The 72,089-nt window shown below is 43.7% G+C and overlaps 2 protein-coding genes and 2 long non-coding RNA genes across 5 annotated transcripts; all 4 read right to left on the reverse strand.

The window, feature by feature from the left end:
- Positions 1–24,691: 24,691 nt before the first annotated feature.
- On the reverse strand, positions 24,692–27,768 carry LOC124691167. Of its 2 annotated transcripts, none has more exons than XR_006998815.1 (8): positions 27,668–27,768; positions 27,452–27,544; positions 27,025–27,169; positions 26,693–26,909; positions 26,471–26,568; positions 25,781–25,857; positions 25,491–25,581; positions 24,692–24,878 (listed from the first exon to the last, which is right to left on the reverse strand). It is a non-coding gene; the product is annotated as an uncharacterized LOC124691167 (long non-coding RNA). The 2 variants fall into 2 exon arrangements; XR_006998814.1 differs by lacking the exon at positions 24,692–24,878 and adding an exon at positions 24,900–24,926.
- A 260-nt stretch (positions 27,769–28,028) lies between these two features.
- Positions 28,029–29,717, reverse strand: LOC124691169. The gene is made up of 3 exons (XR_006998816.1): positions 29,582–29,717; positions 29,152–29,408; positions 28,029–28,426 (listed from the first exon to the last, which is right to left on the reverse strand). It is a non-coding gene; the product is annotated as an uncharacterized LOC124691169 (long non-coding RNA).
- Positions 29,718–30,601: 884 nt separating this feature from the next.
- LOC124685805 lies at positions 30,602–34,556 on the reverse strand. Its single transcript, XM_047219839.1, has 7 exons — positions 33,964–34,556; positions 33,678–33,845; positions 33,211–33,409; positions 31,377–31,462; positions 31,091–31,170; positions 30,856–30,992; positions 30,602–30,622 (listed from the first exon to the last, which is right to left on the reverse strand). Exons 1-7 carry the CDS (start codon positions 33,984–33,986, stop codon positions 30,602–30,604), a joined length of 714 nt encoding a protein of 237 aa, XP_047075795.1. The 5' UTR covers positions 33,987–34,556.
- A 987-nt stretch (positions 34,557–35,543) lies between these two features.
- LOC124685806 (UDP-glycosyltransferase 82A1-like) lies at positions 35,544–58,050 on the reverse strand. Its single transcript, XM_047219840.1, has 3 exons — positions 57,573–58,050; positions 46,397–46,633; positions 35,544–36,408 (listed from the first exon to the last, which is right to left on the reverse strand). Exons 1-3 carry the CDS (start codon positions 58,048–58,050, stop codon positions 35,624–35,626), a joined length of 1,500 nt encoding a protein of 499 aa, XP_047075796.1. The 3' UTR covers positions 35,544–35,623.
- Between the last annotated feature and the right edge of the window lie 14,039 nt (positions 58,051–72,089).

A 72,089-nucleotide genomic window follows, 5' to 3' on the forward strand; every position in this document is an offset into this window, starting at 1 on the left:
GCCATTAAGATGGGCTCAACAACTTTAATGATGCACTCGCAAGAAATAAGAGTTGAAGAAAAAGAGAGCATCAAAAAGCAAATTCAAAACAAATTTAAGCCTAACCCACTTCCTATGAAAAGGAATCTTGTAAATAAACAAGTTCATGAAGCATAATGCAACAAGCATAGAAAGATAAAACAAGTGTAACTTCAAGATTTTCAGCACAAAGAGAGGTGTTTTAGTAACATGGAAATCCCTACAACCATATTGTCCTCTCTCATAAAGATTTTCAGTAGCATCATGAACAAACTCAACAATATAACTATCACATGAAACATTCTTATCATGAGCTACATGCATAAAAGTATCATTACTCTCCACATAGGCATAGTCATTCTTATTAATTGTAGTGGGAGCAAATTCAACAAAGTAGCTATCATTATTATTCTCATCACCATAATCATGAAATGTAGGAGGCATAGTATAATCATAATAAAATTTATCCTCCATAGTAGGTGGCACCAAAAGACCACTATCATTATAATCATCATAAATAGGAGGCAAAGTATCATCAAAGAAAATTTTCTCCTCAATGCTTGGGGGACTAAAAATATCATGCTCATCAAAACTAGCTTCCCCAAGCTTAGAATTTTCCATATCATTAGCAACAATGGTGTTCAAAGCGTTCATACTAATATCATTGCTGCTAGCATGCAAATAAGGTTCCATAGGTTTCTTAATTTTCGCATCAAACAATCCATGTCTTAGCTCAGGAAATAGCTTAAAAAGCTCACTGTTACTTTCCATTATGCCTAGCTAGTGAAAAACAAGAAACAAAAAGATGCAATTGCAGGATCTAAAGGAAATAGCTTCGAGCACTTACAACGGCACCAGAAAATAACTTAGTTACCTAGGACCGGAGTGGCCTTTTACCTTTCCTCCCCGGCAACGGTGCCAGAAATTTAGCTTAGTTACCTGGGACCGGAGTGTGAGTGCCTTTTACCTTTCCTCCCCGGCAACGGCGCCAGAAAATAGCTTGCTGTCCACAACTGGCGCGTGGTTGACGTGGGAGGTAGAAATCTCTGTGGTGTAGCTTTTATTCGTTCCCCGGCAACGGCGCCAGAAATTTAGCTTGATGTCTACTCACACTTCTTTTCCTGTAGACAGTGTTGGGCCTCCAGGAGCAGAGGTTTGTAGAACAGCAACAAGTTTCCCTTAAGTGAATCACCCAAGGTTTTATCGAACTCAGGGAGGAAGAGGTCAAAGATATCCCTCTCAAGCAACCCTGCAATTACGATACAAGAAGTCTCTTGTGTCCCCAACACACCCAATACACTTGTCAGATGTATAGGTGCACTAGTTCGGCGAAGAGATAGTGAAATACAAGTAGTATGAATGTATATGAGTGGTAATAGCAATCTAAATGAAATATGGCAGCGAGTAAACATGCAACAGAACTTGTTGGAAACATTTCGATGTTTGGAAACAAGGCCTAGGGATCATACTTTCACTAGTGGACACTCTCAACATTGCAATCATAAAGGAATATAAATAAGCACTTCACTATGCTATTCTGAATTACTCTCTGGCAAAATAACGAACTCTAATTTATCATGTAGGCAAACCTTAAAGATGTATTCCCAAGTACTAATAAACACCCCACGCTGTCACTGTGAGCATTCATAGGAGGTACTAACACACCACAATTTTATAGAGACATCCAACTCAAATCATAACTCAGTGAATAAGTATTCTGTGAAATATAGCCTAAGAGACCCACACGGTGCACACACTGTCACCTTTACACACGTGGGACAAGGAGTCTCCGGAGATCACATAAGTAAAATCCACTTGAATAGCATAACGACATCTAGATTACAAAGCTCATCATATGGATCTCAATCATGTAAAGCAGCTCGTGAGATCATTGTATTGAAGTACATGGGAGAGAGAGATTAACCACATAGCTACGGTTACAACCCTTAGCCTCGATGGAGAACTACTCCCTCCTCATGGGAGACAGCAGCGGTGATGAAGATGGCGGTGTTGTCGATGGAGATGCCTTCCGGGGGCACTTCCCCGTCCCGGCGGCGTGCCGGAACAGAGACTCCTGTCCCCCAGATCTTGGTTTCGCGATGGCGGTGGCTCTGGAAGGTTTCTCGTACCGTGGCTTTTTCGTATCGATGTTTTAGGTCAGGAAGGCTTAAATAGGCGAAGAGTAGGAGTCGGAGGGGGTCTGGTGGCTCCACACACCAGGGGGCGCCCCCCCTTGGCCGCGCCGCCACCACGTGTGGGGCCTCCAGGGCTCCCCTCTGGTCCCTCTCTGGTGTTCTGGATGCTTCGTGGAATTATAAGATCGTGGGCCTTGATTTCGTCCAATTCCGAGAATATTTCCTTACTAGGATTTCTGAAACCAAAAAACAGCAGAAAACAGGAACTGGCACTTCGGCATCTTGTCAATAGGTTAGTTCCGGAAAATGCATCAAAACGATATAAAGTGTGAACAAAACATGTAGGTATTGTCATAAAACAAGCATGAAACATAAGAAATTATAGATACGTTGGAGACGTATCAGCGCGCTCATTGACCACCTCGACGAGGCCATCGTACTCTTCATCGAGGCCGTTGACGACGTAGGAGGTGAACTCGGAGTCGCGAAGGGGCTGGCCAATAGAGGCCAGTGTGTCCTCAAGCTCACGGACTTTGTTGTAGTAGTCCGTGATGATGATGACCCACAAGTATAGGGGGTGTATCGTAGTATTTTCGATAAGTAAGAATGTCGATCCCAACGAGGAGCAGAAGGTGTTGACAAGCAGTTTCGATGAAGGATTCACTGTAAATGCTCACAGACAAGTATTCGGGGGTTTTGATGTAACAGTTGAATAAAGTACGAGTAAGTAAAGTGCGAGAGTAACAATTGCAGCGAGTGGCCCAATCCTTTTTAGCACAAAGGACAAGCCGGTTTGTTTACTTATAATGACCAAACGTTCTCGAGGACACACGGGATTTTAGTCTAGTGCTTTCGCTACATATGGCTAAATAATCTTCATTGTTATGATAAGTGTTGTGTGGGTGAACCTATGCTAATGTACCGCCCTTCCTAGGACTAATACATACTTGTGATTATACCCCTTGCAAGCATCCGCAACTACAAGAAAGTAATTAAGAATAAATCTAACCACAGCCTTAAACTCTGAGATCCTGCTATCCCTCCTGCATCGATATACCAGCGGGGGTTTAGGTTTCTGTCACTCCGGCAACCCCGCAATAGGCAAACGAGTACAAGATGCATTCCCCTAGGCCCATAAATGGTGAAGTGTCATGTAGTCGACGTTCACATGACACCACTAGAAGAATAACACCACAACTTAAATATCATACCATTGAATATTACTCAACCATAGTTCACTACTAACATTTAGACTTCACCCATGTCCTCAAGAACTAAACGAACTACTCACGACACATCATATGGAACATGATCAGAGGTGATATGATGATGAATAACAATTTGAACATAAACTTGGTTCAATGGTTTCACTCAATAGCATCAACAACAAGTAGAGATCGATACCGGGAGAGTTTCCCCTATCAAACAATCAAGATCAAACCCAAATTGCTATGGCGATGACGGTGTCCAGCGGTGGAGACGGCGGTGATGATGGTGGAGATGATGATGATGGTGATGGAGATGATGTCCAGCTCGATGACGGTGACGATGGCGTCGATTTCCCCCTCCCGGAGGGAATTTCCCGGCGGATTCCTGCCCGCCGGAGAGCTCTTTTCTCTCTGGTGTTCTCCGCCCCGCAGAGGCGGCTGTAACTCTTCGCGAGGTACCCTCTGTGGCTTAGGTTTTCGGGACGAAGGATTTCGCGAAGAAAAGGAGGCGAAAGGGGCTGTGGGGCCCCCACACCACATGGTGGCGCGGCCAGGCCATGGGCCACGCCGCCCTATGGTGTGGGCCCACCCTGGGTCCACCTGGCTCCTCCTTTTGGCTTCCTTCGTCATCTTGAAAAATAGGATTTTTGGTATAATTTCCTTCCACAGTTGATCTTCCGAAATATTGCGTTCTGACGATGCTTTTTCGAGCAGAATCCTGGCTCCGGTGCTTGATCCTCCAATAATGATGAAACATGCAAAATAGATGAAATAACATAAGTATTGTGTCCCAATATGAAATATATCAATGAATAACAGCAAATTATGATATAAAATAGTGATGCAAATTGGACGTATCAACTCCCCCCAAGCTTAGACTTCGCTTGTCCCCAAGCGAAACTGAGCTCGATAAACAGGACCACATGTTTATGGAGTGAAGAGTCGATAAATAAAACACGGACAAGAAGCGTCATATTCATTCGCACAAGACATTATAGTAAACAACTTCCTCATATAACTCAACTTGAAACAAGTATAAGGTAATCACAAATAAAGGTGCATAAGAAATCATAATTGGTGATGGCAAACTTCGTTCTTGGTCAGAGAACAATTGACAGATTATACTTATCTCATTGAGCAGCGCTCTCATGTTAAAGTTTATAAGGCACAACTTGCATACTCAATCATAATGGTCTCTTCATGATCATTGATAACTTGCAAAGCTATATTCATTCAGATAAAACTTGTACTAAACAAGGAAGAATAAAAGACATGATGAAGCAAATCACAATATAATGGTTTGATCACAACTACTCAAATGCTTGCTTGAGATGGAGGGAAATAGGTTTACTGACTCAACATAAAGTAAAAGACAGGCCCTTCGCAGAGGGAAGCAGGGATTAAATCATGTGCTAGAGCTTTTTCAGTTTTGCAATCATATAAAGAGAATAAAAGTAACATTTTGAGGGGTGTTTGTTGTTGTCAACGACTGGTAGCGGGTACTCTAACCCCCTTGCCAGACAACCTTCAAAGAGCGGCTCCCATATTATTTTTATTTTGTGTGGCACTCATTCCAACCTTTCTTTCACAAACCATGGCTAACCGAATCCTCGGGTGCCTGCCAACAATCTCATAACATGAAGGAGTGCCTTTTATTTTGGTTTTATTATGATGATGACACTCCCCCCAACCTTTGCTTACACAAGCCATGGCTAACCGAATCCTTCGGGTGCCGTCCATCAATCACATACCATGGAGGAGTGTCTATTTAGTTTAATTAATTTGGGACTCGGGAATCCCATTGCCAGCTCTTTTTGCAAAATTATTGGATAAGCGGATGAAGCCACTAGTCCATTGGTGAAAGTTGCCCAACAAGATTGAAAGATAAAACACCACATACTTCCTCATGAGCTATAAAACATTGACACAAATAAGAGATACTAAGTTTTGAATTGTTTAAAGGTAGCACATGAAGTATTTACTTGGAATGGCAGAAAATACCATGTAGTAGGTAGGTATGGTGGACACAAATGACATAGGTTTGGGTTAAGGTTTGGATGCACGAGAAGTATTCCCTCTCAGTACAGGTCTTTGGATAGCAAGGTTAATTAGCAAGCATAAGAGTCGAGGGAAACAAACAAATATACATGTGATAGAAACAATCATGCATCTTCCTTGTAAGCACAAACAATTTTAACTTAAGAATAATAAGCTATGAGCTAACAAGAAAGAAAGACAATGAAACATCTACATGTATTTCTCTTTTCTACTTAAACCTCAAAGTGTTGTTGCTATTGACCAATGCTAAGTTTGCCAAAACCAAATAGATTTATTCAATGCTCCCAAGGTGATACCAATACTAACAACAAGGTAAATCATATGATAGAGATTGCAAACTAGAATAAGATGTGCAATATGTAAATGATAAGACTTCTCATTAATATTCCATAACGATAACTCACACCAAGGGATACATAGATAACCAACTAAAGGAGAGATACTTCCAAACTGCAACCCATCTTATATGATAACTTCCCTACTCATGATATGACACTACTTGACAATAAAAGTAAAAGGTAGTGATGATGTGATACCGCGGCACTCCCCCAAGCTTGGAACAAACCAAGGGGATGCCAATTCCGATGATGAATTACTCCTTTGGTGATGATGATGATGAACTCCTCCCGCGCTTCTTACAGAACTCCTTCAACTTCAGTTTCTCAGCTTGACAATTCTGCACTAAGACTCGAAGAGATTCATTGTTATCTGAAGTTGGCGATGATGACCTTGTGATGCGAATCGAGTGGTATTCCAGCATTCTTCGGAGACGGCAATTCTCCTCTTGGAGTATCTCCACTTCTCTTCTTAGAGCCCGATATTGATTACAAAACTCATCGGTAGTCCGTAGAACTTCTTCCAACATAGGTAAGGAGTCGAGGCTAAGAGCGGGTGGTAAAGGTCCCTGCAGGTTATGAGAAAAAGAACGTCGAGTGTCAACAGATCCCACCAAGATTTGCTTGCTCCCACCGGCTTGCTGCTCTTGTCTTGATGGCACCTTCTTCACTTCTTCCTCCGAAAGCTCCTTGCCCTTGTTGTTGGAGGCCATGGTGCTTCTAAACTGAAAACGGATCCTGGCAGAAACAGCTCGAAACAAAACACGTCGAGAAAATGATATACGGACCTCCAGGGGTTCGGGGGATTATATAGCAAATATTTTCACGACAAAAGGAAAGTACCAGATCGAACCAGAGTCGGAAAGAGGCGACGGGGCGGCCAGACCATAGGTCGGCGCGGGCCCAGGTCAGGCCGCGCCGCCCTATGGTGGCACCCCCTCGTGCGTCCTTTCCACTCCGTTTCGAACTCGTAATTTTTCATATTTTCCAAAAACAACAAAAATATTGTTCGAAAAGTAAATTGCGTACTTTTCTTTACCAGTACTGTTACCTATTCAAAGTCGAGTTCTGGCGGACTGTCAATTTGCCCTTTGATGAAAGCCTCCGGTGTTTCCACTTGAATAATATCAACATCAACATTATAGGAATCACCCGAGATATAATGCTTGAGTCTTTGTCCATTCACCACTTGCGTGGCATTGCCTTGGAGAGAGCTAATTTTAATTGCTCCTGAACGATACACCTCCTCGACAACATATGGTCCTTCCCATTTCGAGAGTAATTTCCCTGCAAAGAATCTGAGGCGAGACCGATACAATAGGACTTTATCCCCAATATTAAATTCTCTTTTGATAATCCTTCTATCATGCCATTTTTTAACTTTCTCTTTAAAGAGTTTAGCATTTTCATAAGCTTCACTTCTCCATTCATCTAGAGAACTTAATTGCAGCAGCCTCTTATCACCAGCAAGTTTAGGATCTTTATTTAATTCTCTAACAGCCCAATAAGCTTTGTGCTCTAGTTCTAAAGGTAAATGACAAGCTTTCCCATAAACCATTTTATAAGGTGACATTCCCATGGGATTTTTATAAGCAGTTCTATAAGCCCATAGTGCATCCTTCAATTTACTAGCCCAATTCTTTCTAGTTTTATTAACGGTCTTTCCCAAAATAGATTTAATCTCTCTATTTGATAATTCTACTTGACAACTAGTTTGAGGATGATAAGCGGAAGCAATTCTATGATTAATACCATACTTAGCAAGAGTTTTTCTAAAACCTCCATGAATAAAATGAGAACCTCCATCAGTCATAATATATCTAGGCACTCCAAATCTAGGAAAAATAATGTCTAAAAGCATTCTTAAAGAGGTCTCACCATCGGCACTTTTTGTAGGTATGGCTTCCACCCATTTAGTAACATAATCAACAGCAACAAGTATATGAGTGTTACCTTCTGAAAACGGAAAAGGTCCCATGAAGTCAAATCCCCAACAATCAAACGGTTCAATAACAAGAGTATAATTCATAGGCATTTCATTATGTCTGGAGATATTACCAACCCTTTGGCATTCATCACAAGATAAAATAAACTTTCTCGCATCCTTGAAGAGAGTTGGCCAATAAAAACCTGATTGTAGAACCTTTTGCGCGGTTCTTTCTCCGGCGTGATGTCCTCCATAAGCACTACCATGACATTTACTCAATATCTCTTGTTGTTCATATTTGGGAACACATCTTCGCATAATACCATCCACTCCTTCTTTATATAAGTGTGGGTCATCCCAGAAATAGTGCCTCAAGTCATAAAAGAATTTCCTCCTTTGTTGAGCTGAAAAGGTTGGAGGCAAGTACTTGGAAACAATAAAGTTAGCATAATCAGCATACCAAGGACTGTCTCGCGAGCTCACCTTTATTACAGCCAATTGTTCATTTGGAAAACTATCATTAACGGGAACAGGATCATAAGCAATATTTTCCAATCTAGACAAATTATCAGCAACGGGATTATCAGCACCTTTCCTATCTACAATATGTAAATCAAATTCTTGCAAAAGAAGTACCCATCTAATAAGCCTCGGCTTAGCATCTTTCTTTGTCATAAGGTATCTAATTGCAGCATGATCAGTATGAATAGTAACTTTTGAATCAACAATATAAGATCTAAATTTATCACAAGCAAAGACTACAACTAATAATTCTTTTTCAGTTGTAGCATAATTTCTTTGAGCAGCATCAAGAGTTTTACTAGCATAATGAATAACATTCAGTTTTTTATCTACTCGCTGTCCAAGAACAGCGCCTACAGCAAAATCACTAGCATCACACATAATCTCAAAGGGTAAGTTCCAATCAGGAGGTTCAACTATAGGAGCAGTTGTTAAGGCTTTCTTTAGAGTTTCAAAAGCTTCCTTACAATCATCATCAAAAACAAATGGTACATCTTTTTGAAGAAGATTAGTAAGAGGTTTTGAAATCTTGGAGAAATCTTTAATAAATCTCCTATAAAACCCAAGCATGACCAAGAACACTACGAATACCTTTAACATCCCTAGGATAGGGCATCTTCTCAATTGCTTCAACTTTAGCTCTATCAACTTCAATACCTCTCTCAGAAATTTTATGTCCCAATACAATTCCTTCATTAACCATAAAGTGGCATTTCTCCCAATTAAGAACAAGGTTAGTTTCTTCACATCTCTGCAAAACTTTATCAAGGTTTCGCAAGCAACTATCAAAAGAATTCCCATAGACGGAAAAATCATCCATGAATACCTCTACAATACTCTCACAAAAACCATGAAAAATAGCAGACATGCATCTTTGAAAAGTAGCAGGGGCATTACATAAACCAAAAGGCATACGTCTATAGGCATAAGTTCCATAGGGATAAGTGAAAGTGGTTTTCTCCTGATCTTTAGCTTTAACAGCAATTTGTGAAAACCCAGAATAACCATCAAGAAAACAAAAATGAGTATTTTTAGACAATCTTTCTAGCATTTGATCAATAAATGGTAAAGGGTAATGATCTTTCTTAGTAACTTTATTAACTTTTCGAAAATCAATGCACATTCTATACCCCACAACTACTCTTTGAGGGATGAGCTCATCATTATCATTAGGCACAACAGTCATTCCTCCTTTCTTGGGAACGCAATGCACAGGACTAACCCATCTACTATCAGCAATAGGATATATAATACCAGCTTCAAGAAGTCTTAATACGTCATTCCTTACCACTTCCTTCATCTTCGGAATTAGACGACGCTGATGTTCAACAACGAGGCTTTGCATCATCTTCCATATTAATAGCATGTTGGCAAATAGAAGGAGAAATCCCTTTCAAATCATCAAGAGTGTAGCCAATAGCTCCTCGGTGCTTCTTCAATATTTCCAATAACCTTTCTTCCTCAATCTCCGAAAGCTTAGAACTAATAATAACAGGATATATTTTCTTATCATCAATATGAGCATATTTAAGATTATCGAGCAAAGGCTTTAAATCAAAAACAGGATCTTCCTTTGGTGGTGGTGTTGTACCCAAATCTTCCACCGGTAAATCATGCTTGAGAATAGGTTGGCGGAGAAAAATTTCCTCAAGCTCATCTCTTTCTTTCCTAAAAACTTCACTCTCGCTATCCTCCAAATGTTGCTGCAAAGGATTATTAGGAACAAGAACAATAGATGCACACTTGTTCCATTTTAAAATCATCACTAGGCAAATCAGCTTTATAAGGAGTTTTGGTAAATTTAGAGAAGTTAAACTCATAAGATTCACCAGCAAATTTAGTCAAAATTTTCTCTTTCTTGCAATCTATAATAGCTCCACAAGTATTTAGAAAAGGTCTACCAAAAATAATAGGACAATAATCACTAGCAGCAGAACCAAGTACCAAAAAGTCAGCAGGATATTTAATCTTACCGCATAAAACTTCCACATCTCGAACAATACCAATTGGAGAAATAGTTTCTCTATTAGCTAGCTGAATAACCACATCAATATCTTCAAGTTCACAAGAATCAATTTCATGCATAATCTCCGTGTAAAGCTCATAAGGAATAGCACTAACACTTGTACCAATATCGCATAATCCATAATAGCAATGATCACCAATTCTAACAGATAGCTTAGGAACACTAGCTTGTTTGGGTTTATTAGGATGTGAAACAATATTAGAAGCATCTTCACAGAAAATAATATGACCATCCTCCACATTTTCAGTCACAAGATCTTTAACTATTGCAACAGCAGAGTTCAACTTTTATTTGTTCTTCAGGTTCTACAGGTTTCTTTTCACTTTTATGAACCGCACTATTTATAACAGAGTACTCCTTCATTTTAGCAGGGAAAGAAGTTTTTTCAATATAAGATTCAGGAATAACATGATCAGCGGTTTCAACTACAATGCATTTATTAATAGATGAATCAATTTTATCTTTATACGGTTCATGATACTTATCAAAATTCTTCTTTGGCAATTCATAATGAGAGGCAAAAGCTTTATAAAGATTTACAGCAACTTGAGAATCAAGACCATATGTAGCACTCATATTACGAAATTTATCGGTATCCATAAAAGCTTCAATGCATTTATAATCATAAATTATACCTGATTCTCTATCCTTGTCGTTCTCCCAACCTTCAGTATTTTCTTTGATCCGATCAAGAAGGTACCTTTTAAACTCTTCTTTGTTGCGTGTAAATGATCCAGAACAAGAAGTATCCAGCAAGGTCTTGTCTTGAAAGGAAAGTCTTGCATAGAAATTATCAATAATAACATTACCAGGAAGCTCATGAATGGGGCATTTGAGCATTAAAGACTTCAATCTCCCCCAAGCTTGGGCAATACTCTCTCCATCATGAGGCCAAAAATTATATATGCGATTCCGATCCTTGTGAATTTCACTTGGAGGATAGAACTTAGAATAAAACCGGGGCACAATATCATTCCATTCAAGAGAATCCCCATTATCCAGTAATTTATACCAATGCGCCGCTTTACCAGACAGCGATAAAGAGAATAGTTTTGTCCTCACTTCATCCATAGCAATACCTGCACACTTGAATAAACCGCATAATTCATGTAAGAACAATAAATGATCTCCAGGGTGGACAGTTCCATCCCCTTCATAGCGGTTATCCATAACACGTTCAATAATTTTCATAGGTATTTTAGATGGTATCACTTCCTCACCTGGCGCCTCATCCACTACCGTTGCAGTAGTAGTAGATTTCCCAAATAGAAATTGAAGAGAAGATCTCTCCATAATGACTTATAGCAGCAGGCAGAAATAAAATCTACACAAACAGTAAAGGTTTTCCTTACCAATTCCACTTACCAATAGTGCTTCACTCCCCGGCAACGGCGCCAGAAAATAGTCTTGATGACCCACAAGTATAGGGGGTGTATCGTAGTATTTTCGATAAGTAAGAATATCGATCCGAACGAGGAGCAGAAGGTGTTGACAAGCAGTTTCGATGAAGGATTCACTGTAAATGCTCACAGACAAGTATTCAGGGGGTTTTGATGTAACAGTTGAATAAAGTACGAGTAAGTAAGTGCGAGAGTAACAATTGCAGCGAGTGGCCCAATCCTTTTTAGCACAAAGGACAAGCCGGTTTGTTTACTTATAATGACCAAACGTTCTCGAGGAGACACGGGATTTTAGTCTAGTGCTTTCGCTACATATGGCTAAATAATCTTCATTGTTATGATAAGTGTTGTGTGGGTGAACCTATGCTAATGTACCGCCCTTCCTAGGACTAATACATACTTGTGATTATACCCCTTGCAAGCATCCGCAACTACAAGAAAGTAATTAAGAATAAATCTAACCACAGACCTTAAACTGCGAGATCCTGCTATCCCTCCCGCATCGATATACCAGCGGGGTTTAGGTTTCTGTCACTCCGGCAACCCCGCAATTGGCAAACGAGTACAAGATGCATTCCCCTAGGCCCATAAATGGTGAAGTGTCATGTAGTCGACGTTCACATGACACCACTAGAAGAATAACACCACAACTTAAATATCATACCATTGAATATTACTCAACCATAGTTCACTACTAACATTTAGACTTCACCCATGTCCTCAAGAACTAAACGAACTACTCACGAGACATCATATGGAACATGATCAGAGGTGATATGATGATGAATAACAATCTGAACATAAACTTGGTTCAATGGTTTCACTCAATAGCATCAACAACAAGTAGAGATCGATACCGGGAGAGTTTCCCCTATCAAACAATCAAGATCAAACCCAAATTGCTACGGCGATGACGGTGTCCAGCGGTGGAGACGGCGGTGATGATGGTGGAGATGATGATGATGGTGATGGAGATGATGTCCAGCTCGATGACGGTGACGATGGCGTCGATTTCCCCTTCCCGGAGGGAATTTCCCCGGCGGATTCCTGCCCGCCGGAGAGCTCTTTTCTCTCTGGTGTTCTCCGCCCCGCGAGGCGGGCTGTAACTCTTCGCGAGGTACCCTCTCGTGGCTTAGGTTTTCGGGACGAAGGATTTCGCGAAGAAAAGGAGGCGAAAGGGGCTGTGGGGCCCCCACACCACATGGTGGCGCGGCCAGGCCATGGGCCGCGCCGCCCTATGGTGTGGGCCCACCCCGGGTCCAGCTGGCTCCTCCTTCTGGCTTCCTTCGTCATCTTGAAAAATAGGATTTTTGGTATAATTTCCTTCCACGAGTTGATCTTCCGAAATATTGCGTTCGACGATGCTTTTTCCAGCGAGAATCCCGGCTCCGGTGCTTGATCCTCCAATAATGATGAAACATGCAAAATAGATGAAATAACATAAGTATTGTGTCCCAATATGAAATATATCAATGAATAACAGCAAATTATGATATAAAATAGTGATGCAAATTGGACGTATCAGACGCTGAGGTCGAGCTTCTCACATTCGCCGAGTTGACGACGGAGAGCGTTGGCGCGGGCCTGAGATTGCGCCGAGAAGGTCTTCTCCAGGATGCTCCATGCCTCATGGGAGGTTTTGGCGAAGACGACGAGCCCAGCGACCCCCGGCGTGAGGGAGCCCTGGATCGAGGAGAGGTTGGCCTGATCCTACCCAGTCCAAACACGGTGAGCTGGGTTGATGACCGGTCGGTGCACGCCATCGACCAGCGCGGGAGGGCAAGGTAGGGTCCGTCGACGTAGCCCATGAGGTAGTGACTCCGAAGGAGAGGAAGGACCTGCGCACGCCAGAAGATGTAATTTTCGGGCGATAGTTTGATGGTAATGTGGTTACCAAAGTGGTAGGGCGCCGGGAGCAGGCCAGATGAGTCCGGCGCCGGGGACTGCACGGCCGACGGCGCGGCCACTGCAAAGGCAGCCGGCTGAGAAGCCGACAGCGGAGGATCCGCGGACGCGGCGGCAGCAGTAGAGGAGCCCGCGGACGTGCCGAGGACCTGAAGCTGCATCGAGGACGGGGCCGCGGACGACGATGTTGACGGCGGATGCGAGAACAGCCAGCCGACGGCAACAGTCCCGATCGACTGGCCAGTCATGGCGGCGTGGTCGAGCGGCCTGTTCAGCAATGCGGCGAGAGAAGCCGGCAAGTAGCCGGCGGAGGTGAGGCCGGTGGTCGATGAAGAATTCGACATGGAGGGGCGGAAGCGGTGGATCGAAGACACGGCGGCGGCGGCCTAGGGTTTTGTATGACCTAGGGTTGGGTCGGCGCCGTCCTAGTCTGATACCATGTAGGAAATAATGATTTGGGGGAACCGGCACTACTCCAAAGGGAGGGGCCTATCTCATATATATATGGATATACAAGATACAAATACAACCACATACGGTATGACATACATATACAGCTACTATACATGTCTAACATATTCCAACCTGCAACGTACGAGCTCGTCGCCGTCGTCCAGGGAGACGTTGGCCAGCGACGATTGCAGCTCTTGGGTGCTATCATTAACTTGCCCGTATTCCATGGCTGCCATCGGCTCTCTCGATCTCCCTCTTGGCACGTACGTACACGATCGAAAACCAGAGATTAACTCCACGTATGTAATGGATTGCTATATATATAGAAGAAGAGGCAGGCCGATCGAGCCGCCTGATCGTGATCGAGTCGGTCCTGTATGTGGGACTCCGACTCGGAGTTGAACACTCGAGGTAACCCTTATTGGCAGCAGTTACTAGAGGTTTCCCGTTCCACCACGGATTCACAATCCGTTGACTAAAGTTAACACTTCAAAATTCAATCACAAAGATAACAACCAACAAAGAGCCGTCATCTTGCCCAAGATTTAAGCCCTAAATGTATTTGCCAACACCATGCAGTAAGTTACCAAACATGTTTGGAACAGTGTCAAGGTATTTTTTATTTATTTTTGAAACAAGGCAAAAAAAATTGCATTTCCATTGATTAAGAAGAATTTTTTAGAGGTCTTGCAAACCAAAGCTCTTGGCATAAAAGTCCAAGAGTAGAACCCAAGCCTACTCTCGCGGCATTGCAATACTCAAGCCTTTAGCCCCAGCGAGACTCCACATTGGCACCTCATTTTTTATTTTTGAAACAAGCATGTTAGAGTTTGAGGCATTTCCAGAAGACGCCCACATTTCTTTCTTTCCAAATCTCCCACGACACCAACATGGCATGTGAAGCCATGGATTTTCTCGATTGTTCGCGCTTGTGAATCATCTCCCCCACCACTCTTTGATGGAGCGCATGGGGTGCCAACTACTTGGGTCAATATCTTGTAGCCCGAGCCACATCTTCACATTGTACCATATACGAATGATGAACCAACATTTGAAGAGGAGATGTGAGGCGGTTTCTTGCTTTTGGTTACAAATCTTGCAACACCCACCATTGGGCCATTCTCTTTTCTCAAGTCTATCAGCCGTCCAAACACTAGTTTAGATGACCAACAAAGAAAAGAGCTTGCATTTTGGCGACACCCATGAATTCCAAATAAAGGATGGCATAGAGTAGAGAGCTTGCCCCAAAAATTACATTTTGTAAGCGGACTTGATGAGCAATACCCATCATTGGCAAGCCTCCACAAAATTGTATCGGAGGTGTTGGCATCCTTGTGAACCGATTGTAATATCTCCCATAGATTTTAGAATTGGACAATGTGCTCTAGAGACATGTCATCATGAGTTTTGATTTGGGTAACCCAATAGCCATCTACAATAGCTTTCTCACATTACACTTCTTCTTCAAGCATTTAAAAATGAGTGGGGCGATATCTTTAGGCTGCCTTCCATTTAACCAAGGAGCCTTCCAAAAGAGAGCTTTTTCCCATTCCCAATGCTCACTTTCATAGCCGCCGTAAAGAGCTCGATGTCTTGGGGCGTGCAAGGAGTCCAAAGGGCGACCCATGGCTTAGCCTCATTGTTCCATGCATGCCATAACCAAATGTGAATGGCCACTCATGATCATTCTGTATACACTATGATCGAGTATGCCTTATTTTAAATATGGTTCACACTGCAAATGAGTTAAATTATGCACATGATAATAATCAGAGCACATAATTTTACCTAGCTGATCTATAAAACATTTTGTTCCTTCATGAAATCACGCCAAAGATGCATAACATGTTTTTTTCCTGGACAGTTTTTTACTAGATTTAATTGTAACAATCCTGGTGATCCATGTATATTACCGCCATAAAAATTTCAAATTAAATTTTAATTAGATAAATTTTCTACCCTAAAGCTGTGCAAAGTAGTTGTTGGCGTATTGTTCGCTACCATTCGCTGCGATGGACAATCATTTTTTTCTTATTCTCAGCAAAGGTTGTAACATTGTAAATATAGTAAAAACCATGAAACATTAATGATGTGTTTGGTTGCCGTGAAATTTGTCTGGCCTCTTGTACACTCTGGCTGAGAAGAAGTGAGGCATGGGCCATGTTTCGTATCTTGTATGCTCATCAACATTGCTTCTAAGCAGGCCTAGTGAAAGACCGAAGATGCTTCCTACAGAGCGTGGGGGTGGGGTGGGGGGGCAAGCACGAATAAAACTAACGTTTAACTTATCAAGCACAAAATATACAAACTAGGGTTCACACCAACAACCTATGGTAAGCAAGACAAACAACAAAGTGACAGAAATATATAGAACTTCAAACACGAAGGCTATCATAAAGTAAAGTGCATAAAAAAAGGAGCTTGAGTTGAGGAATACCAAGGCACACGGAGACGGCGATGTATCCCGAAGTTCACACCCTTGCATGTGCTACTCTTCGCTGGAGCGGTGTGGAGGCACAAGGCACTCCAAATACCACAATGGTGCACCATATTCTCCTCAAGCCTTCACGCCAAAAGGGAAATAATCTATCCACTGTGGGACCCCTAGGGATGGTCACCAAATTCTTACAAGCTTGGGACGACCTCCACAACATGATTGGAGGCTCCCAATAAACCTCGATGAAGGTCACAAGCTTGAGGCAAACTCCACAATATTGGAGGTTCCCAAGTAATTACCACCAATGTCACAATGCCACGATAAGCCACAATGACACAAAAGGCCAACAAGCATGAGACAATCTCTACAACATAATTGGAGGCCCCAATAATGCCACTAAGGTCACAATGCCACAAATACCATCAAGCCATCTAGGATCCAAGAGGAACAAGCTACGGGTATAAGCAATAAAAGAAAGTCAACCCACAAAAACTCTCACTTTCACGTACCACCATGGAAAACTCAAACTGATGCACCAAATACAATGGCAGGTCACACACTATCAAATTATACCTAAGATACAAAAGCTATTGGAGGAATAAGATAAGAATAAAAAAGGAGGGAAACACCAAAATTTCTACAAGATCTAGTAGAGGATTCCTTCGCAAAGAGGAGATTTTGATTGGTAGGATACTAGATCTCCTCTCTCTTTTCCTTAGATAAGAGTAATAATCGTGGAGGGAATAGCAAGCTCAAGGAACATCAACAATGGGGAAAGAACGAGTTGTGCAAGATTGGATACCATTGGGAAAGGAAGCCCATTAAATGGGTACCGCGAAAATCCAACCGTTAGTTGCAGGAAACATAGGACCGGGACTTCCGCCCTTTAAGGGAGGTACTACCGAACATCAAGAAAATCCTCTCAACAAAAAAAAACATTGTTGAGTGGGCGGAAGTGCGGCGATACTACCGGCCAACTTCTGACAAAATTTTGGAAATCCAAAATGGATCCCAGAACCCTTCTGTAGCCCTAAATTTTTTTTTGGAAACTTGACCAGAAGTAGGGCGGTACTCGACCGGTAGTACCGGCAAACTTCAGGCCATACAAGTTGGGGAAGGAGAAAATGGGCAACAGCCGAGCGAAAATAGATACCCCACAAAAAGTAAAAATATTGAGAACAACTGGGGTAGATTTTTTCCATGAGTTAAGAGGTGGAATGCGAAGAATAGGTAAAACCTCCAATATCGGAAACGCAACAAGTTTTTATACGAAGTCCATCTTCGATGAGCTAGAACTTTTCATGAGAATTAACACAATCTGTAAAATATCACATGGATAAGGACCAATAACAACCAAGAAATATGATGCAAAGAATGCAATGGTCTAAGCTCTCTCCGAATGATATGGTTGCATCCACATGCTCTTCATATGCAACATTTGACTGTATGGTTATGTGAGCACTGATAATCATTGTCATTTCATGTCTACATGGTGAACATACCTCATGTCATCACACTTCGAAAAACTTCATCTATGCGACCAGCATCAAAAGCAGCATCATGAAAGTTGTGTGCAATGGTAAAAAATATTCAAATGGTCGATCGTGTTCAATGAATTTTGCAAAATTCATCAAGCTTGAAAACAAAATTGTGCAGTTGTAGTTAACGAAACTTGGAATTGATTGTTGAAATGGAATCATATCGTTGATGGCAACAAAAAATACATGTGTTTACAATTTCGTTAGGAATCCGAGCGTAGATTGATGTAGGAAGTGTTTATTTTCCCCACGAGGGTGACTCGTGGTTTTATATCGAACCCTCGGGAAAATAGTGAATTTATCTTCTATCCTCAAAGGGGGGGTGGTGGGTGCTTTAGAATTGAGAGGTGGGAGTGGAGGGTAGAAATAAGGGAAGGTTTTGGTGCGAGGTGACGGATGCTCCTCCCATCTCCATGGTCGGCTAAGCTCGTGCAAGGAATCTCTCCTTTTGCATCAGGGAAGCGCACAATGAGAATAGCTCGCTAGAAACGGCGTATCGATCGACACTTCCTAGCGGGCCTAGCCCATAGGTGCTTAATGGTTAATGCTGACCACAATGCATGTGAAGGCTGGTCAGGCAACGAATTAGTCCCAATTCCTATTTCTAGGTCCTGGATGGACCTCAGGATAGCTAACAAACATGGCCGTAGTATCATACAGAGAAACACCAAAAAAATTTAGGAGGATAATCCAAAATATGAATGGTTTGACCTCTCTAAAAATACGAAGTGGCTACTCCGCCAACACCAAAACACGCAAAAAGGTTTTCATATGAAATATGTGTTTTCATAAACTCGAGATTGTCTTGACCTCACATAGGTAAAGCACAAATAACAACCAAGAATATTATGCAAGTGATGAAAATGTTTGACCTCTCTACGCATGATGCAATCCAGTTACTCACTCGAGACACCCCACTCGCCTTGATAGAACGACTATCTATCTTCTAACTATGTCTCTGAGCTAACATCATGAGATAGGTAAAATAGAAAATATATCAAGGAAATACCTTTGTGTTGAGCATATTCCACTTGATTGCACTTGTTTGGTGAAGTCTTGCAAATTTCTCCCCCATGCTCTACTATAGGAAAACCCCATTTAGGGATATCTTCACATGTCCATTGTCACCACATGAACGGCAGGCTTCAAGCATATGATATTTCTGAGATGGCTCATCTTAAACTTGCACTTGATTTCTTCTTTCCTTATTATGTTGATTTCTTGAAGGTACATATGAGAGCTCACTCAATCCTTTTCTTGTTCTTCAAGCCATACTTGTGATAGGCTCAACTCTCTTATGACCAATCTTCAGATCGCTCCTCAAATAACACCTTGGTCATGTTGTAATCTTCTTCGCTTTCTTTTTCTTTCAACCTTGAAACTAGCATATGGTTCAAGCATTGTCTATGGATAAAATGTTCAGGTATAACTTAATGCAAATATTTATCCATAGTGATTATCATTAATTACCAAAATCGCACATAGAGGCCCCATGCACTTTCACCAACACAATTGGACTATCCCACCTAATGGGCCTGGTTGGGCTGCATGTGAGCACCCTAAAGTGACCTAAACAAGCGTTCTTGATCCCTCAACCTTAAATCTTTTACCAAAATTGTTGAGCCACGGGCAAGCATCATTTGTTAATACACCCCCATTTAAACCTGAATTAATCAAATTTGGAGCGTTTAACTTTCAAACTTATCCAAACGTAAAGTTTAGCAACCATTGGCTTGTCTGGTCGAGAAAAAAAGAACACCCTGAATCTAGCTAGGTGGCCAGATGCCCAAACTCATGGCTATCTCTCTTAATTCCATCAACAAAGACCTCGAGGTTCCTCTTTGGCACATATATTGTCTCACCCATCATAATTACCAAAGGATATGTAATGAAAATGTTGAAATGCTATTGTTGCATCTATCTTGTGAACTAGTACTTTCATTTCATATAACTTTAATTTTGCATAGCTATAACTGTGATTCATAGTTAAAGATGTATGTTGTTGACCAAAACAAAATTAGCCCAGCGTTGCAGCAAGGAGTACTATCATAAACCTTGTTGGCTACATGCTCAAACGGAAGAGCATCTCTCTTGATTCCGTCGACAAAGGCCTTGAGGTTCCTCTTCGCTACAAACCTTGCATCACCCACCATAACTCTTTCCCTCGTCTCATTCATCTTTTGTTGCAATCGTTTTGTACCTAGAATATTTATATGTTTGGAATAATTCTTAGTCAAAGAAAAACCATGGAAAACAAGGGCGTCTTATTTATTGGAATGGAGGGAGTATATTTCTACCTACTAGAATGGTGTTCAATAATGCAAAAGTTGCATTCCTTCATAGTGAAAGATCCATCACGTGCAATATGTTTAATTAGACCAAACTATGAGAGTATTTCCACATAAATAATTATGTTATTTATTACTTGATTGTGTTTTCTTGGTATCTGAAATGTGAGTTTGTGGCGGCCTTATATATTTACTTTTGTATACTTCACATATACATGCTATAATCGAAAACCACAATTAAAGATGTACATGGTTGGCCAGAAAAAACTCAAGCCGATGCTATAACTTGGGAGGTAGGAGTATAATTCTCTTTTACCTGTCGATAGTCTGGTTCGCTTAATTCTTTCGCGAACCGACTTTTTTGGACCTAAAAAATCCTATATATATGATCCCCAAGGTCTCTCTGGAGGATAGCGCCGCAGAAACACAGAAACCCGAAAATGGAGGCAGAAGAAGTGAAGATTGAAGAGGGAAACTCCATCGGAACCGCCACTAGAGGGATCTTCACCTTCTCCAACATCTTCCTCATCAACACCATGATTAAGGGGGAGTAGTCCACCTCTGGACTACAGATTTGTGGCATTAGCTTGATCTATTTCTCTCATATTCTTCATAGATTTTAGTACCATATGAGCTGCCCAACATGATTATGGTCATATATGTAATCATATGTGGTGGATCTTTATTGTACGATATTTTGCTATGAGATTTGACTCTACTTTGTTTAAGATGTATTGATAGATGCATATTATGTACATCGTTCTTAAGTATTGGTTCTGATCTAATTTGTATGCAAGAACATGTGTGGGTGATGTCTGGGTGTGTGTTAGATGGAATAGCATGGTTTTAGTGATTGAATAGTGACAACAAATTTATAATCTACTATGGCTTTGCCTTTTCTTTTGCTGTCTCACTAGGGATAAAGTGAATGCATGCGCTATGTTCGGCACGTGACAAAAGTGATGATCTTGTTTGGTCAAGGTAACATTTTTGATATTCAAACATCATGTCAAAGTACTTATGGCTATACTCTGTTAATACTTAATACTTAATACACGATTGAATGGAGTTTTCCCTTTCTTGTGGAGTATTAAAGAGATATGTTGCATCATCTCTATATTAGAACGTGATACCCATATGAAAGCGTATCTTACACATATTGAAGTTACTAGATGACCTGTTGCGCTATCGCGCAAGTGCAAATGAAAGCGTATTAATATGCCAATGAATACTGACATATAGAACGGTAATTTAATAAATAATTTATTTTGGTGCTTAAATATATATTTTTGGTGATGGTTCATGTCTTGAGTTGCTATATACGCATCAAATATTGATGTTTCATACCAAAATAGTTGTAAGACGATCTTTCATGTATTGGTCATTCAAAGTTAATGCGGAGAGTATCCACGGTTCTATTAGATTCGCCTTCCATTTTTGCCATGAGATTTTGTTTTCCCATTTTATGCTATTGTCCATTGATATTAAATATTTCACAATTTCTACAACTTGTCAGGCTTTACCGAAACCACATTGGTAAGCACCATATGGTATAAAACTAAATCATCAATATATCGCGTGGATGTCTAACACAATAAGTTCATATCATTATATTTTAGCAAAGTAGCAGCACATATCAACATTTATTTCTTCTCAAAACTAAAGCAATATTAGAGCAGTTTTCCAGATTCTAAATGATTTTTCAAATTTGGGTTTAAGCGAGTGCCCAAACTTCTCATTAAATTTGCTTTATTTAGCAAAGTCCGCAAATCGTTCTGCTATAATGCAATATTGCTACACATGGAAAGAGAAACAACATCCTCAATCTGTTTTTTTCCTGTCAAGAGCCAAGCTGGATCTGAATAATGAACAAGCATTACTGAAGCTGGATCGACAACAAAATTAAAACAATTAGGTTACCTGAAGAAGCATATCCTCCAACTCTCAAATAATCTTAACAACCAGCAGTGCTCACCAACTGTTTGTAAACTGTCACATCGTTTAACTTAAACCATATAAAAAACCATACAGCAGCAAATGCTTCGAGCAAGACTCGTCAAATTTCAGTCTACTACTTGTATGGAAAAAAGTAAAGAAATTGTATTTGACATGTGAGGATCGATCATGTGATGAGAAATTCAGCTAGTAAATATCACTTGTACATATAAATTCAAGATCCCGATGTCCCCGTCCTGCGCCGGAGCTCCGTCCCCGTCCCGCTCCGGAGCTGGGCTCGCGCCCTCGACGTCGACGGTGAGCCCGCATCCCCGCCAGCCGTCCGAAACATAGGAGCATAGGAGTCGGGGCCTCCAGGAACAGGGGATGCGGGGCAGAGGCGGAGCCTCCAGGAGCAGAGAAGGCGAGTTCCCCATGGGGCAGAGGCACAAATGTTGGAGAGTTGCATGGGGTCTGAGGTCTGGTGAAGCCTTCAATAATCCAAGTATACACTCCATGGTCATCAAAGGTGTTGCTCCGCTGAACATACAGGTTTTCTGAAGTAGTATCTGTTGTTTTCACAGTGATAACCTTGATAAATTCTACACCAAAAATGCAACTGTCATCATAGTAAATCCAGAAGGCAAACTCTTCAGCTTCTTAAGAGGAATCGTGCAGATATCTTCTGAGAGTGGGTTCAAAGTCTCGCATGGTCGATAACTGCACATCAAATGGATAGCTTCAGTGTGTTAAAGAAACTTGTTGTTGAGCATGCTTTCTGTATACCTGGTCATATACAGAAATATTTTTGTAGAGATATTTGCAGTTGTACCTTCTTCGTAAGGACATAATTATTCTTTGAAGAGATATTTGCAGCTCTACCTTGTTGTTGAGCATGCTTTCTGTATATCTGGTCATATACAAAGAACTTGAAAACTGACTAAAATATTTGATGGAATGGAACCCCAGCACCAGTATCAACCGTCGGCGTATCGAGCTTAGCTTCTATTTGTCGATCGCCAAGCTGCAGATTTCCCATTACTTGCATCTTCCCCTCCAGCTCCAACTCGAAGCTGAAAATATGCATTGTTCCTTTGTCGGTAGAGAAACCAAGGAACACACACTTGCACATTCATATGAAGCATTAAGAGAAACCAATGAAATAAATAAGGGATCATCTATGATGCATTACCGATAATTTTTGTTCCTTTTGATGCATTACTGTTCTTTTTGTTTCTTTTAGTGCAGGTACGACAAGAGGAGATGGACCTCGATCTCAACTTGCCTCCACAAATGGTGATTTATTTGGATCTTAACTTTAGTCCACACGAGGAAGAGGAAGAAGATGTACAAGTACCCGAAGCCGAAGATGTAGAAATACCCGAAGCCATCCTAGCATGAGATCCAAGAGTGGAGTCAACCTATGTAATTGTGTCAAGCATGGTTTAAAAAGCATCGCTTAGTCGTCGCCGAGGCGACGCCTAGGTGTCAAGGCGCTCCCCCTCCGCTTTGTAAAAACGGCCGCTTTAGGCGCCTAGGCGTCCAAAGCGCCCGCCTAGGCGCCAAAGCGCCCTCCCTCCTTAAGGCGCCAAGGCGTCGCCTTAAAAACCATGGTGTGAAGTGTATATATGACATTAAGCAATTGTATATATGTGGTCTGAATTGGTGTCCTAACATTGTCCTATGTGTTCATTATATTCCGTACAAAGAAAGCAGGGACTTCTACTTACACCATGCCCAAGGAATGGTGGCCATTATATTCTGAATCGGTCTCCTAATATCTTACCATTATGTTCTGAATTGGTGTCCTATCATTAGTCTGAATTGGTGGCTCTCTACTTATACCATGCCCAAGGAAGCCCAAGTCAAGATGGAGTAGGAGGATCTTGGTGTTTATAGAGCATTGTGCTTATCTATCTACTCAATCATCTGGAATTTCACTCTTTGCAATTCATGACATCTTTGCTAGCAAGCTATTATTAGCATTAGTGCAAAACTACAAGAGAAAAACAAATTGATGTATCCATTGGTAGTCGAAGCACTTGCTTATGAAGGAAATACTGTCTCAAACCTTACTTAGGGAAGGTTTCTTGCATTCAACAACTATATAGATGGTTGGTTAATCTGGAACCACATCTTTATCCAAAAATAAACTCAACTTGTGACAGTATAGGTATCCAGTAGCACAGTACCTGGATGAGGGATAGCATCTGGAGCAGGAACTATCAAAACCCGGATGAGTAAAAAAATTGAGTACAGAAATCGTTGTTGTTACTGCTTGGCCACTAAAATAATTCTCCTGAATGAATCTAACAACTGTTCTAAAAATGGAAGAGAACAAATAGCATGCTCAACATGTTGTTTGATGAAACTAAATCACGGTAAATACAACTTCGGCACCATTCACACACGAATTACTCTGTCTGCCAATAATTACGAGGAAAAGGAGGAACAGAGGGCTGCGACTGAAACAAAGACAGTTAGCTGAGTAGAGGCGTACCGCGACCGTGGCTGCGGCGGCCGGCTGCTTGCTTCGTCGTTGGCGCCTCCACCATCGATTAGGAGGCGTCAAAAGGAATTGGTGACCGAGGCGGAGCAGGGCGTGCGCCATGGCCTTACCGCAGGAGCCGCAGATGGTGGTGTGGTGGCAGCCCGTGCCGTAGAGATAGGACGCCATGGACTTTCTGCAGGATCTGCGAGACGGTGGCGTGGCGGCAGGCCGTAGAGGTCGGAGGGAGTAACTTTTTTAGTTCAAAAGAGTGTAACGAATAGAATGTCAGGTAATGCTTGACCTTGATTTCCATATTATGCAGCAATGCATGCATAGTTCATAAATAAAATAATACACAACTAAATCTGAAATTAATGAGCGCGCTACCATGGTAAAGGAAAAAAAGCTGCATTTTTATTATTACGGTTTGAATGTATATCACATCTACTAATTAGGCCTTGTTTTGGTGCTCTGCAAATAAAGAATGATGGAAATAAAATGGAATTTTGGCAACTTCCGTTGCGAGCAGAAAATGGAACATACTACTCTGAAAGCAGTTGTTGACACCACGAGAAAAAGAAATGTTGGCAGCACATGATGTTAGTTCAGGACAATATAACGTCCCCAAGAGAAAATACAGAAATGGTGACTGCAAGTAGCACTCCACCTGTAATTGACATGAATAGAAAGATATGGAGTACTAACTTCTTAGAACTGCCTAATTGGACTGACGACATACATAATTTGGCAACACGTGGATTTGACCCGATAAAGTTTATGGTGTTTAAGAGTATGCCATGCTAAGAAAATGTACCTGGTGTGAGGCAACTCAAAGAACAACATACTCCAGGTAATATTGATCTTTAGAGGATTTCATAAATCGCCAATCAGAGAGCTCACAAGTCCTAAGCATACAACAATGGCGAGCAAAACAGAATAGGAAAGTAAGTTGCAATTAATATGGAGAAACACTGTAGTGTAAAATAATGGCGACTTCTCTGATCTTACATAAGAAAACATTCAGTTATAGGGGTACGACAAATAAAATTCATAATCATAGGCATGTATCCAATTAACAATGTGAAAAATATGAGAAATGTGTACCTGAGGTGAGTGCCAATTGATACAATACTTGAGTATGTGACTTTTCAGACAAGCATGCATTTACCAGTTCGGTTTGACTGAAGAACAAAACACTGAGCTGAATCATAATCCTGGTTAGACGATGAAATGGGGGAGAAAGCAGACCTTGGCCTCCAGGAAATTATTGCAGAGAGGAGGACGAAAATGTACAAAAGAAATCAAAAACTAAAGATGTAAGCACGCAAATAAAACTCAAAACTTTTGAAAATACCAAAGGGACCATTTACATACAAAAGGAAGCTAAAAGCACCCCGTAATATTGTATAAGTAATGTAATAAACATGCTAAATAATGTATACTGTTGTGATAGCTTATAATTTTAATTTAGCACCACATAGTATGCATTTGATAAGATTTTGACACCTCAAAGAAACAAAGACAGAATGAAGACAAAGCGGTTTACCTATATATAAAAATTGATCTGGTTTGAATCCATTTTGAGATGAGAAACACCAAATGGAAAGAAAAATCTTTGTAAAACAACAACAAGAAAATGGTGATAATAAGTGATATGAAGATCATACAGCCTGTTTTGGCATGTTCGATACCCACATGAATAGATTAATCTCGTTCACAATCAAATCACAAAACCATGAAAATTTCAAATAACATAGTCTATGAAATAAGTAAATATTGAATAGAAAATTGTACCTTTGAACACTGCAAAAATTACACCTTTCAAGAAAGAAAGATGCAGAAATAATTAACCATGTCCTAACCAATCAAGTTTTCAATCATGTGATTGTTGCCTGCAAATAAGAATAAAACCGTTCACAATTTCATCAACATGAACACAATGACCTGTACAATCCTACAAATAATAACATAAAAATGCAGGAACAAACATCATTGTATTCACAAGAGAGAGATCACCTTGTTCTCCTTCATGAAACTCTTCCGTGAGATTCTTCATCAGATTTGCACGCATAGTGTTTAGAGCTCCACCATCATCTTCAAACAATCGACTTCATTGCAATATTCCTACTGTCCATGTAGTGTTTCCATCTGATGCTTGGAAGGTCTGAGCATGATGTCCTTCGGTAGAAGCTACTGACCAACTTGGATGCTTCATCCACAAACCTCCGCCAACCTGCACGACAAGGTGAAATGGTGATTATCCATTATTTGTCACTTGTCAGCAACTGTGCCTAATAACAATGATCCATAATTTACTTTATTTTGTATAAAAGGAATCAGACAATCACCTTGTTACTGCAGGGGAGGGTATTTCCTCGACGTCTCCGTGTCTTCCACGTGGCTTGTCACTCCTATGCTTCGCCACTGTCTGTTCCACTCATGCAGACAATCCACCATGGAAATATTCTTTGATGAAAGACATATTATTAATTTCTGCGGGATAGCAAACAACTTGATTGAACCAAAGGAAAAAAAATTCTTCATACATCAAGTAGCACTAAAAGGAAAATCTGGAAATCTAAAAATCCATGACAATAATTGGGTTTTATTGTTATTTATTTACTAATTTGGTGAGAAACCAAATCACTAAAATCATAGGTCTTGATGTACATAAAAGCACAACATGAATTGAGCTGTGAGGGCAGATGTGCTGGTGCTACTGGTGTCTCCCACGTACACCCCTCAACTCCTCTTCAAGAAAATTGGAATCCCCACCTGTACTCGTCCTTGTCCATGAGCAGGCTTGGGACCGCAAAAAGTGCCCGCCCTGGTTGATAGAAGCATGAGCTCTGGAGAGGTTCAATCTGCCTAGCATCCAGCAAAACAAATATTGTGAGGAATAATACATCCCACACAAGTATGTTACAGAAACAAATTTACTGATATCACACAACAGCCATATTCATTGTGCCCCCAAAATCAAAGCTTTACCATAATTTTCTTGGAAGGTCCAAATATGGTTAAGAAATGGTGATTATCCATCAAACCTTCCCATCCCCATTGCCTCCCTTATGATTCCCTTGCTCTGCTTCATTTTTACTACAAACGAGGCTGCATAAAAGCAACCACTAAAATTCAGTTTGGCATCCATTTCTGCGTTGGATCTCATAATATGTTCCTGGACATTCTAAAAGCATTGCACATGGAGAGACAAAAGGGAATGGTGCATAGTTACATAGAAAATAATTTATCTGCAACAATAAGCATAATTTCTACCAGAGATCTAAAGGAGTAGATCTAGGGATTAAAATTATCCAGAAAATTAGAGAGAGAGAGAGAGATGAACCTGTCAGTGGAGCAGACGCCCTTGAGGTCCAGCACCGACCTATCCAGCCCGGAATCAGCACAACCAGCACGTGGGGAAGGATGGAGCGGCCGCCGCCTTGCCCCTTCGCCTCTGGTATTCGCCGGAGCGGATCCGCCCCGCGCCGGCCCGTCTTCGGCCACGCCCGGCGCCTCCAGTCGCCACCGCTGCGGATCTGCCCCGCGCGAGCCCGTCGCCTCCGGTCGTCGACGGAGCGGATCCACGTCATGTCCCGGATTCGCGATTTGTTGGAGATGCGCTCCATGGCGCTGTGCAACGACCATGGCATGGAGGAGCCGCGACGACGGCAGCGACCCAAGGCGACGGCTGATGCGGCCCCACCTGCTCTTCGCACCGCGACGCCCGCGACCGGCGGTGACCATCGCCTAGATAAGAAAGCATTAACAATTATTTTCACGACAAGTTCTTCAAATTAGGGTGTATTATTTTGAATCCTATTTGTTGTTCTGATACATCCCGAGCTGAGTTGATATTATCATTCTTCTTCCCAACTTTGATCTGATTTAAAAGGATGGACATAAACGAAGACCAACAACATGTGCTTCTCTAGAACAAATCAATCCCTATGAAGTCATTTAGTTCTCGCACGGATTTTTTAACAAAAGAAATAGTAGGATAAGAAACTATTTAATGCCTACGTAGGAAAATCTAAAGAAAAATCAAACAAAAATCATAAAACTAAACAAGTGCATTGGTTTCATCTTGTCAAGTAGGCCATCCAACTGAAACTCTACTCGGGCTGCATATTAAGAAATTCCAACATAATTTTAGTACAAATACACAACTACTTCAAGCTCACTCGTGATAATATGTATAACCAAACTGGTCCATTACAGATTGATACTCTTAGGAATTAAGAGTAGATGTAGGATGTCCGAACAATTATTCCCAAAGCAAATTAATGGATCATTTTCTTATCAATTTAACTATCTTCAACGAGATACCATTAGTGTTCAAGTGCAGAAATAAGCACAGCAGGTTTACGAGAACTACTTTTACCGCAGTTCCTACACACACTGCAGTGAATAATTTGAGCAGCATATGGACAGAACTAAAAGTTTGTTCAAGGGAATGAACTCTTTGGGCTCACGGTGATGAGGAAGCAGTTGGACTTCTTCACTGTCATCCATGTACCATGCTTGGATGACCTCCTCCTTGCCATCCTAATTTAGTAATGATCACTTCAGCAATATATTCAGAAAATCCCATTTACTTAATCACCAAAAAATAGATTAAACTTGACGAATTATTTCAGAGAAGCATATGTAGTTTAGTTGCCTATATTCAAGTTTCAGCAAAAGAATCAAGGTCCAACATCCAAGGAACTGGGAGAAGAGATGCCACTGCCTGCAGGTATAAAAGAAATTCCAGTTGAGTCAAGAATTAAAACAAACATGTTGTGGGAAACCAGAGTGAGACCACCTCATCTTAGCAAGAAGAAACCAGATTAAAAAAAGAACAAATTCACAAAGTAACTAACCATTAAGAAATAGAGAGAAGGGGAGGTACCGATTGCCTACCTTCCCGCTGACCACCTCGCCTGGCCGATAGGGAGGAAGAAGCTGGCGCCGGCCGTGTAAACACAAATACTTTCAGGTAATTATCCCACCAAGCAAACATGTGCAGACATGTGCAGACATTGCATCAGGCCTTAAATAATAATTAATCTGCAAGTATGATAGCAAGAAATGGTTTAAAAAAAACCTAGCATAAAGGAGCCAAAGCACGAAATATATTCGAAAGCAGAATATAAAAATATGTAACAACCACTTGTGCCAAATGTAAAATATATAACAGCCACTTCTCCATTCTGATCTCCATGGATCCACAAGAATAAGTAGGTTAAATTCTAGGGTACACCGAAAGAAGCAGAAAATAAAAGTGCCCTACAATTTCTGTCCAGTCAATTAAACTGTATCTCTTCTCAACTAAAAAGGAATGCTACTGCCAGGCTACAATTCGACTATATTTCTAAAAGATGTAGCATTCTTCTACAAAATGCATTTTCAAAAATTAATAAGAAAGACACAAAATCTTTGTTTGTTGTGGATAAGAGAAGAGCATAAATGCACAACATATACTGCAACCTATGTGTATTCTTCTATCTGACCATAATAAGATCCTTACAAAACCATGTTAGCAACCATGGGTTGGAGAAACAATCATACAACGAACACCGAGGTTGTGCATTGCATTGCAGGTTTAAAACTGTAGGGTTGAAGCCGAAGCGAGTAGGCAAAAGAGAGATATGAAAGAGTTAAAATACTAATAATTAGATGGATAAGTGAAGATCATCTACTATAAATATCCATGGTTTGAAATGGTGATAATCCTATGACACAACCAGGAAAGTTTGCAACAAGAAAAGGTTCCCATCAGCCAGAGCCCAAGGAGTAAGCATGACCTCTGAAGCACTTTTTTTGTACAGAGAAGATGCACCCAACAAAATTTAGATAACCATCCACGATACAGAAAAGGGTAAAATAAAATACCTTTGTTGAGAAGTCAAAGCATGAAAATCAATGTTGTGAATTCAGCAGTCAGAGCTCAAAATCAACATGCTGAATTCGACAGTCAAAGCTTAAGGCATGTTTCCCAACAATATTTGTAAAAACCTTGAATTCTCTTGTATTTCCACAACTTCCTCAAGGATCCAATGATCCCAAGGGATTGAAACCCTCCGGTTCGAGCCTACAAATTAACAAAAAGATGCATTCTCCAAATTTAATAAATCAATTAAATACCTGTGCAATTAGCACAACTAATGAAACTATAAGGACTAAGCAGTCCATACCTGAAGTAAGTTCTTGACCCTCTCTAGTGGCGCTACCGCAATCTTTGCAAATGCACCAGCAGCATCTTCAACAATAAGCTTCTTAGCATAGATCAGTCCTTGTAATTCCAGCAGATTCACCTGTGTGGCTGTTGAGGCTGAATAAAATGCCACAACCAAGTATGTTAATATACAATGCAGTATAGCTAGCGTCAAATTAGGGAAGTCAAACTAAGAAGTGAAGCCAGAAACATACTTGTACCATACAATAGAAGCAGACCAAGGAAAATAACCTGATGACCCCAGAGATGGAGCATATACGGCCATGGGCATAATCTGGACATGAAGAACAGTGGCGAGAAAAAATAAGCCAGTAGGCAGAGAGGAACACCAAAACAAAGTTCGGAGTGAAAAAGAAGAGAAAAACGATCTGGTGCAAGAGTGTGAATAACCAATAACATATATACCAGGAACGAAGCTCTGCTAAGCTCATATAATTAACAAGGCGTGACAAACTTCACCAGAGATCTTAATGCATATACAATGGGGTGGTGCCCTTGTGCCAGGAGCCAGTATTTCGGAAGTCATCTGACGCTAAGCTTCTGAAATATGTCTGCCCAAGAAGCATCTGTACAGTAACACCATAAGCACAATACCGCATGCAAAGCTGAAGTATATAATCTATTTTATGACACAGGCTTACACAAAGAACTAAAACTAATTTAGTGTTGTTGTGTTAGGATGGGTATAAGAGCACGAGCACCTGGAATACCCGTTGGTACTACTCGGCATCAGGTTACTGGAACTACTTTACAGTAGATGTTCAGGACATCATCTAATGGTTCATGAGCACAAAACCAAACCTTCCCAAGAAGCTGATTAGCAAGAACATTCTACTCCGTCACCTCCCAAAAAGGCTCTAGAACATATGGTGATAATGTGCTTGGCTGCAACCTTTGAAAATAACCTGAAATTTGAGAAGAGTGGTCAAATTAGAACCATATATATTCCCTAACAAAAAGAAATGCGACCAAACATAGAAAAACACTACAAATATTGCATGGTAAGGGCAGTAAGCTATCCTAAACCTGATAAAGTGAAGAGAATAAGCCTGAGTAGTTCGAGCTGAATCAGCTTCATTGGATAGCATACTATGCCATTGGGCTCATGGAAATCTGCACAACGAATACTATCAAGCATTCAGATTATATATCAATGTCGGCGCAATTACAATTCCAGCAATTAAACATCTACAGAAAATCTAAGTCAGGAACAGGGTGCTGCTAGAATTATTTTTCAACAAGCTAGCTAAACTTTGTAATTAAATTATCAACTATTGGTGCAGGAAAAAGAGTCAATTCAAAGGTTGGTGTTCAACCCTTTTGAGTTTTTTGGTAAACCTTCAATGCACCAAGAAAAGATCAAATTGTTGGCAAACCTGGGAGAGGGAAACCACACTATACCCAATTCTTTGAAGAGTGAATTTCCTGCGGTCATTTTCTAACAAAAACAAATCTCTAGGAGCAATTCAAGAAATGCTAAACGTGTGGCATTTTCTGAAAACATTGTGCTATGCAGGTCACCAGTCACCACCCCCATCAACGATGGTGGCCTTTCTTGATAGCAAGATGTTATTGTCAGGGGAATAAATTGCCTAGTATGAATGCTTATGCACATTAGCTTCCCACTACATCTACTATCACACAAATTAATAGGTTCAGAGAGAAATTTGGAAAGAGAAAAACTCATATATTAGCTCCGAAAGCACCTAGAAACAAACAACAAGTTGAATCGTAAACACGAATGACTATAAATCCTAAAATAAAGAGAAGATGACAAAATGAAGAACCATCTCTTAACCACGCACCCATCTCCAAGCAGAGACTGCAAGAATCACTTGGCTGGATGAGGCTCGAGTTTGGATGGAAAAAATACTCTGTGGAAAATGCCATCCTGACCAGACAAGGAGGTCAAATCTTATCATTAAGTTTACCAAATGCAAAGCTAAAAATTCGAGGCCGCATAAAAAAACTAAGTAAGACCAATTATATATATTTCAGCTGGAATAAATATGTATTCATGTGTCCTTTCGTTTCCAAGATCATAACCAGATACAACCTAGTCATTTGCCACCAAAACAAAAGAACAATTCCATACAGTATCCGTACGGTTATTTTTCAGGGGTGGCTCATGCTGACCTGAGGAAAAAGAGGGAGACGACCAGATCTGCAGCCGTTCATCGAACTGCGGTGGACGCGCTCTGGGATGTTGCCTTAGCTAGCGCCAGTATTGTCGACGAGGTCAGCCCCGTCTCAGCTCCGTCTCCTTCCTAGCATAGCAATCAACGTCATTGTTCTCGGTGAAACAACAAGAAACATTGTTTTCCATGTGGAGGGAGGAGGGGGAAGAAAACCTGAGCGAACCCGCGTCTCCTAGGCATGTCGGCGAGCCTCCACCACTGCCTTCAGGAGCGGAAGAATTGGGGGAGGAGGAGAGGAGGTGGCCTCCACCACCACCTATATCGACCCCACCTCCGTTGCAGCCCTCGCGCCCTGGCCGGCTGTCAGGGCCGGCCCTGAGATGTCAGGGGCCCGGTGCAAGGAAAAAAAAGGACCCTTATACACAAATAGTTATAGATCTTTTTTATATTTCAATAGCAAGTTACTGACACAAATTCTCTTTCTATTCTCTAACACAAACTACTTATGGTCTTATTGCTGATAATTTTCCATATGCAGTACACTTTGTAAGCAAATATCACCGTAAATGCCATCATAATATTGCAGTAGAATACAAACACTGTAAGAATTAGGGCATGTAATTAAACGTTGAAACAAATATACCCATTGGAGAGATAGCTTGCCACCGTTGCACTTGGACAACCGTCAGCCATCCCCTTGCCGCCCACGCGAAGGGCATTGGCTCCGTGCCCCTTGCTGCCGCGGCCGACAATTCCTGTTTCCCCTTGCATTTGATCTCTTCTTCCACTGTTATTCTCTCTCAATTCAAGGCTATGGGTAATGAAGGAGAATAAACCGTAATGTATCAGATGAAAAACAGACTAATCCAAGGAAGATATATAGGATTTACTGATTGTCCAGATCGAGGAAGGAATTATCGGGGGAATACCAAATTAGGATATCCTCCTCCATTAATTCTCTCAGGAACAGCAGAGAGGTGCCCCATCGCGGCCGTGATTGGGGAAGAACGAGAAGGGCAGGGGGCTTGATTAGGGCGGCGATAGACTGAAGTCGAGATGCGAAGTAATTTCCAGTAGCGATAGGGCCCTAGCAGCCGGGGGCCCAGTGCGGCCGCACCGGATGCACCGGCTCAGGACCGGCCCTGCCGGCTGTGGACGATCTTCTCGAGCTCGCAGCGCCGGGCAGCCGCCACTCTCCGCGTTGATGGCGTCCTCCTCCATGAACGCTCCTCCGGGCCACCATCGCGGCCGTCCCCATCCGGTTGCCGCATCCGGCCGACCCCATCGCTCGCCGCTGCCGCGTCCAACCGCCCTCGTGCGAGCGCGAAGTCGAGCGCGAAGTCCTTGCCGCCGATGTGGCCGCGTCAAGGCGCCCCCGTCGCTCGGTAACCGGCGGTGACTGGCGCTCCACGCAGCAGCGCCCCGCGGCCGTTCTCCGGCGGCGCCCAAGTTCACGTCGGCTGCGTCCTGCTTGGGAGGAGGAGAGGAGGCGGCGCGGGTTGGGGGAGGAGGAAGGAGGTGAATGATTGGAGCGGAGGTGGGGGACGCCATTTCTCGATCTAGGTTTTCACCTCACGCGCGTAGGGAAATGACGACGATGAAAGGTACGCAAACGAGCACCCAAGCTGCTTCCGTTGCTGCCTCTGCCTGTCGGTCCCTCACGAGGCTGGTCCCAGCCGTCACTGACTCATTCAAAGAGACCACCGGTGCAAAACGAAACTACTACATCCGACGGTTGCTGTGAAAAGTGGGACTCAAAAATTACTGTTGCATGTGGATTGGACGACCCAGATTTGTTTGCCCCTTCAGACCCCCTGGTTGAGAGGGTAGTCTTTGAACATTTATAGAAGTAATATTCTAAATATATCATTGATGAATTGGTATTATCCACTACAACTTTGAAGAGAGAATAGATAAATGAATTCATGAACCCCGGTCCAATTTTAATCATAAGAAACACTTTTTCCATTGCATTTATCATACTTTCCATTTACATCATTATTTTAATCTGAAAATACAAAAATATTTAGTTATCTTATTTGCACACAAAACGTAAAAACAATCAATCCTTTACTGTTTTTACTTAGTTTACTTTACTTGTCTAGTTTATCTTACTTTTGTTACTACTTTATTTTACTATTACTAATACGAAACATTGTGTTTGACAGCCACACGGTGGAGTTGGAGACACAAAACTTTATTTTATTTTACAAGATTGCTAAAAGAAGAGAGGGGGACAAAACTCTTTACCATTCCCCAAGAGTTCGATATAAACCCTCGAGTCACCCTTGTGAGGTAAAATACTCTGCTGGCACAATACTCTGCACTTGGAGTCCCAGCGTCATCATATACCAATAATATTTATACGGTTGAAATAATTCTTAGTCAGAGAAACACCACGGAAAACGAGGGAGCCTTGTTTATTACTTGAGTGTATTTTCTTCATATCTGAAATGTGAGATTGTGCCCTTATACATAAAAATAGAGGGAGTACTTGCATTTCATATATCTTTACTTTTGTACACATACACATATACATGCTATAATTGAAAATCACAATTAAAGATGTACATTGTTGATCAGAAAAAGTCAAGCCGGCACTACAATTTGGGAGGGAGGAGCATAAACCTTGGCGGCTAGTTGCTCAAACGGAAGATCATCTCTCTTAATTCCGTCCACAAAGGCCTCGAGGTTTCTCTTCGCTACAAACCTTGCCTCACCCGCCATAACCCTTTCCCTCAACCCATTAATCTTCTGCTGCAATCGTCTTCCATCATCTCCTTCCACGATTCTCTCGATGCCGTCTTTCACATCGCATCGTCTAGTGCTCCACAACCTTATCCCTGTCTCCCACATCTTAACGATGAAGGCAGAGTTGATGAACTGGTCGCCGGACACGGGGTAGCAAAGGAGACGCACCCCATGTTGTATGGCCTCGAGCGTGGAGTTCCAGCCGCAGTGCGTGAGGTAGCACCCGACGGACTCGTGCGCGAGGACGCCTCCCTGCGGCGCCCAGGCAACGACCTTCCCACGGCCGGTCACCGTCTCCAGGTACTTAACAGGGAGGCCGGCTCGCCACGACGGGTCGTTTTTCAGAACCCATAGGAACGGCCGCCCGGTGGCCTCGAGGCCGAGCGCGAGCTCGCTGATCTCGTCCGACCCGATCGGCGCGACCCAACTCCCAAAGGAAACGTAGATTACCGATCCTGGACGCTGCTGGTCCAGCCAGTCCATGCAAGATCCATCTGCCTGCCACATGCTAGGGTTCTTTCCTGGCAACTTCAGTGAATTCTCAAGTAATCCGTGTATAGACAGTGGCCCAACATGGAGGATTTGCAGGCCCTGTGACGCGTGGAGCTGGTCGGAGCAGTAGTGGAAAACGGGGCAATAGGCCCGGTCCATTTGGGCCTTTAGACCCGGTTCCCGAACCGGGACCAACTAGGCGGGACTAAAGGGGGTACCCTTTAGTCCCGGTTCAAAGATAAACCGGGCCTAAAGGCCTCGACACGTGGTGCGGCCAGGGAGCTCGCGGTGGAAGGCCTTTGGTCCCGGTTCGTGGTACGAACCGGGCCTAGGTTCCTCTGCCGCGGCAGAGAATTGCTATTTCTCTGCCGCGGCACAGATTTGGGCTGTACCAGCGTTTCTCTGCCGCGGCAGAGAAACAGTCTGTTTCTCTTGCCGCGGCAGAGTTTCAGCAATGCATATATATATCATTCAAGAAACCACAAAAAATCGTCATGAATATATATAGACATCGTCAACAGTACACGACATAGTCAACACAGTACACGTAATGCATGCATATTTACAATACAACATGTCCTCGACGGATTTCGTCCCCCGTCACGATCCGCCGATAGTGCTCTCCACCTGGGGTAAGGACCTCGGTAATAAAGAATCCCGCGATTTCCTCTTGAATTGCTTTTATTTGATCCGCTGTTATGAGAGTGTCCCGCAGTCATGTCATCTATATTTAAAAAAGGAGATCAATATATGAATGGAACTCAATACAATAGATGGTACTAATTAAGATTAATTGTGAAAATTTGTTATCGTACACGAGTGTGGTGTATTTGGGGGTCCCCACCCTTGGGACAGGACATGTCACGCATGAAGGTGCAGACGTAGTATCCACATAAGTTATTCCCTTGTTCCTGCCTCATACACTTTACGAAAAAATAGTTCGATCAAACTAATAATCAAGCATCGTATTGAAAGTAAATATCATATATAAAGTTTCACGGACATAGCTATATATATAGTACTACTTACAGGGTAATCTCTAAATGTAAGCTCCGGTTTCCATTCACCCGGAACAGTATTGATGAACCGTTTCCAAGCCCTGCCCGGCAAAAAATTATGAGTAAATGAGTAATTGATTAGTTGATGATATCTTCGAATTAGAGCAGATGAAGATGCCAATACGAAATTGATTGAAACTACCTCTGGAGGATGGCAGCCATGTCCGCCCATTCCGCATATTCTTTACGTTTCGAGTCCATGACGTTTACGACTCCAAGTTGAAGATCAATGATTAGGAGAATAAAGTGGAAACTGCACAAGCATAGCTCAATGATTACGAGAATAAAGTGGAAGGTGCACAAGCATAATGTATGTTATATATAACACTCACTTGAAGTTGTAGGGAAAGAATATATCATCTTTGTCTGCTTGCTTCTCTAAAAACATTACGATGTTGTCCTCTGTGTCCTTGGGGTACCGTCGAACCGTAACTTCATGAACTGTGTTTGGGTCTATGAACCCCAGCGGTAGGAGCTTGCCTCTTTTGTATTCCAGCTTCTTCATTCTGCATAATTAAATGTATAGCGTACACAAAGGATAATTGTTAGTGCAAATGAATGAGCTACAAACTTGATTACACAAATAAATCACTTACAGGCAGTAGCAACTGATAACAGCTTTGTCGAGGGCGTCTTGATTGAATAACTGAAACAGTTCTTCTATCTCAAGGTTTATCTCGTCTTCCCCCCGGAAGTAATGCTCATCTCTAAGATACACCGTGAGGTAGCTTTCACTTCTTCGACAGGCTTTCAGGTACCATTCATGCAACCTTCGCATCTGAGTCCCTAGACGCGCGAGCTCGCCGGGTTTGACGAGATCTTTTCCGTATCTATACGTGTTTACCACTTGAGCCGTTGGATAGTAATCTTCGTACTCAACCGATGCTCCCCGAGCTCTAGCCGCCCGTTCGATCATCGATGCCGTCTCCGGATCATGATATGGCTCCACGATGAAGTGGGGTGCGGCCTGAATGTCCTGCTGTCCAAGCCGGGCGACTTTTTTGCTTCTTTGCTCGCTCTAGAGGACTGTCCAAGAGAGCGGTCATAATCAGCTCTCGGCTCGGGTCTCTTCATTCTCGTCTCGGCAAAGTGCTTCACCGTCCGCGGTCGAATAAACACCTTCTTCGGCGCAAGAAACGCCTTTTGCTCTTCGGTCTGCTCATGTGGTTACAACTCTGGAGTCTGTGCCCTCATTGGAGTTGATGATCTCTTCGGAGCTGTAGGAGGTGCCGCGGACAGCTTCCTCTTTTGCTTAAGTGGAGGCGGCGGAGTCTCCTGACGAGGAGGAGGAGGAGGCGGCGTAGTATTTTCACGCGGAGCAGACTGGTCATGGATAGGGGAATCATCATCGCGCACAGGAGAATCATCACGCGGAGGAGACTCGGGTGGCGGAGGAGGCGGAGGTGGCATGCTTGTTGGCTTCTCACCTGGAAACACAATGTTCTCCTTCCGCCATTGCACGGTGGTTCTACGGGCTTCTCCCAGTTCTTTGATTTCCCCATCTTCACCTGCAGGGTGCTCAAGCACCAACCCCTCATAAGCGCTCATCACTTCATCCACCATCACAACGAGCAAAGTCGTCTTGGACCGAACGGCAATGGTAAGACCTTGTAGGTAAGAGGATGCCGACCGCCGCCTTGAAGGATAGGTTGAAAACTTTAACATGCAGCTCACAAGGACGGCTCTCAGTGAGATCATCCACGGGGGGGTAGCGAGGAGGCTCGACCACCTGGTCATCATCATCATCATTATCCACCTGCTGAGAGGAAGCCACGCTGCTTTTCCGGTGTGGTTGAGATTGCAGCGGGGCGATGGCATTGAGCAGTGCAGGATCTACAGCCTGCCCCCGAGCCATCTGAGATGTAAGTACTTGGGTTACCATGCTTAATTGGGCTTGCATGGTGCTCATACCCTCCTCTAAGTTAGCCAGGCGGTCTGTTTCCCTTGCCTTCCTCCTCTCATGGCTTTTATCGGGAAATCTCTTCCTTTCCGCAGGAAAGCCATACTTCCACGGAACGGAGCCTCGCTGTGCCTCGTGTTCGTCCGCCCTGTTCTTTGTTCCCAAGGGCGCGTGTCAGCTCATCGTTCTCTCTTTCGGGCTGGAACAACCCCGCCTCCACGTCCCTATGTGCTTTTTCCAGGGCATCAATGGGAACCTTCAGATGAGCTTTCTTATAGATGCACTTCCCGGTTTCTGGATCCAACGTTCCCCCAATCCCGTAGAACCACTCCTTGCACCGTTCGATCCAACCGTGTGTCCCTAATCTGATCCCTTTACTCGGTCGGTTCCGCCTCAGCTGCCTCGCCACTTAGGACGGTTAGCCCCGTATCCACCTGGACCCGGAATTTGGTGATATAGCTTCAACGCAGCATTTGCCTTATTTATTTCCGACCTTCTCTTAAATTCTTCTGACTCCGTGCTGTACTTCACGAATTCTTCCCAGTGAGTTTTTACCTTCTCATTGTCCGGAGTCTTCTTTATCTTGATAAGGCGGCGCAATCTTTTCTTGTGGCTCTTGAATAGTTCGGCCATCTTCTTCTTGCCAAACTCGCGGAGGGCCTGCTCCATCTTGGCCTTTTCAGCGTCACCCCCTCTTCGGGTACTATGTTGAAATGTGACATGAGCTTGTCCATAATGCTGTTTTTGGCTACATCATCGATATAAAGACCTTGACCTTCTTCCTCTGCGCAGACAGCACTAGTCCCTTCGGCTTGTGCCATTCTCGAACGGTGATCGGGACGTGGTCCCTAACAAGCACTCCGCATTGAGCTATAAATGCCTTTGCACCTTTCTCCGGAGCAATCGGTTTACCATCCTTTTCGATGTGGGTGATGTCGTGCCTAACACCGTCATCCAACTTTTTGGCCGGGCCTCGCTTCCTCGACTTTACAGAAGAAGTGCTCGATCCGGAGGGCTAAAAAAGAAATAATTCATAGTCAGTACAATTTAATTAGTTAATGCATCTAGTCGATCAACAGCGGCTTAATTAGTTTATATACCTCGGTGATAACTACAGTTCGGGAGCCATTATGATGATCTTGTTCCTCACCGGCGCCACTAGGATCTTCTTCCTCAATATTCTCCGCTCCCTCACCGGAGTCATTCAAATAAGTTGCGGTGACATCGTCACCGCCATCATCCGGAATAACGTCGTCGTCGCGATCATCCAGAGTACCGTTTGCTATGAGTTCCTCCATGAAATTTTCTTGAATTTCATCTCTCTCCATGCTTTCTACAACGACCTGCAAGCTATACATAGGAACCATCATATGATCAAATTAAGGATAATGCGAGAAAACTGAAAATGGAGTTACATATGTGTAGTTCTTAACTAAGGATCGATAATATAGTGCTGAAAGCGATATCTGTAGATTACATGCATACATAGATATCGGGTTCATGTTTATTTAACCCTAATACATATCAATCACTACTACAACCACACTCAACCGCGCAGACCGGGTCCTAGAGGGCGCCGACCGGGTCCTGAGCCACGCTGGGTGTGCCCCCAAAGCCACGGAACAACAACGGGAGCATAGCTAACATGAGATCCCCGCATAACGCTCCATCCGGTCCTATACATGTTGTCTAACGCGTACATGTAACGGCGAACGTGCTGGTCCTCCGCTTCAATGCGCTGAGCTACCTCCTCCGGCGGGGCCGGCTCCCTCTGAAACGACCGTGGCCCATAAGACCTCCACCAAAGAATATCCGGGTCGACAACGGGACCCGGATTCCGCACCAAGGTGCGCGACCCGGAAGCTAAGACCTCCCAGTGCCACCCCGGCGGAGCCCAGTCCCGGACCTCCCCCATCTGCTCCATCTCCTCGGTGAGAGTCGGACCACGGCCCGCCGGCTGTCGCTGTCGCGGCATCGTAGCTACGGAAACAAATCATATATATATGTACCAACGTTAACATAAATTAAAAAATAAATTCACTACTTAGTCGGCGCCGGCACTACCGTTTGGGGGGCGCCGGCACTACATACTTTATTTTGGGCCGGGGGCGCGGTGGCACTACATACTTACTAACTAACACTAACACTAACTATATAACTAATTTTTCACTAACACTAACACTAACTTTTTCACTAACACTAACACTAACAAACTAACTAATTTTCTAACACTATTAACACTAAGACTAACAAACTAACACTAACACTAACACTAACAAACTAACTAATTTTCTATCTAACACTAACTTTTTCACTAACACTAACAAACTAACTAATTTTCGAAGTAGTAGTGGTTCGTGATGGCCATCTCGCGCGCCACACCTAGAGGGACAGGAGGGACCGGTACCCCTCCGACGCTCAGCAACCAGCCGGTAGGGACGCGGTAGCCCGGCGGGCAGGGGTAGTTCGACGCGCAAAGCGCCTCCGCCTCCCGGAGGGTTAGAGATACGATGGAAGCCATGTGACCTGGTGATGAGGTTTGTAGATATGAGTCTAGATGTGATATGTAAATGGAGGCCAAGCCAACATATATATAGTGAAAAAATGGCGGGAGGACGGAGGCGGGAAGCAGTGGAAAGCGCGGGAAGAAAAATAGGCGGGAACGCAGTGGCGCCAAAAGCTGTCGGTGGGATAAGGACGTGTGGGTAACCTTTAGTCCCGGCTGGTGGGTACAACCGGGAGTAAAGATCATTTTTTTGTCATATCTAACAAAAGTGTCGGTGGGATAAAGACGTGTGGGTAACCTTTAGTCCCGGCTGGTTGGTACAACCGGGACGAAAGATCCTTTTTTTGTCGTCTAACAAAACTGTCGGTGGGATAAAGACGTGTGGGTAACCTTTAGTCCCGGCTGGTGGGTACAACCGGGACGAAAGATCCTTTTTTCGTCATCTAACAAAACTGTCGGTGGGATAAGGACGTGTGGGTAACCTTTAGTCCCGGCTGGTGGGTACAACCGGGACTAAAGATGTCGGCAGGATAAGAACGCATGGGTGGACGCACTGCTCGATGAGATAAAGCATGTAGCGCACGACGCCCTGTCGAGTAGAAGCGGTGCTGTGCCTATAAAAGGAGCATCGATACGGCTTGCCAATCAGATCAACAAGCCAAGCAGAGATTCATTCCCATGGATTGGAAAATCTCCCGTGGCGCAGCTTCTCGAAGATGTTGTTGGTGCACACGCCCTACGGCATCTTCGGAAGCTGCGCCTCGGAATTTTTTCCCTGCAAGCCCGTGAACGACTACATCTCCTCTAACAGTGTTGGGGAAAGGGTTGGGAAATCTCCCGTGGCGCAACTTCTCGAAGATGTCGTTGGTGCACAAGCCTTACGGCATCTTCGGAAGTTGCTCCTCGGAATTTTTTCCTGCAAGCCCCTGAACGACTACATCTCCTCTAATAGTGTTGGGGAAAGGGTTGGGAAATCTCCCGTGGCGCAGTTTCTCGAAGATGTTGTTGGTGCACATGCCCTACGGCATCTTCGGAAACTGCGCCTCGGAATTTTTCCCTTGCAAACCCGTGAACGACTACATCTCCTATATATATATGGTACAAAAAGCCAACCACATCTCCACTTTTCATATCTTACATACAGTTAAATGATTACACAAAAATAAATGGGAAATTGATTGCCATGTTGAGATACTCATTTGTGCCATGGAGCATCTTCATCATTTAATCTTCTTCGGCCTTAACCATGGAGCATCTTCATCATTTAACTTGATTCTTGGATCAATGTTCACTCTGAAGGGTGGAATTTCATCAAACTTATTATAATCTTCTGACATGTCTGTCTTGTCCTCCACTCCCACGATGTTTCTTTTTCCAAAAAGAACTATGTGGCGCTTTGGCTCATCGTTTGATGTATTTGTTTCCTTATGTTTCCTTTTTCTTGGTTTGCTAGACATATCCTTCACATAGAAAACCTGGGCCACATCCTTGGCTAGGACGAATGGTTCATCTCTATACCCAAGATTGTTGAGATCCACTGTTGTCATTCCATACAACTTGTCTACCTGAACCCCGCCTCCTGTTTTGTTGACCCATTTGCACCTAAACAAAGGGACCTTAAAAGAAGGTCCATACTCAAGTTCCCATATATCCTCTATGTAACCATAATATGTGTCATTTGGGCCTTCATTCATTATTGCATCAAAGCGGACACCACTGTTTTGGTTGGTGCTCTTTTTATCTTGGGCGATCGTGTAAAATGTATTCCCATTTATCTCGTACCCTTGGAAAGTCACTACGATCGAAGATGGTGTCCGGGCCAGCAAGTACAACTGATCTTCAATATGTTTGTTATTCAGGAGATGTTTTTGCAACCAACCGCCGAAAGTCGACATGTGTTCACGTCTAATCCAATCGTTCGACCGCCCGGGTTCCGGGAGCGTAGAAAGTTCTTGTGGTCACCGATATACGGAGCCACCAAGGTGGAACTTTGTAGGACTGTGTAGTGTGCTTGAGTCAAAGAAATCCCGTCCCTACATATCATTGATTTCCTTCCTAGCGTGCCTTTTCCACTTAGTCTCCCTTCATGCCGCGATTCAGGAACACCAATCGGCTTAAGGTCAGGAATAAAGTCAACACAGAATTCAATAACCTCCTCTGTTCCATAGCCCTTGGAGATGCTTCCTTCTGGCCTAACACGGTTATGAACATATTTCTTCAAGACTCCCATGAACCTCTCGAAGGGGAACATATTGTGTAGAAACACAGGACCGAGAATGGAAATCTCATCGACCAGGTGAACGAGGAGATGTGTCATAATATTGAAGAAGGATGGTGGGAACACCAGCTCAAAACTAACGAGACATTGGACCACATCATTCCGCAACCTCGGTAGAATTTCTGGATTTATTACCTTCTGAGAAATTGCATTGAGGAATGCACATAGCTTCACAATGGGCAGTCGAACATTTTCCGGTAGAAGCCCCCTCAATGCAATCGGAAGCAACTGTGTCATTATCACGTGACAGTCATGAGACTTCAAGTTCTGGAATGTTTTCTTCTCCATATTTATTATTCCCTTTATATTGGAGGAGAAGCCGGACGGGACCTTGATACTCGCTAAGACATTCAAAAAATATTTCCTTCTCTCGCTTTTGTAAGAGCGTAGCTGGATAAATGACGTCCTTTAACTCTCTCATGCAGCTTTTTGGGGTCTTTCCAACGTTGCTGGTCCTCCCGTGCTTCGGTGTATCTTTTGTCTTCCCGTACACACCCGTAAAGCCTAGCAGGTTCACGCAAAGATTCTTCGTCACGTGCATCACATCGATTGAAGAGCGGACCTCTAAGACTTCCCAATAGGGTAGATCCCAAAATATAGATTTCTTCTTCCACATGGGCGCGTGTCCGGCATCGTCATTCGGAACGGACCGTCCGCCAGGACCCTTTCCAAATATTACATCTAGATCCTTGACCATACCAAATATATCAACACCATCACGATGGGGAGGCTTCCTCCGGTGATCAGCCTCACCGTTGTAATGCTTGCCTTTCTTTCTTACGGGATGGGTAAGCCTAAGAAATCGACGATGCCCCAGGTACACGACCTTCTGACTTTTTTCCAAATAATCACCTTCGAGCTCATGTAAACAGTGTGTGCATGCATTGTATCCCTTGTTTGACTGTCCTGAAATGTTACCAAGAGCAGGCCAGTCATTGATGGTTACGAAAAGCATCGCTCTTAGGTCAAATTCCTCCTGCTTGTGCTCGTCCCACACACGTACACCTGCTAGGGACCACAGCTGTAGAAGTTCTTCGACTAATGGCTTCAGGTACACATCAATGTCGTTCCCGGGTTGCTTCGGGCCTTGTATGAGCACCGGCATCATAATGAACTTCCGCTTCATGCACAACCAAGGAGGAAGGTTATATATACAAAGAGTCACAGGCCAGGTGCTATGGCTGCAGCTCTGCTCTCCAAAAGGATTCATGCCATCTGTACTGAGACCAAACCGTAAGTTCCTTGCATCCTGTGCAAAGTTTGGGAACTCTCTGCCTTCCATTGCAACAATTCCAGTGTGCTGCCTAGCTTTTTATGGCCATCTTCGCAAGTTGGGTATAACAATTTGTTGTGATCTTCTATCATCTTGTCGAAGGCCAACCTTTCCTTTTCAGTTTCACATTCTCTCCTTGCATCAGCAATGGCCCGGCCAAGATCATCATCGACAGGCTCATCTCGGTGCCTCTTGATCTTCTACTTCATTGTCTTCATTGCCTTCTGCAGTATCATCGTATTCGGGAAATTGGGATAACCGTCATCATCCTCTTCCTCTTCGTCATTGTCTTCCATCATAACCCCTCTTTCTCCGTGCTTGGTCCAACAATAGTAACTCGGGCATGAAACCGGATCGCAGAAGGTGGCTGTGAATGAGACTCGAGCGAGCGTAATTTACGGTATTCTTGCAGTCCACACATGGACAATACATGAAGCCACCATGTTTGTTTGCCTCCGCCACGGCCATAAAATTATCCAGGCCCGCAGATGAACTCGTCAAACCGTCGGTCAATGTACATCCATTGCCGATTCATCCGCATGATATAATTAAGCTGATCAAAACCATTACGGAACATCACGATGTATATATACACATGCATTTTATCAATTGCGGATGAAAAGGATAAAGTTGTTAACCTCGATGAAGAAGAAAAAAGCAAGTTAAGTGTGGCTTGATTTGTGTAAACTCAAGTGGCAAATCCTCTTAAGCATTTCATCAAACACCTCTTGTGCATGTGAAGAAGAGAGGAGAGCAATACACCCTCTTGTGAAGATAGTGAAAAAATGGCTAAGTGTGGCTCACACTTGGGCAAGGGCAAGGTTATATAGCCAGAGGGGGGCCTTTGGACCCGGTTTGTCATACAAACCGGGACTAAAGGGTTCCCCAGGCTGACACGGCCTGCCGCGCCCTGCGGGTGGACCCTTTGGTCCCGGTTTGTATGACAAACCGGGTCCAAAGGCCGCTACAGGACAGGCGCCAGCGGGTGGGGTCGTCCTGGGCAGAAACGAACCGGGTCCAATGGGGGCATTGGACCCGGTTTGGTTCAGCAGTGGGTCATTTGCTTGGGTCCAAAGGCCTCTTCTCCACTAGTGGAGTCTTCCTCGGCGGCTTCGCTGGGGAAGGAGTTGACGAGGAGGCAGCGGAGGCTCCTCGTGCGCTGTAAGATCTGGAGCCAGAAGGCAAATCTTTTTTCTTGCGATGCTGTACAGCCGACGAGCCATGGCAGCAGCTCTTTGGTGCCAAGTTGCAATTCTTCGGGTAATATGCGCAGGTTGTTGGCGGTCCGCAGGTCTGCGTTTTCTTGATCTTTGTCAAACCCATCTGTCAAAATGGGAATGCCTGTATACCAATAAAGGCAATAATTGTCTAGTAAAGACTAAATCAAATAAAATGGTGGAAACTTAATTCTTGAGCAGGCGCGCACTAGCTATCCAACCAGTGGAAGCTGCCATAGGAAAAAAAGAAATTGTGTGAATGAGATGCCATAGGAAATTAACTTAGGTCAATCTAAAATAACAAAGGTCACATTCAACTAAAGTATTAGGCTGTGATGAGCTGAGGCTAAAGTGAACTTTGCTGCTCGTGCAGGACCAGACTAGGCATGCAAAACAGCGGGTCTGCGCTACAAATGATCTAAATTTGAAGGGATCTGTTGATTCGTAGGATAGAAAAAATATAGGAATAGAAAAATATAGGATTACTATGTCATGCCTAGTTGAATCCTATAGAAAGATGAGTTCTCTTTGATTGTATCAAAGAAATATTTCATAAGATAAGACATCATGTTTTACTATAAGATTTGCAGGACAAGATTTTTATAAAATTATTTTCTATAGCTTATGTTCCTATAAATCAAACAACTAGTACAGAAAAAAAATCACATAGGATCTAAATCCTAAACAATTTCTACATAATTCCTACGAATCAAAAGAGCTTGAAGTAAAAAAAAAAGCACGTCTAGATGTGTAACTGATTGGGGCGGGCGCCGGGGCAAAAAGAACTACCCACGCCACACAACAAGACATGCTAAATTCAGGTGTGTTTCTGTGCCCTTGCAGAATGGCGCCAATTGTAATAGTGACAGGATTTAAGCATGCACGTTCCAATCTCCCCTTGCAAGTCTTATTTTATCCGTGAGAAAGATGCCAGAGCTCAAGCTAAGCTACAATTGGAACCTAGCAGTGCGTAACATAAAGAAAGACGCACAGCGAGCAGTTCAGCTCTAGGGTACTAGCAGGTACCTCAAACATATTATTAAGGATACAATAAAATGCATGTATGACTATGGATATTACAAAAGTAAGTAAGGATAGTACATACATATCACTATATAGTAAGGGCAGTACGTACGTCTATTGAGTACGTAGTAATTAGTAGTACGTATATAATTTTTCTCTTGCGAGATAGTAAGATACACTAGTGGAAAACAGGCCTTTTGATCCGGGTGGTTAGGGCCTTTTGTCGCGGGCGGCCAGCCGCGACAAGCAAGGCGCGATAAAAGGGAGGCCTTTTATCCCGGGTCACTTACGACCCGCGACATAAGGTCCACCACGTGGCAGCCGCCCGGCGCGCAGGGCACAGGCCCTTTTGTCGCGGGCGGTATTACCACCCGCGACAAAAGGCCCTCTACGTGGCGCGCGCACAACGCTTCTGCTTTAGGGTTTGAGGGGTGCAGCACCCCTCCCCCCCGCCACCGACCGCCTGTTATTTCATTTTTTTCGTCCGAAAATAAAAGTTGCATATATTTGTACACTACTAGAAGTTGTACACATTCATTTATTATATATATATATAGATCGATCAAACAAATATTGGAAGCAGAAGTCGATTCCCCTTACACATATTCGTAGGTTCCCTACATATATACATGGAGCTCACGATCGACAAACGGTACTAACGACCGTCTATTTGGAGGTAGAACAACTATTTGGACTAAACAAGCCTTTGTTGTTTATTACTTCTCTAACCAAAAGTCCCGCCAGTTCCTCCGCGATTCCTAGTGCGTGTTCCTTTGGTTGGAGTCTGTCCCGCATGAAGTCGACCTATATACGAAAATGAGATGAGTATGACTATATCAGTCTTGATAACGAAATATTGATGATAATAAATAAAGTTGTGAATGTTATTGCTTACGCCGAATTTATTATTGTTCTGCTTCTCAGTGGTTAACATGCGAATGGACTCGCAAACGTAGTATCCACATAGATTCGTCCCTTGTGGCTGCTGGGGGCACTCTACAGGAGTAAATGTTAGCTTGTTTGCAAAGGTAATGTCCTTATGAACATTCTTCAAAGCTTGCCAAGCCCTGCCAGGCAAAAGAATGATTGAATGAGTGGATAATTAATTGATATCTCACGAAAGATAAAGCATGGCGATGAAGGAAATTACACTTGGAGCAACTTCTGCAAGTCCTGGAACCCGGCCAGGCCTCTACTCAGTGGGTCTTTTACTTCAACTATTCCCTTATCAGGTTGAATGTCTAGTAGAATCCAGTGGAAGCTGCACATGTTATGCATATACGTCAGGAATTACACTTAACATCGAGTAAGAAAAATTGAATGTGCATAAAAGATCATTAAGACTCTCACTCGTAGTTGTAAGGAAACAATATTGAATCACAGAAATATTGCTGCCCCAAAAACCTTAGTAGGTTTCCCCCGTTTCTTCGCGTTTATGCTTCACCGTTTCAACATGTATTTTATCTGGGTCAACAAACCCAACATTGATAATATTATTACTTTTGCATTCACTGATCTTCAGTCTGCATAAGAGAACCCATAAGATATAATGAGTATATATATGCAATGAAAACGAACATGAACTGAATGAAAATGAACTTATATGTAGTTAACAACTTACAAGCAATAGCAACTCATGAGAGATTTGTCGAGGGCTTCTAGATTGAATAACCGCAGAGTTCATTCATCTCAATATGGATCTCCTCCTTTCGGTAGTAATATTCCCATGGTATACTCGCCACGATGTACATTTTCTTCTCCTTGCATGCATCAAGGTACCACTGATGCAAATTCCGCATATGTGTTGGCAGTTTATGCAGCTGCTCTCTGCTGACCAAGTCGGCCCCGTAGACAAATTTAGGAGCTATATCAGCAGTGGGTATTGCAGCATCTGATGCAGACAGCAATTCCTCCAGGGTAACTGAACAAGCAGCCGCTAGCCTTGCAGCTTCTTCCATATCGATACCACCATGATGTTCCTGGTACAGCTTGGGAACATTAAGCACTTTGAGTGCTGGGATCGATTGTTTGGGCTGAGCACCGAGGAGGGGAACTTCCTTTCTCTTTTTGCCTTTTGTCGTTTGCTTGGCCTTGAGGGGTGCACTTGTTGAACTTGACCTTTTCTCATCTGCACTTCTAGCTGATGATTTGCTCGTGCCAGCAATGTCCTTCTCCTTAGCCTTTTCATCCGTCTTCTGGTCAATTACCTTCGCAAGAGTGCGTGTATAGTCATCCTTCTTCTCGTGTAAGTCATACTGCGATGGTGTGTTCAGAAAACTAGTAGCATATTCTATTTGCTTCTCTGTGTATGGCTCTGGCGCTGGAGGTTTTGGCTTATGAAAAAAATCATAATTGTATTTCTTAACAATGGCATCATTTTCCTCCGGGGTACGATCGTAAGGACGGGGGGGAGGAACCTTTGGTACTTTTGGGAGGGGCGACTTCTTGGGGACAGGACTCTTGAAACGCTTCCGGCTGGGTGCATTCCGAGTCTTTTTGGGCGGAGGCGGCGGCGCTGGAGATGGAGATGGACTACCGATGTCGTGGTCGACGTCGTACCCACGGGGTGATGGTGGCGACATGTGATCAGTAGGAGGAGGTGATGGTGGCCTGCGATCACCTGGAGGAGGTGATGGTGACCTGTTGGGACGACTGGTACTAGGTGCTACCCAGCCTGGCAGCCTGATGTTCTTCTTTTCCCAGAGAATGATTTCTCCCAGCACCTCTCTGAGTGTAAGCCCCCCATCACCTCCAGGGATATCGAGCTCCAATGTCTCCCACGACGGGACAACTGAATCCACCCCGACACGAGCATAGCCAGCTGGAATCGGATTGCCATGCCATGTTGCCGGCTCACCTTGAGGTCCAAATGCCGGTAAGACATAGCCGACCGCCACCTTAACGAAACCTTCCTGAACACCTCATGGAGATCACAAGGTGTTTGCTCCTTGATTCCATCCAAGGGGTCGCCGGGACCGGCATCTATCATCATCCGTGTAGGAGGGGCCTCCGAGTCGGCCATGCTCGCTGTCTCGTCGCTGAGATATTTCAGCGGTATTATCCGGCGGGCGCTGTCCTTTTAGTTCATTTATCTCCCGCTGCTCGCTGCTGAAGCTCCCGCTGCTGCTGGTCAAGTCGGCGTTGGAACTCGGCCATCCGGTCATTCCGCACCTCCAGCTGGCGTTGTTTAGCTCTCGCTCGGCTTCTATAAGTCTCCGCGTCGGCCGGAAACCCAAGCGACCACGGAACACTAGGGCCGAAGCCTCTTGTTCGTCCTCCCTTCTCGGGATTACCGAGGACAAGCGTCGGCAAGTCTTTCTCTCTATCGGGAGCAAACTTTAGTTTCCCCGCCTTTATATCTGTCGTCACTTCAATCCATTTTTGCCTCGGGTACCCTAACCCTGGTGTCACTTTCAACAATGTTCCCCGTCTTCATGTCATACTCACAGCCATGCGCGAGGAACCAATTTCGAGCCCTTGTGTCCCATCCTTCTCGCGTGGGTTCCGGAGTGATCCCGTTCAGCTCCATCTCAGCCTCTTGTGCATCCCACTTAGGCATGGCTCTTCCGTAGCCCCCTCGCCCCGTATGATGGTGATATTTCTTCTCGCTTGCATTCTTCTTGTTTTTCGCTGACAGGTTCACAGCCTCCTCTGATTCTTTGTACCTCACAAATTCTTCCCGGTTATGCTCCTGCTTCGCTAGGTAGTTCTCGAATAATGGAGGCTTCTTGTCTTTCTTATAATTTTTCCATAACCGGTTCTTATACGCCCGGAAAAGTTCCCCCATCTTCTTAAGAGCCCATTTCTTCACTAGCGCCCGCTGCTTAGCATTCTCAGACTCCGATCCCAAATCTGGCAAAGTGAAATGTGCCATGAGGTCTGTGAAAAGTGTGTCCTTGTACCTATCGGCAACCTGATTTTCGGACACATTCTTCGTCTTGTTCCATTCTCCGACGAGTGATCGGGACACGATCTCTAACCACAACTCCGCACTGATTTTTGAACTTCACTCCGACATTCTCGGGTACCACCGGTTGGCCTTCCGGTGATATAACTTCAATTGTGAAGTGGTCTTTCTTGGTCAACTTCTTTGCCGGGCCTCGTTTCTCTATCTTATCTTCGGAGGCCTAAGAGAATACATATAGAATTGCATTAATGCCTCTATACTAATGCCTCAATACATATGTACATATAGAAATCCATTAATACCTCGTCACCGGAGCCGTCGGCTTCTCCGTCACCGGAGCCGTCGGCTTCTCCATCACCGGAGCCGTCGGGTTCTCCATGACCGGAGCCGTCGGGTTCTCCATCACCGGAGCCGCGGTCTTCTCCATCACCGGAGTCGGCTCGGTCGGCTTCTGTACCATCGCGGATTATGTCCGCGAATATGTCTTCCTGTTCCAAGTCCCGTTCGAATTGATCCATTGTTTCGCAAAAGAATTAAATCGATAAGTAAATGTTCAAACACAAACCAAACCCTAACCCTAATCAAACACAAACCAAACCCTAACCCTAATCGGCGACACGTGTTTGCGAGAGGGAGAGGGGTGTCGGCGACGCGTGTTTGCGAGAGGGAGAGGGTCTCGGCGGCGCGTGTTTGCGAGAGGGAGAGGGGTGTCGGCGCGTGTTTGCGAGAGGGAGAGGGTGTCGGCGGCGCGTGTTTGCGAGAGGGAGAGGGGTGTCGGCGCGTGTTTGCGAGAGGGAGAGGGCGCGTGTTTGCGAGAGGGGGAGGGTGTCGGCGACGGGTTTTTGCGAGGGGGAGGGAGTCGACATCGCGTTGTTTGCGAGAGGGGTCTCGGCGGGTGTTTGCGAGAGCGGTGTGTTTGCGAGAGGGGTGTGTCGGCGGGTGTTTGCGAGAGGGGTGTGTCGGCGGCGGTTACAACAAAATGTCACAGATACATCTTGATGTTCTATGTGTTTGCAAAGTCGTTTCACAAGACATTTGCTTGTCATTTTTACACATGACACAAAAAATGTTGGTTTCGCGCGGAACTTGGCGTACACACATGGATTGTTGACATATACGCGTGAATTACTAAATTACTAACTAACTTAAAAACTAAATTATTAACTAACTAAATTACTAACTAACTTAAAAACTAACCAATTAAATACATAAAAACTAATTAACAAGAAAACTAATTAACTAACTTAATACTTAAACTAAATTATTAACTAACTAAATTACTAACTAACTTAAAAACTAACCAATTAAATACATAAAAAACTAATTAACAAGAAAACTAAGAAATAAAAAAAAGGGGGCGACGGCGCGCGCGGCCGCCGGTACTGCCGCGCGCCGGTGGCTACCTGTCGAGGCGCGCGACGCGGCAGCAGAGGAGGTCGCGAGGAGGCGGTGGCGCGGCGGCAGGGGAGGTCGCGAGGAGGCGGCCGGCGCGCGGCGGCGGCGCGGCGGCGGGGAGGTCGCGAGGAGGCGGCCGGCGCGCGGCGGCGGCGCGCAGAGGAGCTCTCGCGGAGGAGCTCGAGGAGGCCTACGGCGGCGACGGCGCGGCAGAGGAGATCGACGGCGGCGACGGCGCGGCAGATCGACGGCGGCGATGGCGGCACGGCAAAATCCGGCAGCCTGGCGGCGTGATTTTCGCTAAGTGTTGGCCTCCGTGTGTCGCGGGTGGGGGCTCCGCCCGCGGGGTTAGGTATTTATACCTAACCCCTTTTGTCGCGGGTGGTGGCACGACCCGTGATAAAGGCCCCCTTTTATCGCGGGTCGTGCCACCACCCGCGACAAAGGGGGTCCTTTATCGCGGGCCGTGGCTCGACCCGCGACAAAAGGGGGTGGGAGGGGGAGGCGGCCGATCCGCGTGAAGCGCATCCAACGGCTCCAGGCCGTTGGATTCAAACGGCCTGGAGCCGTTGGATGCGCTTCAAGCGGATCAGGCCTGCAACAGTTTTTGTTTTTCTGTTTTTTTCTGTTTTTTGTTTTTCTTTTTTTTTAATAAAAACTATTATTTCAATAACTTTTAAATGGTAACTCAAAAAGAAAAGTTTTATATATGAAAATTGATCAGAAAAATCCAATGAACATGAATATGATATCCATATAACTATTTGCATCTCGCATCATATCCACTCGTGTCGCGTCCCCGTGCCACGTGTCGCCACCTCTTCCACGTGCCTCGCCCCGCCGACGCCGGCGTGCGACGTGTAGCCACCGCTGACACGTGCCTCGCCCCGCCGACGCCGGCGTGCGACGTGTAGCCACCGCTGGCACGTGCCTCACCCCGCCGACGCCGGCGTGCGACGTGTAGCCACCGCTGACACGTGCCATGCCCCGCGTGCGCTATATAGAGCGACGAGTGCGGGCGCAACCACACGTCGCCACCGCCTCCGCTCATTCATCTCCGGGATGCCTCCATGTCATCGAGGGCGTCCGGTTTCCGTGGCGTTCGAGTGCATCCGAGCGGTAGGTTCACCGCCGAGATACGCGCCGGTGGCTTCCGCCTCACCCTCGGCACGTACAACACGCCGGAGGAGGCGGCGCGCGCTTACGACGCGGCGGCGTGGCGCTTTCGGCGGCCGGGGCACGACATGAACTTCCCGGATGTTGAATCGCTAGAGGAGGCGGAGTTCCTCGCGCCACCGCCGTGCCTCGTCACCGACGAGGACCGTCGCCGGCATCGCCGGTGCAGCGCAGGATCGCCATCGCCGAGCGCGACGAGCGGTTGATGCGCCGGTGGAGGGCGCGGTCCCCCGACGCGTTCTTTGCTAACCTTAGGGCACAACGCAGGTCCAACAGGCGCCACCGTCGGGCCGTCGCCGCCTTCGAGCTCGAGAACTCGAATACAACTTGGACCGAAAACGACCCTCGGTGGGATGACCTTTGGACGGAGACACCGTTGCTTTCCTTCCTAGCGTGCCTTTTCCAGTCAGCCTCCCCTCATACCGAGATTCAGGAACACCAATCGGCTTAAGGTCAGGAAGAAAGTCAACACAAAACTCAATGACCTCCTCAGTTCCGTAGCCCTTTGAGATACTTCCTTCCGGCCTAGCTCGGTTATGAACATATTTCTTTAAGACTCCCATGAACCTCTCGAAGGGGAACATATTGTGTAGAAATACAGGACCGAGAATTCTAATCTATTCAACTAGGTGAACGAGGAGGTGCGTCATAATATTGAAGAAGGATGGTGGGAACAACAACTCGAAGCTGACAAGACATTGGACCACATCTTCCCGTAATCCCGACAAAGTTTCGGATCCATTACCTTCCGAGAAATTGCGTTCGGGAATGCACATATCTTCACAATGGCTAGTCGAACATTTTCTCGGTAGAAGTCCCCTCAATGCAATCGGAAGCAATTGTGTCATAAGCACGTGACAGTCATGGGACTTCAGGTTCTGGAATTTTTTCTCCTTCATATTTACTATCCCCTTTATATTCGACGAGAAACCAGACGGAACCTTGATACTGAATAGGGCTTCAAAAAAGATCTCCTTCTCTTGTTTGGTAAGAGCATAGCTGGCAGGCCCTACAAACTGCCCTGGATGATTGCCGTTTCGTCCTTTATGAAGTTCCCGGTCCTCCCGTGCTTCGTTGTATCTTTTGTCTTTCCATACACGCCCGGAAAACCTAGAATATTCACACAAAGATTCTTGGTCGGGTGCATCACATCGATTGCGAGCGGACTTCCGGGACTTTCCAATATTCTAGCTCCCGGAAAATAGATTTCTTCTTCCACATGGGCGCGTGTCCGTCATCGTCTTTCGGAACAGGTCGACTCGCCTGGACCCTTTCCAAAGATAACATTTAAATCCTTGACCATGTCAAATATATCAGCACCACTACGGGGACAGGCTTCGGACGGCGGTCCGCCTCGCCATCGAAATGCTTGCCTTTTTTCCTTAAGGGATGCTTGCGCGGAAGGAAACGACGATTGAACGGGTACACAACTTTTCTCGCTTTTTCCCAAATATTTACTTTCGGTCTCATCTAAACAAGTGTGTGCATGCATTGTATCCTTTGTTCGTCCGTCCCGAAATGTTACCGAGAGCAGGCCAATCATTGATGGTTACGAATAGCAACGCTCGTAGGTCAAATTCTTGCTCCGTGTGCTCATCCCACACACGTACACCTGGTTTGGCCCACAACTCCAAAAGTTCATCGACTAATGGTCTTAGGTACACATCAATGTCGTTGCCCGGTTGCTTTGGGCCTTGGATAAGCACTGGCATCATAATGAACTTCCGCTTCATGCACAACCAAGGAGGAAGGTTGTAGATACATAGAGTCACGAGCCAGGTGCTGTGACTGCAGCTCTGCTACCCAAAAGGATTCATGCCATCTGTACTTAGACCAAAGTATAAGTTCCTTGCCTCACCTCGCAAAATCCGGAAACTCTCTCCCGATGTTTCTCCACTCGCCGACCATCAGCGGGGTGCCTCAACATCGCGTCTTTCTTACGTTCTTCCATGTGCCATCGCAACAACTTGGCATGCTCTTTGTTTCTGAACAAACGTTTCAACCGTGGTATTATTGGAGCATACCACATCACCTTCGCAGGAACCCTCTTCCCGGGTGGCTCGCCCTCAACATCACCGGGGTCATCTTTTCCGATCTTATACCGCAATGCACCACATATCGGGCATTTATTCAAATTCTCGTACTTCTCACCGCGGTAGAGGATACAGTCATTAATGCATGCATGTATCTTCTGCACATCTAATCCTAGAGGGCAGACAAGCTTCTTTGCTTCATATGTACTGACGGGCAATTTATTATTTCTTGGAAACAGCTTCTTTAATATTATCATCAATTTCTCAAATCCCGAGTCAGTCACACCGACCTCCGCCTTCCATTTCAGCAATTCCAATATGCTACCCAGCTTTCTATGCCCATCTTCACAACCTGGGTACAACAATTTGTGGTGGTCCTCTAACATCTTGTCGAACCGCAACCTCTCCTTATCCGTGCCACGATCTCTTCTTGCATCGAAATGGCCCGACGAAGATCATCATCAACACGATCATCTGATGCCTGTTCTTCACCTCCTTCTTCTTCATTGTCGTCCATTGCGGTATCAAAGCATTCAGAGAACATAGATCGGTACTGGTCATCATTATCTTCTTCCTCATCGCCGTCTTCCATCATAACCCCTTCTTCTCCGTGCTTGGTCCAAACATTATAGCTGGACATGAATCCAAACCGAAGCAGGTGGCTCTTAATGTCTCTTGAGCAAGAGTAATCCTTCTCGTTCTTACATTTTAGACATGGACAGCACATAAAACCTTGCTTCGACTTGTTGGCCTCGGCCACAAGCGAGGAAAGAATTCACGCCCTCTCCGAAAGCGGGGGCACATCGGTTACCGTACATCCATGGATGACTCATCCGCATCATAAGTACAATTATATATGTATCAGATGCAATCACCTTGCTAAAATTAGTATTGTACGGACTATGCATATATATATAGTCGAGAAAATAGTTGCTAACCTTTTAGGATCAAAAAAAGGAGAAATCTTATCAAATAAAACCAAGTGGCATCCCTCTCACAAGCATTCCATCAAACACCTCTTGTGCACATGTAGAAAAAATGAGCTAGCATACACCTCCACCTTCACCACCAAGGAAAAAATGAGGTGGGGGGGGTGGCTGGCTGCTTCTATATATATAGGGGGGACATTTTGTCGCGGGCCGTATTACGACCCGCGACAAAAGGGTGGCCACGTCGCTCCTAACCCTTTTGTCGCGGGTCGTAATACGGCCCGCGACAAAGGCCGCGACAAAAGCCTCCGCGCGCTCCACATGGTTTCGGGGCGACGTGGCCAGGCCATTTGTCGCGGGTGCAGGCGCGCCCGCGACAAAAGGCTCCCACGGAAGCCCTGTTTTCCACTAGTGGATATATGGTCCTTCCTTCCGTTGTACAGATATAGGACCGTTGTATAGGATTGGATTTGGATCTCATATACAGAGCCATGTGAGTGCCAGTGACGCTGCCGGGCGTAGCTTGACCCGATCTTCCGAAAATAACGGCCGTTATATATTTGGAAGTTGAAACAAGAAAAGGGGGACCTGGATGCATACCGGAATCTGAGATGAACCGCCGTCGAAGAAGCTCCGGGATGGCAGCCACGACGCGGAAACTCGCCAGCATCGCCGGCCAGAACCCCACGGCTGGCACGCCGCACCGGGAAGCGACCGGGATGGCCCACGACGCGAGGACGTCAACGACGACGCACGCGGCGTGCCCCCGCGTCAGCATCCGCTCCAGGTGCGCCGGCATGTGGTGCTCCATCGCGTGCGCGATGCTGGCGAAGCCCGGGGGCTCGCCGCCGTCGTCAAAGATGCCGCTGGGAATCGACGCAAGCCCCACGCCGGCGGCGGCCACGTCGGCACAGCTTCCCATGCGGCGGTGGACGAAGTCGGGCACGGCCACGGTGCACGCGACGCCGCGCGCGGCGAGGGCGCGCGCCAGGTGGAGCATCGGCGTGACGTGGCCCTGCGCCGGGAACGGCACGAGGACGACGGCGGCGACGTCGGCAAGCTCTGGATCCGCTCCCATGCCAGCCGGCGGTTCGAAGCAAAACAAGCGAAGGAACAATGTGCGGGTTGGCCGCTACGATCGAGCGGTACTGGAGCTTGGCCTTCGAACGTGGTGTGTGCTGGTGTGTATATTTAAAGATGTGGCAGCGCGCGCGCTCGCGCGGGGGCGTGGCATTTGATTCGCCGGCTGCTTGCCTACTGGCCGTGTCCCTCTCCCTCTACATTTGACATTGGATAATTAAATTAAAGTTGCTGTTATCTTTTCGTCCACTGTAAACGCTATACTATGGCATATATTATTCTCATGGTTAGCTGAATCTGTTTACCCTCCATTTGGGCTCTGTCAGCTTGGATAATCATCTTTTGTTGGTGTCAGACGTTGACTTCCACAATCTTGAAAACAAAACTGAACATACTAGGAGTAGAGTAATTCACCACATGTTTCCAAAGCAACATCTGTCAGATGACAAAAATTAGGAGATTACTGACAACACACTGAATATTGGTTACATTACACAGTGCCACGAGATTATATACAGAGCATCCTAAAACAACGTATTTAAGGCGATTTCATGAAATCGCTTGCTTGGGAACGAATCATATATATATCACAAATCGAAGTTCATACAAGTTTACGCCAGATTAAGCCAAATTCGTACAATTACGCAGTTACGAATCAAGTGTATATCATAAAACTATACTCTTGTGTACGGTTTGTGCAGGTTAAGTTTGTTAAAAGAACGTATCACAGAGATGTACCACCTCCATTCCATGTTCATTGAAGCATTGTCACGTATATTCAGATGTATCTACTCACAAAATATGTCTAAGTATATCCAAATTACCGACAAGAGTTATGGAACGGAAGGAGTAGCTATGTAGCTCCGGGATACACTTGGTCCCTAAATAAGGACTTTGAAGAAAAAATATTTAATATTTTAATTTCGTTTTATTTTATTTGGTTAATTTAGACACATATTTGACTACTAATTATATGTCATATAATTCATGCCAATAGGCTTGTTTTCAAAAGTATTTACTTTTATTGTGATTTTTCTATCACGTCAATGAAATTCTAATGGAGCAACTATTAGTCGAAGTCCTGTGGGAAGCAAACAAAATTACTCTACTTGTTGCATTTCTGGAGGGAGAAAGTAGTATAATTGGTTCATGCATCTATATTTGGTGACTTGGTCTTTGGATGTGCAATTTATTGCTGGTTTGTACATCACACAGATAATTCACGAACTGTATTAATTGAAGAACAAAGTTAACTATTTTGAGGCCAAATTCATTAAGTAACATGCTTGGTTGACTTTGGGATAAGATAACTTGAAGTTGATGCATGAATTCTTTGTCATCATTATGACATGTTGCTTTCAGCAAAGAACAAGGTGTCAATTTGGATATGTATATAGAGTGCAAGAAGTTGGATATCATTTTTAAATTATTAAAATGCTTACGTCAAAGAATAATGTGGTACATAGTTGACAGAATGCAGCATATTTGATTATATTTGTGAGGGTTTGTTCCAACACGTGCGCAAAACGTTATGTGGAATTGTTACAACACACAATGATCACAGCTAATGTCTGCTTGTGATAGATTATGAATAGATTGATGCTAAATTAAAACATATCTAACAATTTGCAAACACAAGTTCGGGTTGGTAAAATATCATATTTTGTTAAAAGAAATCTTTCCCAAAGTAATGGCCGAAAGATACACTTCACCAATCTATTTTAGACGTACTACCAAAAGCTATTCAACTAACACCATAATCTTTTTTGGGTACAAATATGTAAAGCAATCGTACATTGACATAGAGAAATAGTTTTAAAAATTCAGATTCACTCAACTGAGAATTTTGTAATTAGTTCTGAGATGATACCGTGAACCATTATTCCAATGCTGAGATCCACGCAAGATTTAACATTTTTGAACTATGTGAACAAAGAGTACTCTTTTTTCACTAGATTAAAAATTGTTCCAACATTGTGAAACATTTTTATTTATGTGGAATTTTTTTAAGTTGATCAAGATACTCAATCGACTCAGAAAATAGTTGTTTGTTTTGCATGGACAATTTGTTGCAACAAAGAGAAAACTTTTTTTTATATATTATCAACACTGTCACACACCTTCGTCTCATTGGTGGTTGTGTGGGTTTACACAAGGTTAACAATACAGGGGTAAACCTAAAAAGACTACTAGATCTGAACCTACAGCTACTCCTAGCTACTCCGGCGCCTATCCCTGACCAGCTCCGGCCGGCTATTCCGGCGGAGGAGGCCCTGGGGTGACCCGGCCTCAAGCGGCGGACTCTCAAACCCTTTAGTTGATAGAGAGGGGGGAGGGGGGGATGAGGTACTTACACTAAGTTGGTTAATCAATTAGCACAAGAGTTCAATTGCCAAGTGGATAGCATGTCGTTTACTTACCTTGGATTGCCCCTGGGAACTACGAGACTCACTATTGATGAGTTATCTTCTCTAGTCTCTAGATTGGAAAGGAAGCTTACTTCTAGTTCTAGCTTCCTGTCACAACTAGTGTGGCTTCAACTTATAGATTTTGCTCTTGCTTCCATGCCTTTGCGCTTCCTATGTTTATCGCAGCTACCTCACGGCCTAACCAATTAGCCTGATAGAACTCTCAGACAATGCTTATGGAGATAAACATTTGATGTGCTAAAGCAATCTTTGGAATCCTGGGAAATAGTTTGCAAACCTAAAAAGAATGCTGGAATTGTATCGTCAATTCTTAGAAGCAGGACGTGGCACTGTTAACTAAATTCCTTGAGAAATTTTATAATAAGATGGAGGTGCCTTGGGTTCAACTGGTGTGTCATGCTTACTACTCTAGTAAAGTTCCTCGTGCAAAAACAACTGTTGTGGCATTATTTGGTGGAAGGATGTGTTAAAACATGTGGAAAATTTTATGGGGGTTTTAACCATGGCAAGGGTGACACCTTCTTATTTTGTCCTGGTTAATTAATAGAAGTATTAGGCCACTTAAATTGAGATATATTGTACTATTCTCCTATGTGTTGAATGAGAATATGTTGGCCACTGAGGTGATGGAACATGACGATATGGTCAGTCTTTTCTATTTACCATTGTCCACTGCAGCTTATCAAGAGCTAGGTGATCTTCAGAATGTCATGCAAGCTAATCCTCTCTCAGAGCATTATTACTCATGGATATATTGTTAAGGAGAGAAGTATGTGTGAGAATAGTTTTGTTGTCATATACATAAACATATAAAAGTGTCAGGTGTTTATAATGGCTCGGCAAATCTAGTTGTGTTATGAAAATGAAGGTATGTGTCTACCTTTTATAGTTTGATACACTGAATGCGAAGGATTTGTTGCAACGAAGACATTGGAATTTCTCGGATGATATACATTTCTATCTTTGCCCTTTGATAGTTCATGGGGATCAGATTCATTTGTTTTTTGAGTGTAATTTTTAGTAAACCTATATGGAATTACCTGAGTACATGATGATCTACAGTCGTGGTAGAAGACGCAAAGAAGAGGTTTGAACGGCCTTTCTTCATGGAAGTCTCAACTACTCCATGTTAGAATTTATGGTTAATCGGGTGATGAGTGCACTTTTTGAGTGTGTTTATCCCTTTATTTTACATAGATATCCTTGTGTAGCAATAGGATTTTGGTACAGCAGGATCTCAAAATATTAATGCAATGATGAAAATATATATGTAGACTATCATTTTTATGGTATTTTGACGTGATAAAAGTCATCTGAGCACTTAACCACGCACATGGGCCAAAGGAGGATGCGAGGAGCAACTCTAGAGGGTTTAGCGGGCATCAGTACGGGGGGACCCTACCTGTACCGTCCGCCTGTATGCACCGCAAGGAGCTCCGCCTCGACAAATACTTTCACCCCCAGAGATCCAACATTCGAGCACAGCCGCCGAAAACACCAAAACACCACCTCTGAGAGAGATGTGGAGGAGGAACTTGGGAGAAGACACAATCCGGGCCGATGCATGGATATTGGAGGACAATGCATCATACCCGGCCTCATCATCAACCGTTGCATCTTCATCATCATCAACAACATCATCATTATCATCATCACCAACACCAATACATTTCTTACTCAACCATACTTGTGATCTCAATTGCTATTGTAGATTTGTATTTAATTCATACCATTACCTATATTCCATCCACAAGATTATGATGATGTTCTTGATTGCTTCCATGTGTGGGTAATTACATTTGTTCTTGGGGAGATGGAAAAACCCTAGCATCACTATGAGATGAATCAAAGATGATCTATGATTTTAATATATGATTTTGTGTTAGTTCTCTCTCTAGATATTATGTGAAGTGGACCATGTAATATTTGCCTTAGGAACTAGAGAGAGAACTACCCTTTGAATTATGATAAAGTGTGCAGTGGGAAGTGACATTATCGTGGTGTTTCTCCATCATATGGAAGAGGGGATAAAGAGAGACTCACTAAGCTCATATCTATAACCATGGGGAAACCCTTAATGGTGATAGTCAACATGTGGTTGCAGAAGGCTAGACACAACGGTTATTTGGAGATGCGATGACAGTTGGTTTTCTGGGTGCACCTTATTATGGAGTTCTCTTCACACACAACATGATTAAAATAATATGTTATCTTGATTAACCCCTGAGAACATTTTTACTTAGTGAGTTTTACTATTTTTACTCTGCTTCTTACTTTATTACTTTGTTTACTTTCTTGCAACTAAATACAACTCTCTTCAAAACACCCCTACTTGAGATTCAAGAGCGACTTACAAGTGGCCCTTGTTAGACAGTAGCAAGGGGCATTGATACCTTAACTACTAGCTCCTCATGGATCGATACACTTATTTCGAAATTAGCTATAGTTGAACTATGCACTTGCAGTTATCAACCTCTTTTCTGGAGCTGTAGCCGGGGATCTCAGCACTTTTGGTCTTTGTTCTTAGTTGCTAATTTATTAATTGCTTTAGTAAAGTCATTTACGAGTTTTAGGTAAACACCATGGCTGCTCTTGGGCTTATGAATAAGCTTGACATAGACAAATACCTCTGGTGGTTCAACCGAGGATATGTTAAAGAATTCCCGAATGGAAATGATGTGGAATATGTGATTCATCCACGTCTAATTGCTATTATGCAAGAGAAAAGTTTTGCAAGAGATGATCGTAATGAGGATCCATATAATCACTTAAATTTCTTTACCGAGTTATGTTGGACTATTAAATTAAGAAGCTATTCTGATGATGAATTGAAACTTAAATTGTTTAGCCAATCTCTAACCAACACTACCCCGTCTTGGTATAGAACTTGTTCTGCAGAAAAATTAATACTTGGGAGGATCTTAAAAGGGAGTTTATATTTTGTTTTTATCCTAAGGTTAAATCCACCGAGGCGAGAAGGGTCATCACTAATTTCAAGAACCGTCGTGGTGAAAGTATGGTAAGAGCCTACTTAAGATACAGAGGTATGGTTCAGATTTGTCCCCATAATGACTTACCACCTTGGTATGTTTCCATATCTTTTATGGAGGACTTGAGCAAGATAATACAAGAGAATTAGATTTTTTATCTGGTGGATCTTTTATGGACCTTACTCCTGAACAAGCTTGGATACGCCTAGATAAAGTTCACAGAAATAGAGAAACTTGGGGCTTTGATCTTATGAGTGAAGGTGAAATAGAAATATAATATTATTGTCTAAATTCTTATAAAGAAACCTTAAAAGTAAAAGAAATGGCTAATGAACTTCATCTTGACGATGTTATGGTATTAGATATTCTTCAAGATTTTATAGAATTCATTGGAGCACCAAAAAATGGATGGCTCCATTATATTCCACCACCTCAACCGGTTGAAGCAGTACATATGGTAGTTGATACACCTAAATAAGTGTTGATTGAGAGATAGCCTTATGAAGGGACGCTCCCATTTCCAAGGACGGTGGCAAAGCATATTAGGGCTCAACTACTTGTAGAGCAAAAGAAAAATGAGAAGGGGAAGAAGATGCTAAAAGAGCCGAAGGAAGAAGTTAATAATGAGGAACCCACTTATGAAGCTGTGGTGACCCGGCATACCACTGCATGGTGTAGTATGCAAGTCTGATATAACACCAATGAAACACCATTCCACTAGTATTATATCGCTCAGAGTGGTACAACAGAAACATATGCAGGTCCAAGGCATGTCTATAGAATTACAACATTGACTCTGTTACATAAGATCATCATAGCCTCCTACTTTACAATGAGGTAAAACTGCAAATAAACTCCAGAAGAACGACTCGTAGTCTAATTCTATCACGAACTCTATTTATAGAGTATTTAACTAGCTATAGAGGCTAAGAATAGATTCTAGCTAAATAGGAGCTAGGTTTAGGAAACTAGTTCCCTTCTATGGCTAAACTAGGTTTTCTCCTTGTTGGATATGGTATCTGACTCCTCTGACAGGGTCCTATCTCGTGAAGTAGTTGTTGACTCCTCGGCCTTCGAGTTGCACTGTAGATCCTCCTTCGATGCCTCCATATCTAAGCAGGGGATTTAAGAGTGGGATGAGTACGAGCGTACTCAACAAGTTCATTATAGGAAAGAGGTGTTTAATGCACTAGCTACGACATTAGACCAGAAAGTCTAATACCAATGCAGGATTTCATAATCATTTCTTCAAAAGGTTGCTTTTATTCAGAAGAACTATGTCCGTCAGCCTTCACCGGTTTACTAGAACTTCATGGAGCTCCTTTCCGGCAGCGTTCGCAGTTCCATATCCCGGAACACGGAGTGACAGGTCAGGGTTCATTACACTCTGCAGAGGTGTGTTGCTTCACCCATAAGAGATCTTAACCTTGGTGCCAACCGGGCTCGAGTTTCCCGTCCACATTTCCTATGGTGTGAGGACCAGTATAAGGTCATAGCCAATCATATTCCTCCGCTACCTCCTACACCCACCCTTTGCTGCAAACTCCGACCCTGGGTCCTCGCCGGTGCTCTTATACCAATTAAGGACGGCCCCCGACCACGACAACAGTTCAGGTCTCTACCATGAACTCCTTCGCCGGTTGCTGCAACCCATCATAGACCGCAATAACCGTGGGCACCTCATCGGGACCCCCACCCTACCACTTGTCCTTTCTTGGATCAAGGGTACCACTTGTCCTCTCTTGGATCAAGGGTCTACGGTAAAGCGCATCCGTTGATGTACAAGAGGTGGAAATACAATTGACTATTCTGTCCCACTCCAGATCTTATGGTTTACACGGGTATTACGGCACAAGAATCACTGGACGATGATAACCCACAAGTATAGGGGATCGCGGCAGTCTTCGAGGGTAGTATAACCCAAATTTATTGATTCGACACAAGGGGAGGTAAAGAATACTTATAAGCCTTAACAACTGAGTTGTCAATTCAGTGCACACTGGAAAAGCACTAGCAACGGGGGTGATGTGAAAGTAGCAGTAATATGAGAGCAGTAGTAACAGTAACACAGTAGCAGTAATAGCAATATGAGAGCGATGGCACCAGAAGATAGTTGCTTCCAATGACATGTAGAACGAGTATATAATGATGAAAGATGGACCGGGGTTCCCAGCGATCTACACTAGTGGTAACTCTCCAATAAGTGACAAGTGTTGGGTGAACAAATTACGAGTTGGGCAATTGATAGGAATCAAAGCATTAAGACAGAACATCCAGATTATTAATCATGTAGGCATGTTTTCAGTATATAGTCGTACGTGCTCGCAATGAGAAACTTGCACAACATCTTTTGTCCTACCAGCCGGTGGCAGCCGGGCCTCAAGGAAAACTACTGGATATTAAGGTACTCCTTTTAATAGAGTACCGGAGCAAAGCATTAACACTCCGTGAAAACATGTGTCCCTCACATCACCGCCATCCCCTCCGGTTGTCCCGATTTCTGTCACTTCGGGGCCTTTGGTTCCGGACAGTGACATGTGCATACAACTTGTAGATACAATCTAAGCAATAAGTATAGGGCTTAAATATAAGATCATGCCACTCGGGCCCTAGTGACAAGCATTAAGCATAACAAGATTGCAGCAACAATAACTTCACAAACTTTATAGATAGACTAATCATAATGTATCATCCATCGGATCCCAACAAACACAACACCGATTACATCAGATGAATCTCAATCATGTAAGGCAGCTCATGAGACCATTGTATTGAAGTACATGGGGGAGAGTATACCGACATAGCTACTGCTAGAACCCGTAGTCCATGGGGGAACTACTCACGGAGCATGATGGAGGCGGTGGCGTTGATGGAGATGGCTTCCGGGGGCACTTCCCCGTCCCGGCAGGGTGCCGGAACAGAGACTTTTGTCCCCCGAATTGGAGTTTCGTGATGGCGGCGGCGCCCCTGGAGTCTTTCTGGAGTTTCGTCAATTGGTACTGCGTTTTTAGGTCGAAAGGGATTATATAGGCGAAGAGGCGGCGCAGGAGGGTGCCTGGGGGCTCCTCACCATAGGCTGGCGCGGGCCCAGGCCAGGCCGCGCCGCCTTATGGTGTGGTGGCCCTCTGGCCCCTCTCCGACTCTTCTTCGGTGTTCGGAGCCTTCCGGGAAAAATAGGAGGTTTGGCGTTGATTTCGTCCAATTCCGAGAATATTGCCCGAACAGCCTTTACGAACCAAAAACAGCGAGAAAACGAGAAGCGGCACTGCGGCATCTCGTTAATAGGTTAGTTCCGGAAAATGCATGAAATCATCATAAAGTGCAAGAAAAACATGTAACTATTGTCATAAAACAAGCATGGAACGACAGAAATTATGGATACGTCGGGGACGTATCAGCATCCCCAAGCTTAGTTCCTGCTCGTCCCGAGCAGGTAAACGATAAAAAGAATAATTTCTGTAGTGACATGCTACTTACATAACCTTGATCATACTATTACAAAGCATATGAAATGAATGAAGTGACTCAAGGCAATGATCTATAGTTGCTAACAAGTAGATAACATATAGCAAAACTTTTCATAAAGAGTACTTTCAAGACAAGCATCAAAAGTCTTGCACAAGAGTTAACTCATAAAGCAATAAATTCAAAGTAAAGGCATCGAAGCAACACAAAGGAAGATATAAGTTTCAGCGGTTGCTTTCAACTTTCAACATGCATATCTCATGGATATTGTCAACATAAAGTAATATGATGAATGCAAATATGCAAGTATGTAAGAATCAATGCTCAATTGACACAAGTGTTTGCTTCTAAGGTGGAAGGAAATGGGTAAACTGACTCAACATAAAAGTAGAACAATGGCCCTTCTACGAGGGAAGCATCGATTGCTATATTTGTGCTAGAGCTTTGGTTTTGAAAACATAAAGAGAGCATAAAAGTAAAGTTTTGAGAGGTGTTTGTTGTTGTCAACGAATGGTAGTGGGCACTCTAACCCCCTTGCCAGACAAACCTTCAAAGAGCGGCTCCCATTTTATTTTTATTTTTGTGTGGCACTCCTTCCAACCTTTCTTTCACAAACCATGGCTAACCGAATCCTCGGGTGCCTGCCAACAATCTCATACCATGAAGGAGTGCCTTTTATTTTAGTTTTATTATGATGATGACACTCCCCCCAACCTTTGCTTACACAAGCCATGGCTAACCGAATCCTTCGGGTGCCGTCCAACAATCACATACCATGGAGGAGTGTCTATTTAGTTTGATTAATTTGGGACTGGGAATCCCATTGCCAGCTCTTTTTGCAAAATTATTGGATAAGCGGATGAAGCCACTAGTCCATTGGTGAAAGTTGCCCAACAAGATTGAAAGATAAATACCACATACTTCCTCATGAGCTATAAAACATTAACACAAATTGAGAAGCATTTTGAATTGTTTAAAGGTAGCACTCAAGCAATTTACTTTGGAATGGCAGGAAATACCACATAGTAGGTAGGTATGGTGGACACCATTGGCATAGTGGTTGGCTCAAGGATTTTGGATGCATGAGAAGCATTTCCTCTCAGTACAAGGCTTAGGCTAGCAAGGTTGTTTGAAGCAAACACAAATATGAACCGGTACAGCAAAACTTACATAAAAACATATTGCAAGCATTATAATACTCTACATTGTCTTCCTTGTTGCTCAAACACTTTTACCAGAAAATATCTAGACCTTAAGAGAGACCAATTGTGCAAACCAATTTCATCAAGATCTACAGTAGTTCTCCACTAATAGGTTTAAACTACATGAAAAAACTTAATCATGATCTACTTGAGAGCTCAAAACAATTGCCAAGTGTCAAATTATCCACAACATTATGAGGCATTTTCTGTTTCCAACCAAATAACCATAAGTATTGTAGCTTCCAACTTTTATCATTGAACATTAAAAGTAAAACGAAGAACAAGTGTTCATATGAAAAAGCGGAGCGTATCTCTCTCCCAAACAAGGATTGCTAGGATCCGAATTTATTCAAACAAAACAAACGAAAAAGTAAACACACAGACGCTCCAAGTAAAGCACATATGATGTGACCGAATAAAAATATAGTTTCAGGGGAGGAACCTGATAAGTTGATGAAGAAGGGGATGCCTTGGGCATCCCCAAGCTTAGACGCTTGAGTCTTATTGAAATATGCAGGGATGAACCACGGGGGCATCCCCAAGCTTAGACTTTTCACTCTTCTTGATCATATATCATCCTCCTCTCTTGACCCTTGAAAACTTCCTTCACACCAAACTTCTCATAAACTTCATTAGAGGGGTTAGTACTCAAAAAAATTGAATCCACCTTGGTCCTGTAGTGGCACATTGCAAGAACTCAATAAAACATTAGCTACAGCTCTCTACGTCTAGAAAACCTTGCTTAAAGTCCACAAGAGACAATGCAAAAAACAGAGACAGAATCTGCCAAAACAGAACAGCCAGTAAAGACGAATTTTAAATAAATACTTCCGTTGCTCAAATCAGAAAACTCAAAACTAATGAAAGTTGCGCACATATCTGAGGAACACGCACGTAAATTGGCATATTTTTATGATTTTTCTACAGAGAAAACAGCCCAGATTCGTGACAGATAGAAATCTGTTTCTGCGCAGAAATCCAAATCTAGTATCAACCTTCGATTAGAGGCTTCACTTGGCACAACAAAACACAAAACTAAGATAAGGAGAGGTTGCTACAGTAGTAAACAACTTCCAAGACACAAATATAAAACCAAGTACTGTAGCAAAATAACACATGGGTTATCTCCCAAAAGTTGCTTTCTTTATAGCCATTAAGATGGGCTCAGCAGTTTTAATGATGCACTCGCAAGAAATAGTATTTGAAACAAGAGAGAGCATCAAGAGGCAAATCCATAACACATTTAAGTCTAACATGCTTCCTATGCAAAGGAATCTTGTACACAAATAAATTCATGAAGAACAAAGTGACAAGCATAAGAAGATAGAACAAGTGTAACTTCAACAATTTCAGCATATAGAGAGGTGTATTAGTACCATGCAAATTTCTACTACCATATTTTCCTCTCTCATAATAATTTTCAGTAGCTTCATAAACAAACTCAACAATATAACTATCATATGCAACATACTTTTCATGATCCACAAACTCATAGTTTTTATCAATCTCAAGAATAGTGGAATTAAAACTTTCAAGCTTGATTTCGCCGACCCCATCTCGCATTCATGCCTCGCCCGTATATATCTCCCAAGTAGCCGATACGAGTTGGACGCCATGATGGCTGAAAGGTAGTGATGAGACCGAAAAGAAGGATGGCGACGTCTCTTCCACCTCCGGCGACTAAACCCTAGCCACCTTTGCCAGTGATCTCTCCGGTCCCTGGTTCCCTTCCTCCACACATTTTCTTGCGTCTCTCTTCTCTGCTATTCGGCCTCTTCGTTCTGGTTTTTTCTCAGGCTAGATCTGATGGGATCTACCCCGATGGAGTCTTGGAAGGTCACATTTCGCAGTGTCCAAGATCTGGATCTGGTGAACTTCCGTCCTAAGGACGGTGAACTTCTTGTTTCGGATTTCAACTCTCGTTTTATGCTAGCTCTTGTGGATTCCTTTGGCGTTTCTGTTGCATCTAGATCTCTGTATGAAGGGGAGGTGATTCAAAAAGGTTCCTATATAACTTTTCCTCATCATGTGATCAAGATCCAGGATAAAACCCCCCTTGTGAAGGAAAAGGTATGTGATGTCTCAAATGGATTTACTCCTTCTGAGAAGTATGCTGGGGTTGTAGATCCTGTAAGTTTTGAAGCCAAATCTAGAGCCAACCTTGTTGTTAATGCTCCGGTCATTCATCCTGCGGTTAAACCCTCTATATCAGAGCTCACTCCACCTTCTAGGATCTGGAAGATCACTTATTCTACACACAAAGATATTGATCGTGGAAGGATGAAGGCCTATGACGGCACTCTGTCTCTTTCCGTGAAGGATGGATGGATCTCTCTTCTTGATGAAAAAGGTAAAATTGTTGGTTGCCGATATAAGGAGACAAGGGACATTTTTTCTATGGGAGCAAAATTACATTTTCCTATGCATGTGGTCCGTATGGGTCAGATCATAAGTTCTGTTAGTACCACAGATAAGTGCATGGCCCATGCAGATCTTGGCACGGTTTCCAATGCTACTACTGATATGAATAATCACCATGATTCTTCTCAAGTAAATCATTATAGTCTGTCTAAGGAGTTGGATTATAGCCCGGGTCTCAAGGTTGCAAAATATTGTTACACTAAATTTGCCAGATCAGTGCACCCCTCGGCTAGTTCTGGGCATTTTATCATGGTGGTTTCATTTGGAAGAGCTTCTTTTAAGCTAGATGAAAGTTCAGTGAGTATTGCCCTAGAAGCAGCAACTGGGGGTTTCAGTGGAGATCTTAAGGTCTCATTGCTTTCTGATCGAGTTTTCTCCTTTTGTGTGTCCACCAAGTCTGTTGGTTTTCATCTTTTCAATTTGAGGAGTTTTGTATGCAAGCAGTTTAAGTGTTTTTTCCATCTTTGGGGAAGAGGTGGACCAAATTGGCAGAGAGAATTTCAACAATGGCAATATGAAAATCAGCAGTCTTGGACACTTGTGAGCCCTGGTAAAAAAAGAGTTCAACTTGGGATGAATGCATTGAAGCAAGGAAGGCCTAAATCTATCTTGAAGGCAAAAGATGCTCCTCCTAAGAAGCTATCTTTCTCAGACTCCATTGAATACACGGCTTGTCAAGGATATCAAAAGCCTTCTTTTGCTACTGGTGTCATTTTACCACCGACACATGTGGCGTCCACATCACCACCTCTGCAATTTGGTTCAGCAAAACCATTTGATTTTGTGCAAGAGAAGATTGGAGCCAAGCTTAAAAGTCCTATGGTTGATCTTGTTACTAATACAGATATTGCAAGTACTTCTGGTGTTAAAGATTGTTTAATGGAAAATCCTGACCCTGTTATGCATGTAGAGGACCCACATGGATATATTGCTCTGGAAAAATTGGTTGATGATATGGCATATGAAGTTTGGGAGTGCTCGAGGTGTCTATCTATGGGACATAATGCCAAGGAGTGCACAAAGAAAGTTAGATGCCGTTTTTGTTTTAGATATGGTCATTTTCGGAAAGATTGTTTTGATTGGAAGAAAAGTAAATCTTTTAAATGGGTTCCTCGGGAAGGTAACATTGCAATTAATGAACCCCTGGTCGGTTCAGACAATGATTCCCACCTGGAGTCGGCTACCCGAGGAACGAGCGCCGGTTCAGATTCTATTCATATTGCTAAAGGTACACAAGGACGTCCTGTAGAGTCTTTTTCCCCTGTTTGTCCGCCCTTGTCTTCTCCGCTGCCTCCGCTGTCGAGTGCCCCGGCCATGGCCAACTATGAGGTTGATCCTACGCCTTGGCTGCCGCATGGACATCAAGTCATTGATGGCGGCCCCACCCGTCTACCCAGAACTTTCTATAGTCCTTCGGTTGATCCACCTCGGCGCCATGACAACATCTGCGTCGCTGAGCTTCTACCTCCGCCGCCAGCTCCTTTGATCCCACATTGGAGGCAGCAGGTACGGATCTTCATCGAAAATCAC

The sequence above is a fragment of the Lolium rigidum genome, chromosome 2 (assembly GCF_022539505.1).
Source record: "Lolium rigidum isolate FL_2022 chromosome 2, APGP_CSIRO_Lrig_0.1, whole genome shotgun sequence".
NCBI lineage: Eukaryota > Viridiplantae > Streptophyta > Magnoliopsida > Poales > Poaceae > Lolium > Lolium rigidum.

Bases quoted from the DNA above. Each gene is read 5' to 3' on its own strand.
- LOC124685806 (XM_047219840.1), bottom strand. From the start codon at position 58,050: ATGGGAGCGGATCCAGAGCTTGCCGACGTCGCCGCCGTCGTCCTCGTG. The intron at 46,634-57,572 runs GTATGCATCCAG...ATTGGTATACAG, and splicing joins GCGGTTCATCTCAGATTCCG to GCATTCCCATTTTGACAGAT. The intron at 36,409-46,396 runs AGGAAGACTCCA...GCCCCGTTTTCC, and splicing joins CTTCCCCAGCGAAGCCGCCG to ACTACTGCTCCGACCAGCTC.
- LOC124685805 (XM_047219839.1), bottom strand. From the start codon at position 33,986: ATGGAGGAGGATATCCTAATTTG. The intron at 31,463-33,210 runs GTTTCTTGTTGT...GTTACTGTACAG, and splicing joins CCCTCCACATGGAAAACAAT to ATGCTTCTTGGGCAGACATA. The intron at 31,171-31,376 runs GTATATGCATTA...CTTCATGTCCAG, and splicing joins CACAAGGGCACCACCCCATT to ATTATGCCCATGGCCGTATA.